This window comes from Pinus tabuliformis, chromosome 4_1, assembly GCF_031772625.1.
Source record: "Pinus tabuliformis cultivar Carrire ecotype Pingquan chromosome 4_1, CPIR1, whole genome shotgun sequence".
NCBI classification, from domain to species: Eukaryota; Viridiplantae; Streptophyta; class Pinopsida; order Pinales; family Pinaceae; genus Pinus; species Pinus tabuliformis.
Window position 1 is genome coordinate 925537419 of NC_142303.1, and position 72089 is coordinate 925609507.

A 72089-nucleotide genomic window follows, 5' to 3' on the forward strand; every position below is an offset into this window, starting at 1 on the left:
ATAAGCATAGAACATACCATAACTTAACAAATAGCAATGCCCAATCTCCTTCTTGAAACTTTTTCTCCTTGATGTATTTGTCATGCCACTTAGCTCTTTGATATTGAACTAGATCAGTTCTTAGGATTGCTTCTTATCTGATCTCATCTAGTTCATTCAACTGCTCCATTCTATTCTTTTGGGCTTCTGATAGATCCATTCCCAATTAAACTGCCATTTTGAAGGTCTTAACTTGGAACTCAATGGGGAGCAGAACTTCCCATAAACAAGTTCATAGGGAGGATGTCCTGTTGTGTTCCTCCATGTGGTTCTGTAGGCCCATAAGGCTTCAGGAAGCCTTTCTGCCCAATCTCTTCTGTGTAGATGAACAGTCTTGGTAATGATGCCTTCAATTACTTTGTTTGTGGACTCCACTTGACCATTTGCTTGTGGATGGTAAGGAGTGGATTTTTTGTGCTTGACCTTGTATTCTTCCATCAGCTTCTCCACCAGTTTGGATGTGAATTGACCTCCCTGATCTGTCACAATTTCTCTTGGAACACCAAAGCAAGTAAAAATATCCTCATAAAGAAAACTAACAATTGAATTTTCAGTAGCAAAAAATAATGCTTTTGCTTCTACCCATTTAGTGACATAATTAGTACATACCAATATATACTTTTTCTAAAGCCCAATTTTCAAAGAGTTCGATGAGTACCTGTGGTTGTAATGGCATCTCATTTGAGGGGGTATGTTTGCCTACTCTTTGGCAGTTGTCACACCTTTTGACATATTGTTTTGCATCTTTGAAGAGGGACGGCCAATAATATCCTAAAGAAAGGATTTTATAGTCTGTCATTTTGTCAGCGAAGTGTCCACCGCACGGTTCATCATGACATGCTTTGAGAATATCAGGCATTTCATCTTCCCTGACACATCTTCTGATCATAAAGTCTGGCCCTGTTTTAAACAATTCGTTAGAAATCCATGAATATTTTGAACTCTCTTGAATAATCTTTCTTCTTTCACTAGGAAATAAATGTCGAAGTAGTTTCCTTGTAACCAAATAGTTAGCCATATCTGCAAACCAAGGAGTCTTAGTAGTTATTGCAAATAAGTATTCATCAGGAAACTTATCCTCTACAGGAGAATCTTCTTTGATATTCTAAATTCTAGACAAGAAATCAGCTACTGTGTTTTGTTTCCCTGGTCTGTCTAACACAGTAATATTGAATTCCTGTAAAAGTAGGAGCCACCTTGTAACTCTGCAATTAGTAACGGGTTTGTACATTAGACATCTAATTGCAGAATGATCAGTATGAATAAAAGTTTCATAACCTGTTATTTAATGTCTGAACTTATTAATTGCATGAACAACAACTAAGAACTCTTTTTCAGTCACAGTATAATTCAACTCAGTGGGAGTCAAATTTTTACTGGTATAGTAAATGGCATAAGGAACCAATTCTTTTTGTCCCAACATAGCTCCTAGAGCTGTATCTGAAGCATCTGTAGAAATATGGAAAGGAAGTTTCCAATTTGGTCCTCTCAAGATAGGGGCTTCAGATATTCTTGTTTTCAAAGCTTCAAATGCTGATTGGCAATCAGGACTCCATTCTAATTCACAGTCTTTTGTAAGCAGTTTGAAGAGTGGAGATGCTATTTTGGTAAAGTTTTCTATAAATATTCTATAATATCCAGTAAATCCTAGAAAACTTCTAACATCTTTTTGACAATTTGGAATAGGTAACTTGGAGATGACTTCAACCTTTGATTTATCAACTTTAATCCCATCCCCTGAAATATGATGTCCTAAAACAATACCTTCAGTAAACATCATAAAGCATTTTTCATGGCCTAATGAAAGGTTTGTTTCTTTACATATTATAAGGACTTTTTCCAAATTTTCTAATGCCTCTTCAAATGTATTACCATAAACTGTAAAATCATCCATATATACATCTACACAATCATGGATTAGATCAAAAAAAATTCCTAGTACTGCTCTTTGGAATGTTGCGGGTGCATTGCATAATCCAAAAGGAAGCACTCGGTAGGCAAAAGTTCCCCATGGACAAGTGAATGTGATTTTATCTTGATCTTCAGGTGCAACTTGAATTTGATTATAACCACTAAAACCATCCAGAAATGAAAAGTATTTTTTGCCTGCTAATGTATCTAATACTTGATTGATAAAGGGCAAAGGAAAGTGATCCTTCAAAGTTGCTTTATTCAATTCCCTGTAATCAATGCACACCCTCCATTTACCATTCTTTTTGGGTACTATAACCAAGGGAGAAACCCATCGGCTATCTGAAATTGGGTAAATGAAGTTTACATTGAGTAGTTTTTGGAGCTCTTCTTTCACAATCTCCCTAAGATTTGGATTCATCCTTCTCTGAGGTTGTCTGATTGGTCTACTATTTTCCTCAATATAGATATGATGGATGCAAGTCTTGGGGTTAATACTTTTCATATCACTATACTCCCATGCAAATGCAACAAAATGTTTTTGCAAGATTTTGGTTAGCTCTTCTTGTTGTAACTTTTCCAAATTTTTGTTGATATTCAATGTTTTGTTTGGAAAAATTTCAACTGTAGAACTGCCAAACTCTTCCATAGAGTAAAGAAACATTTGCCTTGATGACAAATATTCAATATCAGAATCTAACTGAAATTGTGTGTGGTCATATTCTGAAGATATTTCAAAATTTTCTAATGCATTCAAAATTTGACTATCTTCACTAACTTTAGAGAGAGTAAAGACAAGTTGTATAGTATCTTCATCATCAACCCATTCATTGTCTCCTACTTCTGTAATTGCTTTTTTCGGACGATACAAATTGAATTTATTTGTTGAACTACCATTAGAAATGTACATGTCCCCGGATCTACAACTAATGAAAGCATCAGTTGTGGCTAGCCAAGGTCTTCCTAAGATGAGTGGGTGCCCTCCTAGATTACTCTTGGGAGTCAAAATCATGAATCTACTGGATATTCCCACGAATCTAAGGAGACCGAAATATCTTCTAGTACACCATTTGGTTTGATTATCGATCTATCTGCAAGTTGTAGTAAGGCAAGTGTAAAAAAAAGATTAGGAAGTTTAAGTTGTTCCATAGTTTGTCTACTCATAATGTTTATAGCAGCCCCTAAGTCAATCAATGTATTTGGAATTTCTATCCCATTTATGTGTTTCTTGACAATTGGACTACCTGGATCCACATATTTCTGCATGGTAATCTTTCCCATCATGATATCTACTATTTTTCCTACCAGGTGGATTCTTTTTGTGTCCCTTGATTTCCTACCTGGTCTTTTGAAACTCAACTCCTTTATTGTTTTTGCTAGAATAGGAATCTCTCTAATGGCTTGTAGCAAGGGAATCTTGATACAGACATTCTTTAATTCATCTAGGAAATCATAGTCAGGCAACAAGATTTGTTTTTCCACCCCTTTGTCAATTTGTAATCTTTCAGGAAAAGGAGGTGTGGATGTAGATGCAGGTTGCTCAACTATAGGAGTTGTGGGGGTTGACTCTTTTTGTTTTTCTTTTTGAATGATTGGGTTTTGAAGGGATGCTTCCTCAGAACCTTTATTGACTTTTAGAGAATCCTCCTCAGAGGCATCTTGCTCTTGAACATCTATAGAAGGTTTTTCCTTTTCTAAAATTCTACCAGATCTAAGTTGAACATCATTAAGATCTAGAGGAACAATCATATAGGTAGGAAATTGTTGTCCTTCTACCATGTAAGCATTCTGAGGGTTTTTGTTGTTGGGATTGGGTAATGGCTGGGCTGGTAGTTGATTTGGATTTTGTTGAAATGGAAGCAAGAGTTGAGGATTTTGATTTTGTTGAGAAGGTTGTTATTGTGGAAATGGCAATGAAAGTTGTGGATTTTGTTGTTGATTTTGAAAAGATGGAGGATATTGATAAAATTGAGCAAATCTCCCATAAGGATTTTGTACCCCTTGTGCTCATGATTGAGATTGATACTGATTTTGAGGTTGGGGCCAAGGTTGTTGCCAAAAATTCCAATTTGGTGGGAGCTAAAAATTCATAAGATTGTTAAATCCTTGATTTTGTTGCCCTTGCCAAGGTCTTCTTGAAACAAAACAAAGGGATTCTACTGAATTTGGATCTTCCTGAAAGACAGCTTTGAGCCCAGGGATTGAAGGACAATCCTTGGTCTCATGACTCTCTGAGCAAATCATACATGTTTCTACAACTTTTGCATCCAAGGGGAATTCCCTTAGAGCATGTTTCTTTCTACATTTTGGGCAAAAGATGGCTAAGGCATCAGCTTTTGTTTTCTGCTTGTTTTGAATTTTAAGGGTGTCTAGTTGTTCACTAAGGCTCCCTAGAATGTCAGTTTTGAACTCATCAAGCATATTGCCAATCTCTGCCCTACTTACTGATCCAGTTGCAGATTTGTTTGCTCTAATAAGAGAAGGATCTCTAGGCCCTTTTCCAGTTTTAGATTTTCCCCTTGAGAGATGGACACATAGTTCTGCTATGTCATGTAGTGGAAGTTGAGAAATGTCTCCCTTCCCCATCATGTTTAAAATATCTATCCATTCATCTCTAATGGCTTTCAATAGAAGGGCTTTCAAAGTTTCCTCATCTAAATTGTTCATTTTTGCTCTCTTTAAGTTATATTGAAATCTTTCAAGTAGATCCTCCAAGTTCTCATCTTCTTTTTGCATCATTTTGAATACCTCATCCTTATGATTAGTGGGCATACAATAATCCAGATATCTATCCAAAAATGTTTGCTTCATATCATTCCAAGTCCTAATAGATTGAGTGACTAATCCCATGAACCATTTCAGAGCAGCCCCTTTCAATGTTGAAGGAAACAGTTTGAGTTTTTGAGAGTCTTCCATATAGTCATAGGTTCGGCACAAGACTTCAAACTCAAATAGAAATGTTTCAGGATCCTAACTTCGCAACCCATAAAAGTTATGGAGGACAGATGGTGAAATGTTTTTCATTATTGTATGGGTTTCCTCATCGACTATAGGAAATCCAAATGACTTATCTCCTTCCCTATTTCCCCCATTATTACATCTGCCTCCTCCATTGTTACCTCCATTGTTTCCTCTACCACCACCTCCATTATTTCCTCTACCTCTACCTCTACCCCCTCCTCCAAATAGTGAAAATTCTCCATCTAGTACTTCTTCTACCATGATAGTTTCCTCAGGGTCTTCTGGTTCTTCTATTAATGGTTGATGAGAGAGAGTCTCTTCCTCTTCTTCTTCTCTAGGTGATTCTACTTCTTTTACTGCAATATGTTCCCCTATAGAGGTGAAGAAGGGTTCTTCTCCTAGATCAGATTTAGTAGATAGTGTGGGAGAATCTTCTAATTTAGTTGCTGCCCCTTGAATTCCAGGAATCCTAAGGCTAGGAGTATGAGTCTGGGATGGAGGTGTATCTTGTCTATGCCTTGAAGTAGTTGGAGTTGTAAAAATCGAACTTTTGCCCCTAGCTAGAAACCTTCCCCTAGAATCTCTTGCTTTATGCATGTCATTTTTTTTAATGATTTTTTTTAGTTGGGCTAATAATCCTTTTTCTGATCTTCCATATCAGACTAGGTGCAAGAAGAGAGCATACTCAAGAAACTATTGAACTAATAACTCTCTTTTTTGATCCTCCAGATCACACTAGGTGCAAGAGGAGAGCACACTTGAAGAAATTATCAATTTTTCCCTATTTTTTTATGTAAGAGATAGGCTACCTAGTTACACTTTGTCTGCAACGGTGCCAAAAATGTTTAGTCAATTTAGTATGTCCTAAATTGCTACATTAGTTATCAATCTGGGAGTTGTAAACTGATGAAGTGTGGCGAACTGTATGTGCAAGACAACCTCTTTCTTACTTTTATTGTTTTCAGTTTTTTATCTTGTTTTTGGGGTTTTGTTCTTGTTGGTCTCCTACAGTGTCTAATGCAAATGGAAATCCTATTCTTAGGTCTTAAGAATACTTTTAAAGGTCAAGTATGGATGTAGATTTTAAGACATGGTTTATGTCTCTTATGGTAATTTCCAAAACTTAGCACTTTAAAAGATCTTAAAACATGTTATTGATAAAATCAGTACTTGAACAAAAGTGTAAATATGCAGCTACTTAAATCAAGCAAGAGATGAAGTACTAATCATGAGGTTACTGTCTTTGCTGCCCATCTAATTACAGAAATAAAATCTAAATGACTGCACTCAAAACAAAAAATTGCAGACTAATGAAAGCAAAATCAAATTACTTCACTTATAATCCGATAGCTCGCCAATTAACTTCTAGGGTTAAGCCATGGCACCAGAGATAACGTCAAATAACATGAAGAATTGATATCTAAATTACCTACTTGTAGATTAATGAAAGTAAAATCAAATTACTTCACTTATAATCCAATAGCTTGCCAATTAACTTATCGGGTTAAGCCATGGCATCGGAGATAACGTCAAATAACATGAAGAACTTGATATCTAAACTAGCTAGTAGCAGCAAACAAATCTCACTGAAATCAAAGCATAACAACTGAAATTTAAAAGCTAAAAAGTTCAGCAGAGAAGAAAATCTCATATCACTACTTGATGCAAAGATTATATTAAAAAGCTCGAGCATAACCTATCCTGAAATGCACTGATCAGTGTTAGTGAAAAATATAACAATGCTGCAAAATCATGTACAGGAATAAAAACGATTAACACCATAAACAAATTATGAGAAATATACAGTGGAAATAAGAGAAAATACGCATGAAAACTTTACAAAAATGAAAAGCAAAACCTCAGCCAGCAGGGGCCCTCTGCACAGCCTTTGGTTAATACGTTGTCACCTCAAAACCACGCTTTACACAGTCATAAGAAAACAGAGTTTTTATATTGCAAAACAAAGGATACGTCTTCTCGTTACAACAACAAAACTAAAGTTAAAACAACACTGTCAATCCTAATATCTGTACTAGCTACTTGTGTTGCAAACACTTTATTTATAGAGGAAAGTAGATAACTGTCTTTTGGAGAAAAATCTTCAGCAGAGGACACGTAAATAGGACAGAACCCGTAAGTTCAACCTCTTGGTTGCCATAAAAATTAAATCTACAAAAGGTGGGTGTTGGATTTGCGTCATGGAGACGGCCTGCAACTGTCAAAAGCAGATCCATGAACTCAAGAACGGTCTCAGACTTTTCACGTGCTGGAACAAAGACCTAATTGACGTAGGAATCTTTGTTTGACCATCCTTTGACCGATGCCTTTCTTCACGAATTCGGCTGAACAGATAGGACATTGTCCATGTGTAGATCATTTATGAGCTGCCCACGTGCCTCGTTTCACCTGCCGACACTTGTAACCTACAAAACAATGAAAACAGTTGCGGAATTGTGGGTCAGCTGTGGAAAGTGGCTACATTCCGTAGCTGATGAACAAAATCTAAATCAAATAGCACACACAATGATATAGTTAGAAAGCCACTTAAATGCACTCCTAGAATCAATATGTAACAATCTTTGATAGCTTGTGAGGCACTGATGTGGGAAAATGGAAGAGAAAAGGTTTAGAAAAGTATATAGAAGAGAGGTAGCTCTGGGGCTCAACACTAACAACAGTTTGATCTCCTTCAAAGATGCCATGAACTCCTCATTTTTTGTCCTCCTTGGATGCAACTATTTCAGAGGTGCCCTTCTCCCTTGATCAAGTTCTTTAATGAGCTCTTGTGTTGCTTAAATGGATTAGGAATACTCCTCACATCACCTCCTATTTATACCATGAAGGAGTGTAGAATTTCCTGTAGATTCACAACCTCATGCAATTTACTAAAGCACAGGACAAGAATCTACTTCTACTTTCAACTAGTGGAAGCCAATAAATCAATGAAAACAATATAAACAAGAAGAAGACAAATAGATGGCGCATAACACAATAAGTTTTCCTGGGGAAAGCCACTACTCAAAATCTCGCCTATCTATATTGCATTAATTAGAAATATGAGTGAAGATACAAAGTTTCTTCTCGGTAGAACAATTCTGCACAAGTATGCTCAACTCTCTACCTCACAAGCGAACACTTAGCCAATTTCCATTGCCTGCCAAGCCCCTATTTCCTTGCACAATTCCTAGGATGAATAGCCCGTATTTAAAGTGAATTCATGCTTCCAAAACTGTGCAATCCAAACATAGGTCCTTCTCTGATTGCATGCATGATATTTATAACTCAGTAAACCATACAACTGATAGTACATTATCCTTGCACTCTAGTCTTAAATGGGTATTTCTCTTAACTGACATGCATGAGTTTGTCATGAGGGGATCTTTAGTTAACTTGAGTAACACTTGTGGATGCACCAGTGCAGCAACTAACTATTAGTCCTCTATTAGTTCCACAAATAGTTAGAACTAATTTAACTGACCATAACTCGGTAAATTAAGTTAATCTAATTACAACTCAAATAAACTCATCCAAGACCCCTAAAACTTAGGGATAACATATACATGACTACAGAAAGACTTCCAACTCGAAATTCCTAAGCTAATTAAGTTAATTAAACTTAATTAACTATTTACAAGTTTCTATGAGAATAGAATTTGATTTTAATTCACAGTTTAATTAAAGGACAAATTAAACTGGAGAATCTTGTTACCATTTCTGAATACTCCCTCTCAACAAGAAAGGGATTATCTGCTACCTCGATCCTGTCTCTGTGAAACTTTAATTTACATCTTGACAATTCCTTTCTCAAAATGTCAACATCTTTCTCCTCTATGGGAATGTACTCTAACAACATGATATGCTTCAATACACAATCTTTGATATAATGATGTTGGATATCAATGTGCTTGGACCTATCATGAAAAACTAGATTTTCAGAGAGTTTGATACAACTCTTATTATCACAGTAAATCATTGTCGGATCCATCTACTGACCAAATAGACCAACTATGATCTTCCTCATCCAGATGGCCTCACATGCCGCCTGACTCGCAACCATGTACTCTGCCTCTACTGAACTAAGTGCAGCCGATCTCTGTTTCCTGTTATACCAAGAAACTGTTGCTGACCCAATACTGAAAATCCCTCCTGATGTTCTTTTCCTGTTGGATGGACTCCCCGCCCAATCTACATCGGTGAAGCCTTGAAGCTTCACTCCCTCTATTTGTCTGTACCACAATCCATACTGAGAAGTGCCCCTGAGGTATCTTAATACATGCTTTGTCGCCTTCCAATACAACTTGGTAGGCCTAACCATCGCTTGACTCAGTTGGTTAATTGCATAGCATAAATTCGGTTGTGTGCTCACCAAATAAATGATTGAACCCACAAGCTTCCTATAAACAATAGCTTCCACTACCTCTCCGGAAGTAGAATCCTCCTTCCTCCAGTTACCATCTAGAGGAGTCTCCATAGGCTTGCAACTCTCTATGTGGAACCTCTTGAGTATCTTGTTGGCATACTTGCCTTGAGACACAAACAATTCCCCATCACCCTACCATACTTCCATGCCTAGAAAGTAATGCATGAGCCCCAAGTCCTTCATCTCAAACTCTCTTGCAAGGTCCTCCTTGCAAGATTTGATCAACTGATCATCACCTATCAGTATGAGATCATCAACATAAGGTACAATGATCAACATTTTACCTTCCACCACTATGTGGTACAGGTTTGCATCTGCTTCAGTCTTCGTGAAGCCCAACCCGGTGAAGTAGTTGTTTATCCTGGTGTACCAAGCAAGAGGTACTTTCTTCAGCCCATACAACGCTCTCTTGAGCCGACACACATGCGACCTATGGTCGAAGGTTTCAAAACCTTCATGTTGCTCTATGTACACCTCTTCCTCAATCGTGCCATTAAGGAAGGTTGTCTTCACATCCATTTGATGTATGTTCTAACCCATTTGCGCTGATAGTGCCAATATAGATTTGATTAATGAGTACCTTGAAATAGGAGTAAAGGTCTCATCATAGTCAATCCACTCTACCTGTGAAAATCCACGAACCACAAATCTAGCCTTATGCTTCTCCACACTAACATCTGTAGCTTTCTTTACCTTGTAAATCCAACGAGATCTCACCACAAACTTATCCTCCGGTCTTGGGACCACATCCCAAACATTATTACGAACTATGGAGTCATAATCCTCCACCATGGCATCAACCCAAATCGACTGCTGCACTGCTTCCTCAAAGGAAGATGGCTTTGTCATAACACATCTGCTCATAAGGGCCATGTATCCAATGTACCTGTCAGGTGACCTCCTCTGTCTGCACTGTGATGTGGGTGCTCCCACATTCTCTCTAGCATCCAACAATCATCTATCCACCTCTATGGTGTGCTTTCTCCCATCTCTGGAATACTCTGCCTAAGTGGATGTCTCCACTCCCAAATCCTTTGCATGTGGTTGTTCCACATCAATCCGAGGCTCCTTAACCTTAGGAGCTAAAATCTCCTCAACTACATGTATTTGAAGCTCCCTCTTAAGGGAAACTTACATGGCCTTCTCCTCATCGAATCTGACATCCCTGTGAACCATTGCCATGCTACTGGTCAACAAGTACGCCCGATAGTTGTGAGGTGTATTAGTGTACCCCACAAATATCCCCAACTTTGTTGTCGGCTCAAGCTTCTTCCGTGCTTCTTTGGTCACATGGCAATATATCGATGACACAAAAATCCTGAAGTGACCAACATCTAGCCTCTTACCGGAATAAGCCTCCTCTCGTGTCTTCATCCCAAGTATCCAGTGCGGGCTACGGTTCTGAACATAAACTGTTGTGTTTCATGCCTCAGCCCACAAGTGTAGTGGTAGGCCTTGATCATGCAACATCGCCCTTACTGCCCCTACTATGCTTTTATTCTTCCTCTCGTCCACCCCATTCTGCTAAGGGTTATGGGGTGTTGTCAACTCATGTTTAATCCCTTCTGCTGCACAGACGTTCTTAAACTCATCGGAGACATACTCACCACCGTTATCACTCCGTAGAGGTTTAACCTTCTTGCTCGACTCTTTCTCCACCAATTCTTTAAACTCACAAAAAATTGTGAAGGTTTGATCCTTTTTCTGCATGAAAAATATCTAGCATTTTCAAGAAAAGACATCAACAAATATAACATAATACTTGTGTTTGGAATTGATTTTGAAAAGATACGGAGGAAGACTGACGGATCCGCGATCGATTCCGGAGATGGCCCCAATTGCTCGCGTCTGCTGCTCCTCGGGCTCTCTAGAGGGTTTAGCGCATGGAGGAGCTAGATCCATAGCCGATCGTCGGCCTACACAACCTCTGGCTCAAGCGAATCCAGATCAAAATAAACCCCTGGTCCGCCAAGATCTGCCAGATACGAAGACGAAGATCGCTGCAAATCATTGGGTCGAAACAAGGGTTTCGAATGGCCATTCAGGATACCACCAGGACTCAGCAGACGAGAACAAGCTCGGCGGAGAAGCGGTTTTCTGCAACAATGGAACTCGCAGGATGGAAAACCGTAGTTTTTGTTCAAGGTATGGAAGAAATACCCCTCTCATTGAATATCAGAACGCTGCTCTGTATATTATTGGCGTAGATCTGGGTTCTCTCCTACCTTGGAGCTCCGAATGGGTTTCTTTCCCACCGATCCGCGGCATCCTGTACAGAGTATGCCCTGAACTAACAGATCTATACCCTATTATGGCATATCGACCCTATCTCGTCCCGATCCAGGGGAATATGCGCAGATCAAGACCTGGGTTCGTCGAACCAGATACCAACATGGCAGATCGGACTCATATGATAAATCGGACTCAAACCATAACAGATCTGGTCGCCCATCCACTGATATGGGACATGCAAAAGCCACAGAACAAAATCTCTGCATCAGATCCATCAATTACAAGAGTTGGAACTCCGGCAAGAGGATTCCAAGTATTTGTAAAACTACCTGAAGGAAAATCGAAATTTATCTGGGTACAAGAATCGGATACGGTTAAGCAAGTGCAGGAAATGATCATGAAACAATTAGGATTTCCTATCAGATCACAAAATCTGATATATGAGGGCAGAGTTCTACAAGATACTAAATATCTTTGGGAATATCAGATTAAACCTCTGTCAACAATCACACTAAATCTGAGATTGAGAGGGGGAGCATCTGTCAATGGCAGGAACAATAATAGAGCTGAAGGGAGTGGCACAGGTGCAGGGAAAAAACCAAGCAACACCTCCTTCAAAGACATCCTACAAGGGAAAAGCAAAGAAGGAACAACACCAAATCAAACAGGGATGATCGCCAGGCCATATATTGTGGAACAGCTGGATCATACCCCAGTATACAACATAGATACACCAGAAACAAAGGAGTACTGTAACATATATGAAAGGCAAGCAGTAATATGCAGATTTAACAGCTTTTGGCCCAAACCAGTTGATTTATTCCACTGGATCTTCACGAACTGGACCATGCAATGCGAAATACACCTCTGCTCCAAAGGTTTCTTTATAGTAAATTTCTTATCAGCATCTGACAGGGACACAGTAATCCAGGAAGGACCTTGGTTCTGGGGTTCCACAGGACTTTTCATCACACCTTGGTTTCCAGAATTTGACGCAAATACAATGGTTGTTACCAAAATGCCAGTTTGGGTGCGACTACACAACCTCCCAATACATCTCTGGACTGATCAAGTACTAGCTGGAATTGGAAATACCATCGGACGCTACATCAAATGGGACACACAGCGATTGGAGGAAAGAATTTACACATATGCTCGGATATGTGTGGAAGTAGACCTCAGCAAAGGCCTGCCAGACCAGATTCAGCTGAGGCATGGATAGAGGAGCTGGACCCAAGGTTTAGACTTCGAAAATACTGCCTTCAGATGTCGAATATGTAGACAAACGGGACACCTACAAAGCACATGTCCAGCAGCCAAAAAAAGACAATCGAAGAAAGAAGAAAACAGAAAAAAAAGTGAAGGGATGGCAATTCTCCTCACCCGATTCAGATGACGAGGAGGAAGAAGAGATGGAGACCACCAATCCCAAACAGCCCAGCCAGACGAACGAAGTACCAACAGCGGAAGACAAAAGACCACAAGAACAATCAGAAATAACACAGGCAAAAACAATAGATACTATGGACATGAGCAGAAACAAACGACATCACATATCAGATTCTTCAGACTCTGATAAAGAAAATCCACAACCTGTGGCTGAAACTGCACTGGCATTGATAAGTCCAACAGAACCACAGGGGGTTTGGAAAAAAGTTGAGAAGAAAAAGGGGCGAAAATTATGATTTTCCCCCACATGTACATAATCATATATGCATGATCTTCCTGCACTCGTACACCCTGCGCGGTGTTGACGGATCACTGCTTTTTTACAAAAAAGCACCATTTTTGACGGATCACTGTTTTTCAGCATATGCCGATGGCATCTACAACATGTAATTTTTCAATATTAATGAAAGATTACGATTTTTCCAGTGGAAAAAAAAAATAATACTTGTGTTTGGTCGTGGATGTTGTCGAGAATGGTCCACACATATTTGAATGGACTCGCTCTAGAATAGCCTCTACTCAACTGTCTCTGTCGTGAAAGGAAGACTTGGTGTATTTACCAAAAGTACACGCCTTACATGTATCGACTTGCTCTAGTGTACCTTTGGGAAAACCGATGGATATCTGCCACATGATCTTCAAAGCCCCATGATGCAAGTGGCCCAATCACCTGTGCCACAACTTGCCAATGTCTCGACTCTGCACCATCTCTGCTTTCATGCTCAAAGCAGCACAATCCTCTACCTCCAGCTTATAGAGATTCTTCACCTGAATCCCTATCTTCGTTACCTTACCCGTGGCTATGTGTCGAAGGAACGCCTTTCCTTTCGAGAATATCACATCATAACCTCTATCCTTAAGCATGGCAACAAATACCAAGTTCTTCTTTAGGCTAGGCACAGACATAACATTCGTCAAGGTGAGTGGAGCCCCATGCTCCCTCTGAAAAGTAACCGTGCCCAATCCAGTAGCACTATAACTCCCGTCGTCACCCATCTCGATATGCATTTGGAGATATTTCTCCCCCAGGTCACTGAATAACTCCTTTTTGCCAATAATGTGGAATGAAGCTCCACTGTCTAAGTATCATACACTTCCCATCATTGATGACACCATGCATGCAATGAGAGAAAAGTCTAATTCGAATTGAGAGGCCAAAGCCTCACCCGTCGTTACTCTTGAGGACTTCTTGAGTGGACAATTTGTAGCAAAATGGCCCAGTTCATGACAATGAAAGCATTTCACTTTTGTCATGTCTTTCTTCTTACCTCCATGGCAAGAATCTGACTTGGAATGGGAAGCTTTCCCTTTCCTCTTTTTTGCCTTAATCGCTAAGGCACAGTTCCCTTCGTCATTAGTCTTTGATGAAGAGCCATCCTTGGTGTTCCTCCTAATCTCCTCCTACATCAAATCCGACCACAGTCGTTCCCAATTTGGTAGCTTCTCCCAGCCATTGACAGAATCCTGATAACTATGCCAACTCTGTGGGAGTCCCAGAAGAGCAAGACTCACCATATCATCCTTGGCAATCGTGATTCCAACACTTCCAAGTTCATCACAACATTGAGTGAACTTTGTCAAGTATTTTGGAATGGTCTCGCCTTTCTCCATTTGATTTTTCGAAGTTTGTCCTTCAATGCCAATTTCCTTTGGTCACTGTTGTTCCGATACAAGTCTATTAATACTTTCCACATAGTATACGAAGTTTCCTTGCCATGGAGACTCGAGATAATGTGGTCTCAAACTTCCTCAAGGATTATCCGCCTTGCCTTCACTACACACTTCTTCCATTCAGCTAGATTATGTGCATCCGATGTTGCTGGCTTAGGAATGTCTTGATCAACGAATTCCTTCAAGCCATTATCCTCCAGCACAACCTCCATTCTTTCCTTCTAGGCTATATAATTCGAGTTTCCTTCTAAGGCATACTCAAGCCGAAAATTGTAGAATGCCATTTGTCAATCCTGAAGTATGTATTGCAAATTTGAATTTCACCTATAACCCAAAACTCAAAACTTCTAAATATCCTCTAGTATATCGTCTTCAGCTCTGATACCATGTAGAATTTCTTGTAGATTCACAAGCTCATGCAATTTACTAAATCACAGGACAAAAATCTACTTCTGCTTTCAACTAGCGGAAGCCAATAGATCGATGAAAACAATATGAACATGAAGAAGATAAATCAATGGCACATAACACAATAAATTTTCCTGGGGAAAGCCACAACTCAAAACCCCGACTATCTGTATTGCATTAATTAGAAATATGAGTGAAGATACAAAGCTTGTTCTCACTAGAACAATTCCGCACAAGTATGCTCAACCCTCTACCTCACAAGCCAGCTCTTAGCCAACACTTATCCAATTTCCACTGCCTGCCAAGCCCCTATTTCCTTGCACAATTCATAGGATGAATAGCCCATATTTAAAGTGAATTCATGCTTCCAAAACTGCAGAATCCAAACATAGGTCCTTCCTTGATTGCATGCATGATATTTACAACTCAATAAATCATACAACTGATACTACACTGTCCTTGCACTCTAGTCTCAACTGGGTCTTTCTCTGAATTGACATGCATGAGTTTCTCATAGGGAATCTTCAGTTGAATGAAGTAACACTTGTGGATGCACCAGTGCACCAGCTGACTATTAGTCCTCTATTAGTTCCACAAATAGTTAGAACTAATTTAACTGACCATAACTCAATAAACTGAGTTAATCTAATTACAACTCAAATAAACTCATCTTGGACCCCTAAAACTTAGGGATAACATATACATGGCTACAGAAAGACTTCCAACTCGAAGTTCCTAAGTTAATTAATTTATTTAAACTTAATTAACTATTTACAAGTTGTTATGCGAATAGAATTCGATTTTAATTCACATTTTAATTCAAGGAAAAATTAAATTGGAATTTCTTGTTGCCATTTCTCAACAAGGAGGGCTTCTAAAACGTCACATTTAGGGGCTGCCAATTGTCATGAGCCTAAAAACATCTTAGGCCAACCTTGACACTTATGGTGTCAACCCCAAATATAACTTCAAAAATTCATATCTCCACTTCCACAACTCGGAATTCGACGATTCTTGAAGTGTTGGATTCTCCTTTCTGCCCTATACCACCTCATGCCATCAATGTAGAAACGTGCTCATGGAAATTCCCACAAGTGACTCATGTGGTGCTTTTCCCTCCAAACCTCGAACCCTAGGGCTTGGAGTACCTCCCAAGCTACACACAAATCAACATTTATGTGTTGTAACATTGAAAGGAATATAATGAAAAATCAACCTCGTAGTCTCGGTTTTAGGATCTATGGGAAAATCTATGTGTCCTTGTTTTGTGTTTCTCGTCATTGTATATTTTCTATTTTTTAAGAATTTGTTTGCAGGTAATTTTTGTATAGGGTTAAAACCTACACCAGTGTTATTTGTAAAGAAGAAAGATGGCACTCTCAGGTTGTGTATTGAGTACAAACAGTTGAATAAGGTGACGATCAAGAACATGTATCCTTTACTATAGATTGATGACTTGTTTGATCAATTGAAGGGAGAAACAATGTTCTCAAAGATTTACTTGAGATAAGTATATCATCAAGTACACATCAAAGAAGAGGACATATACAAGACGTCATTTCGTACCAGGTATGGGCATTATGAGTTCGTGGTAGTTCTGTATGGTCTTACTAATGCTCCAACTACTTTCATGTATTTGATGAATAATATGTTGTGTCCTTATCTCGACAAGTTTGTGATAATGTTCATTAATGATATATTGATATATTCTAAGAATGAGGAAGAGCATGCAAAATATCTAGCACCAGTGTTAAGATTGCTAAGATAACATGAGTTGTATGCCAAAGTTAACAAGTGTAGTTTCTTTCAAACATAAGTTCATTACTTGGGACATGTTGTTTCTAAGGAAGGTATAACAATGGACCCAAAAAAGATCAGAGTTATCATGGAGTGGGAATCTCCTAGGAATGTGGATGAGGTCAAATCATTCATGGGATTAGCAGGTTATTACAAGAGCTTCATCAAGAACTTCTCATGGATTGCCTATCTTATTACATCCTTGTAGAGGAAAGGAAATAATTTTGAATGGACTGGGGAGTGTGCAACTAGTTTTGAGCAGTTGAAGCGATTGCTTATAAATGCTCCGGTCTGGAAGATTGCAGATCCTGACAAAGAGTTTGTGGTATGTACAAATTCTTGCAATAGAGGACTTGGTGGAGTTCTGATGCAAGAAGAACAAGTGGTATGATATGAGTCAAGGAGGTTGAATGAGCATGAGAAGAGCTATGTGACTCATGATCTTGAGTTGGAAGTTATCATTCATGCATTAAAGATGTGGAGACATTATCTTCTTGGCAGAAGGTTCATCTTGATGAGTGATCATAGTGGACTGAGGTACTTGTTTAACCAACCCAATCTGAATTCCATACAAGCTAGATGGTTGGCTACTCTCAGTGAGTTTGACTTTGAGATCAGGTACATTAAGGGAAAGGAGAACAGGGTTGCAGATGCTCTTAGTAGGAGAGTGTAGGTGAATCACATTGCAACAATGAGTTCTTATGGGACAAATTTACATGAGCATATCTTTCAAGATGGACAACATGATAACAAGTATCAGTAGTTGAGGCACATATTACAACAACAGGGTGAAGGTGATAGGGATGAGGAGTATCATATCACAACAGATGTCTTGGTCATATTCAGGAACAAGATTTATGTGTTAGATAACACTGAGCTCAAGAAGCTTATATTGAGGGAATTTCATGTCAAGTTGTATTTAGGTCACCCGGGATATTAGAAGACATTAGCAATAGTAAAGAAGTTCTACCATTGGCCAAACTTGAAGAAAGAGGTGGTTGAGTTTGTTGCGAGATGCTTGGATTATCAGCAAGTGAATGTATATTGTAAGCATCCAACTAGCTTGTTACAACCGATTCCGATTCTAAAATTGAAATGGGAGGTCATTTACATGGACTTCATTACAGGTTTATCGAGGACATTGAAGCAACATGATTCCATCATGGTTGTGGTTGTCAAGTTAAGTAAGGTAGCTCACTTCATTGCAATTAAGTCTACGAATTCAACTAGTAAGGAAACTCAGATCTTCATCAGGGAGATAGTGAGATTGCATGGTGTTCCTAAGAAGATCATATCAGACGAATATGCCAAATTCACTTCCACGTTTTGGAAGGAGTTGTTTGCAGGTTTGGGGACTGAGTTGGCTTTTAGTAGAATTTATCATCCGCAGACAAATGGATAGATAAAGAGGGTCAACATGATTCTTGAGGACATGTTGAGGATATATGTCATGAATCAACAACGAAAGTGGGAGGCGTGCCTTCCAATGGTTGTGTTTTCTTATAATAATGGGTATCATGAATCCTTGAAGATGAGTCCATTTGAGGTTCTTTATGGGCAGAGTTGTAATATTCCTATCAGCTAGAGTGATCCAGTGAATAGGGTATTGATTAGACTCGACATGCTGGTAGAGATGGAACAAGAAATGCAGGTTATCAAGAGGAGTTTGAAGGCAACACAAGACATGTAAACGGGTTATGCAGATCAACACATGGTATTTAAGGAGTTTCAGGTTGGGGAGCATGTGGACCTGTGCATCAATACTAAGAGGATCTCCTTGAGGACTGAGTCATGTGCCAAGCTGGCACCTTGGTATTGTGGGACTTTTGAGATCCTTGAGAGGATTGGACAATGGCCTACATACTTGCATTGCCTCCGACAGTGAAAGTCCATTATGTTTTCCATGTTTCATTACTTAAGAAGTATGTCCCTAACTTGGTTGGTATTTTCATATAATAATAAAAGTTATTTTTCTACTATCATTCATGTATACTTGTAGTGATCACTATGGTTGAGTTGCCATGGTTTTCTATGCTGGTTATATGTTGGTTACATGATGTATTTTAGTTATGGATCTTGACATGTTTTGATGAATATATGACTGGTTGAGGAATGTATGGACTAGAAAGTGCTATTGCAGCTAGCTAGAGATGGCTTAGACCTTCTCGATGATTTTAAGATGAATTTCAGAGATTTATATTTAGATATGCATTCATGACCTGTAGCTCACAAGTTTACTGTATGTTTGACGAAATTTCTGATGTGGATTAGGCATGTCTAGATCAAGTTTTGGCTTCAAGTTTGAATGATTAACATTGTATTTATGAGAAATATGATTCTGGAAAGTTACAGGAAGTTCTGGGAAGTGGTCTGGAGACTAGCCTAAAAAATGGCTCATATCTCGAGACTACAGGCATAAGACTAGAGATGTGAGGTCATAACCGCATGGAGCAAGGCTCGTGAGTGCGGTTGGAGGCTCACAACTGCATGCAGGTAGTTTCAAGGGTGAAATTATAGATCTAGGTCAGAGAATTGGGTTCCATCTCAAGGATTGGTCACCTCGGGTGGTTATTCAACCTCTGAGTGATTTGTGGTTCCTGAGGAAATTTAGTAAGTCTCATTTATAGGTCCCACTTCCTTAATTGAAACTAGGAAGTTGGGTCAGGTCATAGTGACATTCATCTCATGTTTACCCTAGAAAGCTTGTGAATTTGGGTAAATGTGGGAGGGGGTGGTCACAAAGGTGCCAATTCCCTCAAAGACAGACTTCAAAAAGTGGAACGAGACAAGGATTTTAATAGGATTTTATATAATAATCTTAGTTTAGAACATGAACAATTGAAGAAGAAGAATACAAAGCATTATGGAAACTGGAGATGGTACATAGTTGAAATAATCCAACTTCGAGATCAAATTAAGAAACAATAAACACCATAAAAGGATCGTGAAGTTGATGAAGCAAAGAAGGAAGTGGATCACCTCAAAAACATGTTGCAAGAAGCAAACAATATGGACAACACTTTGACAAGCCAGCTCAAGGAAAAGGAAAAGCCAGATAAATGGAACAAGTAGGATAAAAAAACGTAGCAAGAAAATCACCTCCTTGAAGAGGGAACTTGAAGAAGCCAAAAGGATTGTGGAAGTCTTGAGAAGTCAGTTGAAGCAGAAGGAAGAGGATTGCATGAAACATGAACAATAAATCATTACCTTGATAGTAGAAGTATACAAGCTGAATAAAAAACTGAGGAGCTCATAGGTCTTTTATGACATTCTCAATTGCCAAAGATCGCCACTTATAAAGACAAGTCTTGAATATGTTGGTGAGTCCTCATGTTGCAAGGATGAAGAGTCCAAAGATGAATATATGTCAAACGACGTAGATGGAGAGAACCCTCATGAAGATAAGCCTCATACCAAAGATGAAGAGAAGCCACATGTCTAAGAAGAAAAGAAGCCTCATGCCAAAAATGAAGAGAATCCCAAAGTCAAAGTTTTGCACAAATCAACCAACAACGAAAGATGGAAGACAAATGCCTCAAGAAGTTAAGATGATGCATTCAAAATGCTAAGTCATAGAAGAGTAGTTAGAAGTGGAGAGCAACAAAGCCTTGGATATTCTATAAAGAGATACACTTTTAGAAGAACATCACCCTATACACCCAGGTATGTAGGCACATTTTATGGTTATTGCTATGCATGTTCTAACTTTGGACATAAAGTTGGAGATTGCAGGGGATATAGCAAGAGTAACAATAGAGGGTTTTATCAAAGCCCTAAAGGAAAATTTTCTGGAAGACAAGACAAAATCCCATATGCTTATGACAACAGAAGTTGCAACACATTTGCTCCTTTGTTCAGACCAGATGTTGAGTGCTGCTGATGTCATAACTTTGTCCATTTTGCATGATATTGTAGAAGCAACTTAACACGAACTTCAGAAAACTAGGAAAGAAAAGCATTCACTAGGCAACAAGATAAGACAAACACGGCCTGGAAGTGAAATCATGTTTCACAATGAATTTCGCTTCCAGATCGTGTTGGTGCAATGAAGATATGATGCAAAAAGAAAGCACATAGTCATGGGGAGCCTGTCGAGATGATGCAACAAGTAAGCATATTGTCAAGGGGAGCTATATCAAATGGAGATATCATCAAGGACACATCAAACACCCTTTTCCATTGATTTCAAAGGCGGGCGGAGGGGATCTGGAAAGAAACAAAGAGAAGAAGCATGAAGTCAAGGAGAACTCATGCAACACGCTAGGAGATTATCGATATGTTAACATCATTGAGAAAGGGGGAGATTGTTGAGTATGTTGTCATTGATGTCAAAGTGAGTGCATGATGTCAAGAGGGTGCAGGATATTGTCATTGATGTCCTCAATATATTGATATGCATGAATGAGATGATGTAGTGAGGAAACCCTAGCTCCAAGGTTTGGTTTCCTTGGAGGATGAGCAAACCCCACATTTTGAGATTTTTGAAGTTCACTAATTTTTCTTTGGAGACGATCGCCATTAGATTCTCCTTGTCACGTTGATTCTGTTGATATGTGGAGTGTCACACGGGCCTTCATGGTTTGAGAGATATGTTCATTCAAAGATCGTGCACCCAACTAGTGGTCCAAAACCCCAAAGGTGTGATGATGTGGTTGGTTAATTGATGTGGCATAAAAGGATTGAAAGCCTCAACACATTGATGATGTGGAAACACAATATCTGTTGAAGGAGTGGTCCAAGGAAATATTGTTTTAAATGATTAATTTATGGCCCTAAATCAACTCAACCCAAATTAATTTGCGGTCCAATTTTTGTGGGAATTTTTAGTTGAAACTTTAAATTTTTAAAAAGGGTTCTTCCCTCCAAAAGTTAGTCGGTTAACTCTCCTAAGATGATCATCAAATCTATATAAATAAAAGGCGTTTACATCCTTAAGTGGATTAAGAAAGTGAAGATATTTTGTATGAAATATCTTATTCTTACCTGTGGTCTAGAGGAGTGACGAGAAGGATATTTGCAAGGTTCTCTGGAATACTTTTCTTCTGGTTTTGGATTCGCTGGTTCCTTTTGTATTTTTGTAGGTCGATCTGGATATGACACAAATTTGGAGCAATGCATTCTGAAACCTCCATTTTCTACGACTAGCTCCTATTGCACTGTATCTTCTGTGATTTTGTTGGATCTATTATCGCTGCCCAAAAAATCTCCTTTGTAGGCTTACGTGAGGCTCGATCTGTGTAAAGAAATCAACCCTAATTCATGTCCTTGCTTATACGTTGTCTCTGCACCCAATGATGAGAACCCCATCTTGAAATAAGACCTGGAACATATGTGATGTGTGAGAACTTAGGTTACATGACCAATGCTTCTTGGAACTAGTTTTCTTAGCCCTCTTAGGGTAAAATTGTGATCTGGACAAAGAACGAATTATCAAGCGAATGCTCAATTTCTTGTGAGCCTTATCATTCTCAGGCAATGACCAAGTGTAGTAATCAAAGTTCTAATGTTTATGGTTTACATTTTCTGGGTTGAAAAAAATTATGTCTAGGGTTATGACTTATATTCTCTAGACTATGATTATGGGATTCACTGGAGGTCTTTTGCACTATTCTCTAGGCACACATATTAGTGCTTTCTGTGCATTTTTTTTGTGATATGGTCTAGTTGTTTGGGCAAAATTCTATGAAAATCTTGTGATTGATTCAACCCAACAACTATTGGAGATAAGACTTGGAAGAAACCCATCCTTCTGAAGAATTCAAACCTGTGTAATTTCTACACTTATGGCCTGTGACTTGAAGACTTGGAGCAACAATGCCTATTGCAAATCAATGTCTCTTCAATAGTATTTGTTTGGGATATTGCAGACTTGAGATCTTAGTTCGTGGAGCCATCACAATAAACTACATAAGTACTTCTGTGCACCAATCATTGGTGTCATAAGTAAACACGGGTCTATGCAACCTACAATAAAGAATTTGTTTGCCACAATTTGTAGCAACAATGTTTCTATAGTAGCCTAGAATTGACAACAATTTCATCTTGCAAATAAAAGCCCTAAGCCTAAAATGAACACTTGAAGCTGATGTGTATATGCATAAGTCCAAGTTTGTTTCTTGACAGTGTAACCTGAGAGGACAAAATTTGAAGGAATCATTTTTGAACCACGAGTTGTATGTTTGCAAGGTCTAGTCTATGTTTTAAGCCCTAAACATAGGATGATTTGAGTACCATTATAAACATATCATGAATCCGTCCTAAAGATTGTTGATCTGCCATCTATTACACAAAAATTTACATTCTTCTCTTGTAGAAAACTTGAGAAGTAAAACAAATAAAAGAAGAGAATCTAAAGACAAACTCTTGATTGTTGAAGTCTAAAGTGCAATAACCTCAAGAGAAGTACTAAAGATACTTTAACCACATATCCAAGCTCATTCCAGGTCAGTGTAACAATTTTAATGAGGGTTTTAATATACGGTGAAAGGCATCATATTGACAACTATATTTCTGAAGGAAGGTCTCATCTACAAAGCAAAAACTTCAACAATCTTAACAATCATTTCCAGGTCTAACTATGTTTGATACTTAAAGTAAAGTCATCAACAAAATGAAGATTGAGTGTCAAGGATGTAGCTAGGGTTGAGCACAATTCTTATTTCATAATTTAGATTGGCTAGCTAGTAGAGGAGTTCAGAGTGATGGTGCTACAATGCTCTTGATCTACATGACAATGTCGTTAATCTTCATGATAATGTCCCTGGTACATGATAGTGAACCTTGATATGACAGTAACCTTTGATATATAGTGAACTTGACAGTAACCTTTGACAATGATGCTATATCTCTTAACAATAATGCTGTGACTGTGGCATTAAACAAGATTGTATGAACTTGTGATTGTGCGAATGTATATGACCGTGCTCTTGATGTGTGAAAGTGATCTTCATATGTGATAGGGATCTATGAAAATGACATATGGTGTATAGCAATTACCCTTGACAATGACTCTTCGTATGGCAATAACTATGATATGGTAGTGATCCCATGGAACAACATGACTTGACAAAAATATTTGACTTGGTAGTAACTATATGACAATGACATTTGATGTGGCAATAATAACAACAGTGGTTGCATGATTGACAGTCGACAACAACAACAACAACAATGGTGAAGTGGTAACATGAGTAACAATGAAGTAGCACTAGTAAGAGCAGGTAATACATTAGAAGTAGTGATAGTATTAGCAAAGAGGCAACATGGACAAAAGCAATGGCAACAAATAATGATAGAAGGAGTGGCAGTAGAGTGCAACAACATAGGCAACAACTTGGTATAGTTGGGTCATTGCCCCTGGTACAAGAGCCCAAACTCATTTAGGGAGCTTTAGCCTTATTTAAAGAGCTTTAGCCTCATTGAGGAAGCTTTATAACCTTTATTGTGGTTATAAAAACTTAATTCAAAATAAATTTTGATTTTGATTTCTTAATAATTCCCTTACCTCACTTTCTATATATATCTTTCTATTTTACATTATTTTTTCTCAATAATACCATTATCCCACTTTCATATTAGGATACTTACCTTCAATGTGATTATAAAAACTTAATTCAAAGTGAGGTATTGAATTTGATTCCCAATAATTCCCTCACCGTGCCCTCATATCATCACATTTGCCTTCAATGTGGCTATAAAAACTTAATTCACGCTGAGGTTTTGAATTTGATTCCCTAATAATTCCCCTACACCACCCTCATATCATCATATTTACCCGAATTTCATTCCCTATCATGCCCATGCTTTGCCACAAATCCACACAACTTACTATTGCCACAAATCCACACAACTTACTAAAGTGAATTGCCATTAATGACGTAAATACGTTGCTGAAGTGGGTAAAATCTATCTCACAAGTAATTGGCGTACATATTGCAATGACAGATTATTTAATAATCATTTCCTCCAAGTTTCGTATTTTGTTCGAATCATTACCGTTCTCTCATTCATTTCCTTCACTTGCCTCCACTATATATTTTTTTCTTATTACACTGCCATTTGGTCTTTCCACGATCTGTAAATTGCTCGACGTCCCTGTCCTGGCCTCTGTTAAGTTTTGTATAATCTCCGCTCGTTGTTTAAATTCTCTACCGATTCTGGTTTTCCCGAGAGTTCTACTATTGGTAAGCGTTCATTTCGTGATTTTTGGGGTCAAGTGCACAAGATTTTCAATTTATTAGAAAACCCTTTTCTTGCATTCCGAGTTATTCTCATCTGCATATTTTCTATTATCTTTTGTGCCAGATTGACCCTGTTGGCTCGTTTGCTCAAGGGGTGGATCCTCTGCTTTAAGGGCGAAAATGGCGCAGCCCAGGGCTTTATTTAGGGATGACAAGTCTTTATACGAGTGGCTAACCGACTCGAATTGCGGTATTATTATGGCTTCAATTGCGTTGGTTTTCTCTTTAATTACATTTAAAAAATAAAACCTACGTAGTGATAATTTTGCAAAACTGATTACAATTTTATTTTGGATCAGCAAGGCCAAAATGGTGGCCTTAATACTGTTGCCACATCATCCAATTGGCCCTTCACAGTGGGCCATTTTAACATAGATTACTAATACAGTTAAAGTTTTTTGTGGCTCTCCATAGTGGTCCATTTTAACATAATTTTTTTGCTTTTGGGATTCTGTACATTTGAACATAATTTTTTTGCTTTTGAGATTCTGTACATTTTAACATATTTTTTTTGCTTTTGGCTCTTCTAACAGTCAAGTTTGACTAGACTCAAATGGAATTGTTGAAACTGGTAAGACGGGTTTAGGGATGAGGTCTGAATCAAATTGCATTCTGGATTAAACATTTTGGGTTGCTAATCAATCTGTTTACAGTGATGATCTTAAATGGATCTGAACCGGTGAATGGTTGTAAGACTTGGTAGCAAATTATGAAAGCCAGGAAAGCAATGTAAATGTAAAAATTGAATAAAACAAAAGAAAAAGAGAGGAATAAAAAGAGAATTAAATGAAATAAGAAAAATAGAATATGAGAAAGCTGTGAAATGGGAAATAAAAGGTCATGATAGCTGGCCTTCCACTTACCTCAACTCTCCCTGTTTCTTCCATTTCTTTTATTGTTTTCGCTTTCAAATAGCTTTTTTCTCTAGCCAAAAGAGGAAGATGCATAGAGAGCCAAGCACTGGGTACCAGAGATCACTGAAATAAGAACTGAGGCTCTATTCAAAGTTAGTTTTCCTAATTGGGTTGCAAGGATAAAACTTGTGTTTACGGTGTGTTTGATTTTTTGTGCCATGTTAAAGTGTATGTGGGAGTTATCGGAAGTAGTGCTTTGCATTTAGTTGTTGTTTGTGTGTTTATACTAATTGCATTAGAATCCATTCCCAACTAGAGATTCTCCAGCAGCATTCGATTCTGCTTGAGAATCACTTGAAATTTGACTCTCCATCAGCAATTCATCGCTCGCAGGCCATTGGGCATTATTTTTGTTCCTTGGAGGCTGCACGACTGTCTTACAGAGTCATTCTTGTTTACTGGGCCTTTTCTTCTCCACAGATTCTAATTTCACTTACCTGGGTGGCTCAACAAATTTCACTTACCTGGGTGGCTCAACGCGTTGTTGATCGATTTCGTATTACCTGGGCTACTCAATTCACTTACCTGGGCGGACTTCTGTTTTGCATGGCTGAATTGCTGCTAGGTCGTTTCATTGTATTGGTGGTTGACTTATCACATTGCTTGGAGAATCTTATTGCCTGAAAATCATTGAGAGAATTGTTATTTGCTGCTTGTAATCCATTCGAACATTTGAGTTGAGAAAACCATGGATTCTCGTTTCATGCGTGATATTGATTTGACTAGTTTTCTTGTCAAGGTGGACACATGTAAGACATTCTTATCAATGTGATGCACATAAGTAAAGATCCATTCTGAAGGAGATTGAGCAGAAGCAATTTTTTTATTGATCGTCTTGTGAAGGTTATTGTTGGGTTATTAGCCTCGAGGTTAAGGTGTTGAGGTTGCATGCACAGTTTTATTCTAATCCTTATTTTGTGCATTATATTTCGACTATAGTAGATTATACTTTTACAGGTAGAGGGTTCAACGGATTGTTTTGTTTTCTCTTGGTGTTGCGTCAGATATAATTTTTTCATGCAAGAAAAACATATATTTCTGTTAGGGGAAGTTGAATCCATAGCCATCGGATTGATAGATGCAATATTTGATGATTGCCATTGGCAAGCAATAATTTGTTGTTAAATTAATCTACCCTCTTCTGTGCGAAAATAAGGGAAAATGTTTGAGGCGATTTTGAATTTCAACCATCATGGAGGCAATTGTCCTATGTGCAGTCTTTGTAGTATCTATTCTGAGATGAGAATTTAAACTATGAAGTCAATCCTGCAACTCTTTCAGAAGGTATAGAGGTAACAAACGTATAAAATGTAGTTAACTGCCTGCAAAAAAAGTAATACATGTTCTCACATTCATGCCTTGTTTACCGATTCATAAGTGAGTGTTGGACTAGTATGTTGCAAAGAGAAAAGTCTATTTCCTTGCTAGCGATCGAAAAGCAGAGTGGGCTCCTTCATTGTTGAACTGATTGGTAAAAGGAGAAATTCTTACAACTAAAGAATTGTTTTCCATAGCATTGTTATCTGGCTTCCTGTGTGCAGATTATGTAGGAAAGGAGCCAACGAATCAATTTGGAGAAGTTACATTGAGAGCAGGTCTTACAACCATCAAAAGAACAGAAGAGAAAAAAAAATCCTTGTATAGGGTAGAAGAATAAGATGAAAAGTAAATTCCACAAAAGACCCGTGTTGGTGAAGTGAGTGGGTTATAAGTCCTTTCTTTGGCAGAGATAAGGTATTAGAGTAGTTGCATCCTCGACTGTGATACAGTTGCTAGAACTTTAAAGAGAATATTGTAGTCCTCTCAGCATGGGTAAAGAAAACTAAGAAAGGTTGGAAGACTTAAAGGCCAACAATGCTGAGTTTTGAGAAGAGAACAAATGCATAAAAGAGAAGCTTTAGATGTTTGACCAGAGGGTGGTAGATATGGAGAGGAACCTTGAGACCTATACCAAACTATGGCCATTGCAAATGAAGAAGTTTGATGAATGCAAAGACTCCCTCATTGTGGTCATTGTAGATTGAGATAAGCACAGAGTTTAGCTTCTACTCTTGGGAGAGAAAATCATTCAATTGGATAGCTAGCAAGAAGATGGGTCTGTAAAATCACTCAAATGATGACATAATTGCAACAAGAGTAGATAAGATAAGTATTACTAGATTAGATTAGATAAGATAAAATAAGATAAGATAATTTTATTAGTGCCCAACAAATAACCACAAAAGTAGGTTAATGGACTGAAGAAAAGTATATTTAGTTTGAATTCAATGTGGGAGTGCAAGTGCAGTGCCTAGCAAATGCTGAAAAATAACATAAAGAAGGAAAGAAAACAAGTGGTAGTGTTGTTGTGACATGCAAATAAAATACTGTGGTGCGATAAAAAATAATCAATAGTGTGCCAAGAAAGAATGAGTGAGATAGGAAGATTTGGCGATGAAGATAAAGATGTCAAGGGCTCTTGAGTCCGGTGGCTAATGGCAAGGGAGGTGAAATGGGCATTGGCTTGATATCAAAGCCCCTAAGAACTAATGGTGGGTTTGATTGTATGATCTTGGGGGGGATGTAGGAGCAAGGGATATTCCTAGCATTCAAGGTCGAAAGAAAGAAACTTTAAATAGATCTTTGGTTGCTCCTATGGAATTGGGCGGTAATTGGATGAGATGGAGGCACCTTGCTCTGGATTGTTTGGAGCTGGTACCTCTAGTGCGTCGTTGCATTGGTCTTGAAGGTATTCATCGATCCCCTAGAGGGGGGTGATGAGAAGAGACATGAGATCTAATCCTTCTATTGCCTTTTGCACCTTGAACTTCAGCTCGTTGCTTACGATCTTGATCTGATGGATAACTTTGAAAGTATGAGATGATTGTCTTGGTCATCCCAAGGCGGGGCATGATATGTAGACATTGAGATCTATGGTTGAAAATCTCTCGGATGAAGAGGGCTAAGCATTGGTGGTTTTGGTACCTAAAAATGGTAGAGAGGATACCTCTTGGATCTTTATTTAGGTGGTGATAACATTGTCTAATCTCATAGTATAGGGGGTACCTAAACTTAGGTGCATCTCTTTTTCTAGCTGTTGCAGGTGGCACATTTGGCAGATCCTATTTGATTGTGTTATATGGTGGTCTATCTCTATCTGGAGTATACGAGAAACAACTTGGAACTGTCCCAAATTTTAATGGGATCTTGAGCAAGAGCATCCAGTATCTATGTTTGTAAGGGGGTAGAGTATGATATTGTCTTGTGGGTTCAATAAGTTCTTTAGGTAGGACATCTTCGGGCCCAAGCTTGTTGGAGCTGAGGTCCAAGTGACTTGAATGTACAATTTGTAGATGTCCTCTCTTATGGCTTGGTTTACTGCCTGTTGAGTTGGTAAGAGATGGCTCAACATGTTAAGGAGAATTTGAATGGGGAAGGTGCTATGGGGAGATAGTTAGTGATTGGAGAAGTTGAGATGCCCCTGAGAACCAACCTCAAGCCCGTCTTAGGTGGGGGGAGGGGAGGATTTAAGGCAAGAACCTCTAAGGAGCAAAGAGTAAGATAAGGGTACCTCTCCCTAATGGTGGTAGAGTCTTTGAAAGATCTGACTTTATGAAGGAAAGAAAAACCAAATGGAAAGTAAGCTCGAGGCAAAATGGGTGACATTGAACTCTGCCTGAATAATGGGCTGTGGAATTGTTTGCTTACAACAGATGATGCATCTGAGAGGTAGGGTTTGGACTCTCTCCAAGCTGGCCCATATGTTTGTAACAAGCTCGCTCCCTAGACTTCTGAGCCATAAGCAACTGTGGGTCTAATAATTGCTTGCATGAGGTGAAGTTTAGATGAGATGTCCTAAAACAACAAATTTAGTCTTTAGATGAGATGTCCTAAACATGCTCTGGAAACATTGTCTCTCAATGAGGGTGAGGGAACCATATCCTTTACTAATTTGAGGTTGGAGAGCCTATTGAATACCAAAATGAGGCCATGTGAACTATACCCCCAGGTAGGTGTAAGCCATAGTGATATCATTCTCTACACTTTAGTAGAAATGTAAGTCTGTAGCAAATTTGTTCAATGCATTGAAGACCGAAACCTTGGGTTTACTTAGGTTGACTGTTAACTATTGAAGGTCACAAAATCTAGATAGTGTGTCGATATGTCTTTGTAGGTCCTCAGGGGTGGAAGCCAACAAGAGCAAGTTGTTGACAAAAAATGAGCGAAATGAACACCTAGTGTAGAAGACAACCATACCCCTCCTGATTATGAATGTAGGAAAGAATCTAACTCATATAGATCTAGAAGACAATTTTTCATGTAGGAAAGAATCCAACTCGTTAATATAGATCTAGAAGAGGGTCAATGAAAGGGGGCATCCCTGTTTTACCCCTATGGTACTCGTACAATATCATAATGGTTGCCAAAAGGGTCTTGAATATGCTAATGTTTTGGAGCCTTTGGAATAATGCCTCCCTTGGAACTGTGTCAAATGCTTTTCGAAAGTCAACATAGCAATTGTAGACCTTTTGTTAAAATTGGCAACTAGGGTCAAATTCCACCTTAGGACAACTCATATGATGGAGATGATTATTACATTGGATCCCTCTTTTCGAAAGGTCCAATTTTGATATAAAGATCATCTCATTCTGACAAGCAGGAATGAGATTTTGAATTTATTCTCTCTCATGCACAAATTGTCAACGTCGGCCTCAGTCAAATGTAGGCTCATAAGCCCAACAAATGTGTCTCCTCACCCTCATCGAAGCATATAAATAGGAGTGACCACTCTCATCACTCATCTCATCACATATCTCTCTCTCTCTCCTCTCTTGATCGGTTCGTATAGCTTGGAGACAACCTTCTCTACTTCGCACGTGTGAAATGAGGACGAATTTCTGGGTTTGTTTGCTAGCCGAATTCCAGGAAAATAAGATAGCGTTGACCAGGGTGCCTTTGACCAACGTTCACTGTGTTTTCTTGGGCAAAATTTCGATTTTTGAGGGCTGCACTCATTGGCACAAAAATCGAGGTGATTGGCACAGTTTGACTGGTTTGACTTCAGATTTGATTGCAGAATTTACAACTGTGTTCTCTCTCCTTTGATTAGTTTGATCGAACTGTTTTGGGTTGACTTTGACCCTCTTGGAAGGCTGAATTTAACTGTTGTTGACTGTTGATTTGATAGGACTGTTTTGGGCAAGTTAATTTGATATTTGTACTCTCTCTATCTGCTGAACTATTGAAGAATAATAAGAAGATTTGATCAAAGGGTTTCCCCACATTGGGGTTTTTCCTTGGCATCTGCCACATCTTGTGTCCTTGTCTTGGCTTGTATTCGGAACATGTTTTTATGTTCTATCTGCATTTACTGTCAATGTGTTTAAATTAATGTGAATGCTACTGGATATAATTGGAAATTGTCATTGGGCTGATAAGGAACATTGAAGTAAATTGTGTTAAAGCATAGAACATACCATTGTTATCTAAAATTAACATTGTATCGGAGCTCAGGTGAAGACAAAGCCCAAACAAGAGTGATGAAAAGATTGTTGGACAAGGACTTGGAACTAGTCCCAATGACGACTACATCCTACTTCAAATCCGAGGACAAGCTTAAGGACAAATCCGATTATCATGCATGGAAGATGTCTCTAGATTTGACATTGGAAGAAAATGATGCCATGGACTATGTCAAAGGAAGAATAGTGGAGCCTCCTTCAAATGCATCCGTAGCTACACAAACAAAGTACAAGAACGATGAAGTTAAAGCTAAGAAAATTATTGTTGATTCTATTCACAAGCCTTTGGTTTCATATATTTCTGATTTGGAAACATCTAAGGAGATCTATGACAAGCTGGTTGGGATGTTCAAAGTAAATCAAGAACAAGTTGAAAGACATGGATAGAGGAGAATCCATCCAATCCTACTTCATGAGGATTACCGAGATCAAGAATGATCTTCTATCTATTAGAGAAGTCATTGGTGACAGGGAGCTCACTCTTATCACACTTGGAAGCCTTACAAGAGAATGGGATGTGTTCAACACTACCATCCTCAACAATGACAGGATTCCGGGATTTGATGAATTATTAGCTAGATGCACTCAAGAAGAAATAAGGATGATGGAAAGAGACAAGCCCTCAAATGGAAACAACCCTATCGCCTTCTCTGCTCATTCTAAAAGGAAGAACAACGCTGGTCCAAGAAATCAAGGTCAAGGGTTCAAGTCGGGATTCAAAGAAGGAAGAAAAGGAAGATGCTTCAATTGTAACAAGTTTGGCCACTTTGCTAGAGAGTGTCCTCACAAGAAGGATACTCCAAGAGATGATGACAACCATAACAACAACTTCAAGGGAAATGGCAATCAAAGGAACAATAGGTTCAACAACAAAGGAAAGAGGAATGCTCTCGCTACTCGAAATGGAAATGGTCGTCCTCCCAAGAAGTCGAGAAACTCCAGGTATGAAGAAGTTAATGTTGTAAAGAAAAAGGGATTTATCTTATTTCTACTCTCACCACTACCTCTCCTCCGGATACATTGGATCATTGGTTGATTGATAGTGGTGCCTCAAGGCATTTCACTGGGTACAAAAAAGCTCTCTCTAACTTGATTGAAAAGAAGACGAATATGGATATTATACTTGGGGATAATGTCACTTATCCCGTGAAAGGAATTGGGACTATTACTCTTTACTTAGATCAAGGTCTGTATGTCCCTGATCTGAAAAAGAACCTGGTCTCTATTTCTACGATGGAAGACAAAGGTTTCAAGGTGACGTTCATTGATGGGAACGTTCGTGTTTGGCAAAGGAACCCAAGAGATGCATTCACTCTTGGATTCAGGGTCGAAGGTCTCTATCAGGTTGGAGGAAGTCCGTTGGGAGCAATGACTTGCAATACTTCTCTTCAATCCAAATTATGGCACCGAAGATTTGCACAACTTCATTTTAAAGCCTTACCTGATGTAAGGAAGATGGTCACATGTATGCCTGAATTCAACTTAGATCATGGAGATGTTTGTTAGGGTTATGCAGTTGGAAAACATACAAGGGGACCATTCCCCTCAAGTGAAACTCAAAATACATTGTGAAGCTACTTGAGAGATGTGGGATGGTGGACTTCAAGTCTGTATCTACTTCGATGAAACTCAACTTCAAGAAGCTATGTGGAAGTGCTGTTGGGCCCATATTAGCGAACCCTTCCGAGTATTGTCAACTTGTGGGGGCTCTGATGTTATTGGTCAACTCCCCTCTTGACATATGCTTCACTGTGAACATGTTGAGTCAATTTATGGTCGAGCCTCATCACATTAATTGGATTGCTGGTAAGAATCTCTTGAGATATCTCTGGGGCACAATCCACTATGGACTGAGATATATTAACGAGAATTTGAAGCTACATGGCTATTTAGATGCTGACTGGGCTGGCAGTGTGGTGGATCGTAAGAGCATGTCTGGGTGCTGCTTCTCTTTGGGGTTTGCTTCAATATTTTGGATGAGCAAGAAGCATAAATCGGTTGCTTTAAGCATTGCTGAGGCCGAACACATTGCTGTGAGCATGGCATGTTGTGAAGTTGCTTGGTTGAGGAAGCTCTTCAATGTGCTATTTGAGTAGATGCTGGATACCACTGTGATCTTTTGCGACAACCAGAGTGGGATTCGCCTATCAGAGAATCCCATGCTCCACGACTGCTCCAAGCACATTGGTTTTAGGTACCTCTTTATCCGGGATATGGTACAACGGGGAGCGATAAGGCTCCAACACATTAGAACATATGAGCATGTCACAGACATTCTCACGAAGCCTTTGGGGAAGGTCAAATTCTTAACCTTCTGTGAGAGGCTTGGAGTCGTGGAACGACCCTCCTATGAGGGTCCCATATGAGTTGGACACAGAGCTCTAGGAGCTCCTAGGGGCTTGGGGTACTTCTTGGAGCTATGAGCGACCATAGGGTGAGCGGTTCACCTTCTCCTAGTGGTGCGCTAGATACAGGGTGAGTGGTTCACCTTCCCCTGTGATACCCCATGATGGTTGACATGTGTGTAGGGTGAGTGATTCATCTTCCCCCACGATTGCGGACACATGTATGTAGGGTGAGTGGTTCACCTTCCCCTACGATTGACACATGCATAGGATGAGTGGTTCACCTTCTCCTATGCCATATGAGCAGGATGAGTGGTTCACCTTCTCCTATGCCATATGAGCAGGATGAGTGGTTCACCTTCTCCTGCTAATGCCCCAGCACACATCCTACCCATGGAGTCTGGGACTCATGGGAAGTACCTCTCATCTGGCCAATGAGTTGGGAAAAGATGGTTAGGGACCATAGAATTACCGATGGACATATTGTGTACTGCCATACTCCGTATGACTAGGATGCATGGTGTTCAACAACTTGATCTGGGATCAAGGACTGACTTTTTTCAATGGAGAGTGGTAAGGTCTTATGACTCACTCATGATCACTTCTTGATTATTACTTCATGGTTGAGCAGAGCAGTGATGATAGAGATGGTACATGATGGCATGATGATGACAGATGGATTGACTGGTGGAATTCTCCCTAGTTGCGAGGGAGTGTTAAAATTGGCAACTAGGGCAAATTCCACCTTAGGGACAACTCATATGATGGAAATGATTATTACATTGGATTCCTCTTTTCGAAAGGTCCAATTTTGATATAAAGATCATCTCGTTTTGACAAGCAGAAATGGAATTTTGAATTTATTCTCTCTCATACACAAATTGTCAATGTCGGCGTCAGTCAAATGTAGGCTCATAAGCCCAACAAATGTGTCTCCTCACCCTCATCGAAGCGTATAAATAGGAGTGACCTCTCTCCTCATTTGAACATCACTCATCTCATCACATATCTCTCTCTCTCTCCTCTCTTGATTGGTTCGTACAACTTGGAGACAACCTTCTTTACTTCACACGTGTGAAATAAGGATGCATTCTGGGTTTGTTTGCTAGCCGAATTTCAGGAAAACAGGATAGCGTTAACAAGGGTGCCTTTGACCAACGTTAATTGTGTTTTCTTGGGCAAAATTTCGATTTTTGGAGGCCGCACTCATTGGCACAAAATCAAGGTGATTGGGATAGTTTGACCAGTTTGACTTCAGATTTGACTGCAAAATTTACAACTGTGTTCTCTCTCCTTGATTAGTTTGACCGAACTGTTTTGGGCTGACTTTGACCCTCTTGGAAGGCTGAATTTATCTGCTATTGACCGAGCTGCTTGGAGGACATTTTGTAGTTGCTTTGACCAACGTTGACTTTTTGGTTAGGGCTGCAGTTAATTGTTGTTGACTGATGATTTGACAAGACTGTTTTGGGCAATTTAATTTGATATTTGTACTCTCTCTCTGTGCTGAACTATTGAAGAATACTAAGAAGATTTGATCAAAGGGTTTCCCCACATTGGGGTTTTTCCCTAGCATTTGCCACATCTTGTGTTCTCTTGTCTTGGCTTGTCTTCTGCACATGTTTTTATGTTCTATCTGCATTTACTGTCAATGCGTTTAAATTAATGTGATTGCTACTGGATATAATTGGAAATTGTCATTGGGTTGATAAGGAACATTGAAGTAAAATTGTGCTAAAACATAGAACAAACCATTGTTGTCTAAAATTAACACCTTTGAAGGGCGATGATGAGAATCTTCAATAATGGCTTAGAGAGTGAAAATGTGATCAATTGTATGGTCATTTGGTTGGAAACCTGCGTGTTCTTGAGGTCTAAGTTGATGACTCTCCAACTCCTTGGAGAGCCATTGGTGTAGGTTTGTGGCATAAAGCTTGGAGAATGTATGACCCACCATGATAATTTGGTAGTTGTTCGGAGGCATTGTCTTGAAACGGTTAAAGGAAAATCGGCTATGATGGACAAGGGCTAGGAAAGAGAAGAGAAAGCATCTGAAGCTCCATTATGGTTCCATTATGGGTCAAGCATAAAGGTGTGGGCTTCGTTGGTAGAATATTGGCTTGAATTGGTTAAGGCTATGATGGACAAGGGCTAGGCAAGAGAAGAGAAGGCGCCTTAAGCCCCATTATGGTTCCATTGTGGGTTAAGCATAAAGGCCTAGGCTTCGATGGTGGAGTGGAAAAGCCCATGCCCATGAAGATCATTTTTGTGAAGGAAAAATACATGATAGAGTTGCCTTGCTCATCAGACAAAAGGGAACAATAGATGAAGGTGGTAGGCTATTACCACCTTAGCATTTTTGTGGTGGATTTAAGAAGGGTAGTGATGAGAAGAGCTTGAATACTAAGCCTACACCATCACATAGAAGAAGTAGCAAGTCGATAAGCTAGGGTGAGAAGAAGAAGAAGATCAATAGGCCTACATCAAAAAAGACATCCCTTGTTTGTCATTTTTGTAAGAGGAAAGGCCATAACATTATCAATTATTAGTATTGAAAGGTTTGCTCATTTTGCAAGAAGAAAAACCATCTCAAGGCACCTTGCTAGGAGAAGCAAGCCGCATGCCATAAGTTAGATTTCTTTCAGAGGAAGAATTGCAAGAAGACATCCCCAAGTGAACAACAAACTCAAAGGCTCAAAAGAAAAGAATTATCAAAATTTAGATTTCTTTCAGAGGAAGAATTGCAAGAATACATCCCCAAGTGAACAACAAACTCAAAGGCTCAAAAGAAAAGAACTATCAAAAGCAGTCCATGCAACAATGTCAAGAATCTTTGCCACCACAACAAGTTGAGTGGACACTGGGAAGCAAAGAGTTGGTGACTTCATCCATAGCTTTGCCCTAGAAACCACATAGCTAGGAGAAGAGTATGGAGATTGAAGATTGAAGAAGATGAAGAGCTGTCTACATCTCCAATTCAAGGAGAAATAGCTATCCAAGGAGCTATTGTAGTAGAGGAGGTTAGTGACACCCTCAAGACAGACAGTAGGTTGATGTCAAGGGAAGCGACAATCTAGTTCTTGTTTTTGATATTGCATTTGAAGAACCCCTTCTTAGAGATGTGCCAGAGAGTGTTCAATGGAGGTTAATGGCCTTGGGGGTGTTTGGAGAACTTCATGACGTGTATGCAAGCATGTGCAAGCATCAAAGAGTTGTTCCATGCTAGGAAGCAATTGATCCTGGTAGAAGGACACAAAACACACTTTCTGTTGGAATTCTTACGCATTGGCAACGTACTAGTGTCATACAGACCAATATTCGACTTGGCTTCATTCAATACGAAGATAGATTGTCTCCAAGTTTGAGAGGGAGATGGAACTGGATGTTGAGTGTAGAGTTTGAATCTAGAGATTGCTCAAAGCTAAGAGTCAGTGAGTAGATACTTGCATTGTAGGAACAAGCAAGCCAGGAACTAGAAATAGAGCCATAACCGAATTAGAGCCAATAGCCAAAGCCACAATCTAGAGACAAAGCTAGAGTCAGAGGTGTAGTTAAGAGCCAAAGTCAGAGCCCATGTTCCAAAAAAGTAGATAGAGGGCACATTGATCTGTGTTTATAGTGTGTTTGCTTTTGTGTGCCATGCTAAACTGTATATGGGAATTACTGGAATAAGTGTTCTGCCTTCAATTATTGCCTGTGTCTTTACCTTAATTGCATGAGAATCCATTCCTAGCTATATATTTGTTCAGTCACTTGAAATTTGGTTCTCCATCAACAATTGAAGAGTGCAAATAGTGCTGTGATGACCATCATTGGATTTACTCTGAAATTGGGAATATTAATATATGGTTGAAAAAGAAGAGTTGTTGCTTCTTTCGAGCCAGTTTACTAATTCAAGACCCCATATTTAGCAATTCATCCCTCCCAAGCTGTCGCACATTATCCCTTCCTTGGAGGCTGTATGCACTCTCTCTAAGTCAAATTCCTGTTTGTTGGGCGTTTTCTTCTCCTTGGATTGTAATATCACTTAATTGGGTGGCTTAACACAATGTTAGTCGATTTCCTTTTACCAGGGTGACTTAATTCACTTGCCTGGGTCGACTTATGTTACCCCTGGTCAAATTGCTTGTTATACCAATCACTGGGTTGATTCATTGCATTGGTGGTTGACTTATCACATTGCTTGGAGAACCCTACTGCTTGAAAATCACTGAAATAATTGTTGCTTGTTGCTTGAAGTCCATTTAGATATTTCAGATGAGAAAACCATTGATTCTGCGTTCTGTGCATAGTATTTATTTTTCTACTTTCCTTGTCAAGGTGGATACATGTAAGGCATTCTTGTCAATGTGATGCACGTAAAACAGAGATCCATTATGAACGAGATTGATTAGTTTCCATTGACTGTATTGTGAAGGTTATTGTTGAGTTATTAGCCTTGCATGAAGGTGTTGAGGATGCCTGCACAGTTTTATTCTAATGTGTGTTGGATATAAACAAGGGTATCCTTAATTTGTGCATTGTATTCTGCTTGTAGCAACTTATAGTTTTACAGGCAAAGGATTCAATAGATTGTGTTGTTTTCTTTTGGCATTGCATTGGATACAGTTTTGTCATCCAGCAAAAAATATATATTGTTGCTAGGGAAAGTTGAACTCATATCCATTGGATTGCCATATGCAGTGTTTGATGACTGCCATTGGCAAGTAAATTTTTTTTGTTAAATGAATTTACCCTCTCTTGCACAGAAAAAGAAAAGGAAAACGTTTGAGATGGTTTTAAAATTCAACCATCATGGAGGCAAATGTCCTATGCGTAGTCTTTGAAATAATTTTGTTGAGACGAGAATCCAAATTATGCAGTTGATCCTGCCACACTTTCAAAAAGTGTACTGTAGAGGCGACTCATATTAGCATTCATTAATGGAACTTATGCAGATCTTGCCTTCCTTTCAACAAAAGTAGTAAATGTTTTCACCTTCATGCCTTGTTTCCCAGTTCAGAAGTTAGAGTGCTGGACTAGTGGGTTGCAAAGATCAGAGTCTATCTCCTTGCTGGCAATAAAAAAACAGAGTGGGCTGCTCCATTGTTGAACCTATTGGTAAAAGGAGAGACTTACAAGTTACAGCTCAAGAGTTGTTTGCCATCTTGTGTGTAAATTATACAGGAAAGGAGCCAGCCAATTAATGCGGAGAGAGGTTACATTGAGATTAGGGCTTACAGCCATCAAAAGAACAGAGAAGAACAAAGATCCTTGTACAGGGCAGAAGAAAAGAGATCCTTGTACAGTGAACCCCACAAAGGATCCATGTTGGTCAAGCAAGTGGGCTATAAGTCCCTTATTTTATGGATCAAATGATCTATGAGGATGCTAGTGCTGATTGAAGGAGCTTCACATGCTGGGTTTGTATCCCTTGCCCTTAATGAGGGTAAAGAGTTCAATTTCTCAAATGCTCGTACACATAGCATAACAAGCTAGAGGTTAACTGTGAATTGGTTTATTTCACCTAGTTGGCCTGCATCACCCTTATGATGGCTTGGTCAGTAGCTTCATAAGTTGATCCCTGTTTCATACATTTCAAGTTCCAACAATGTCAACTATGAAGGTATTCATGTTAACATTTTTATTGTTTTTTAGTGCCGTACTGGATAATTATTTTATAATTGGGTAAACTTTGGAAAATAAATTTTGGTTCACTTTTTTTTTGTACCAGAGAAAAAACCATAATTACTATTAATGAAAATAAAAATTACATTTTATAGACACACTTAGTGTGTATGCAAATAGGATTGGCCAATTACAAGACGAGAACAAAAAATGAGCTGAAAGTAACAAGAAGGTCCATAAAATCAAAATGACAAGGAGTCTCAGAAAAATAAGCAATAAACTACAAGGGGCATGAAGAAATATAAGGCTGACTAAGTGTAGATCTTTTCTCTTTTGCCTTTCGGCCTATGCACTTTTTGCCAGCCATCTGGATTTGGGTCAACAAGAACCAAAGCCAGTTCATGTCCCACATGGGGGACATCTTTGTCAGAATCTGAGCTATCTGTGACATGGGCTCTTTTTGAGCCTCCGGATCCAGCCAGTGTCAAGGAGTCCACAGGTTCCTTTGGTTCACTTTTCTTATCATAAAAGTTAGGTGAAATGATGTTGGCATATTGTGAAAGGATTCATCATTCTGTTAAACCTTATTGAAATTACTATATGAAAATTCAGCAAATGTATATGGTTGTCTCCAAAAATGTGTCCAAATGGAAAATATAAGCTATTAAACAATGTTATCAGAACTGAACCCATAGATCCCCAAATCGGGAACCAATCAGAATTGGACTTGAACGGGTAAAAAAACTGGACCAAAAAACTGGTTGACCAAAAATACATAATATATTCAAAATTTAAAGAAAAACATATATATTCACATGCATCCATATGAATCCAAACCATTTATACACAAATATGCAAAAGTTCTCATTTATATAGCAAGGGTGCATATAACCAAAATAGCACCCTGTGCAATCCATCTCTGAACCAAAATACATTAACAAACAGGTTTTAGATGGCCTCTAGCATCCAAAAAAATTCATTTTACAACAAATATCTACATATCATCATAATCATTGCCTATATTGGGATCTTCTTCATCAATATCACCCTGTAAGCATGGAAATAAGATAGAAAATGCTTAACATGTCTAGTCAAGATTTTGTTTGAGTGATGCGTACATTTTTACTAGGGTCATGACAAAGGAGTTCAACAATCATTGCCACTAACATCAAGGTACACAGAGGGATTGGTACTCTTGATTAAATGCTAGTCCCATTATCCTCATACATGACTAAATCTAATTGCAATCTTCCTAATCCTGAAATGTGAAAAATTGTTAAGTCTGCTGGATTATGAGTGGGATCTGAAATTCTACTTTCTCCAGATGAAATCCAATGATGTTAGAACCACTCTTAAACATCCCAAGTCAATTAATGGTAATGTTAAGTTCTTAAATTCATTTTCATCGTTTCATTTAAAATTATTACCATTAATTGCATAGCAATAATAGGGCCCTAGGCTTGAATATTAGGTTCCACTAAAATTTGTCTTTCAAAAAAAAAAATGTTTGAAACATCCTCGGTTGCATTGTACGAAACCAGCTGGTTTGGTGAGAAAGGTCTGTTCGGTCATGTCTGGTTTCAGACCATGAACCAGACTGGTTTGGAGGTCAAACCGGTTGACCAGCCAGTTCCACTGGTTCTGATAGCATTGCTATTAAACATTGAGGTAGATCTGCATTTTACATGGTTGATCTTTTATGAAAATAAAGCTTTATTGTAATTGTCAGTGATTAAAATATATCTGATTGCAAAGCTTAACGTGAAATTAACATGAACAGTGAACACACATTGATAAAAGTTCAAAAATAACTTCCATAATCAAATTTAGGTCCCTCTTATTGCCATTTGATAAGTTTGCATACAAGTCTAATTGTTAGGTATGTTAATGATTTTAAAATTGTACTTTATTTGCTAATTGATGGTTAGCTTTCTGTTGCAAGTGGTCATAATCTCTGTAATCTTTTTACAGGGAGTGTAGAACAGCGTGCCACAATTGTAAGCAAGAAGAAATTCAGTGGACGGCGTAGACGTGGATCATCTGGTGAGTTCATAAATTCCTAGTTGTCTAGTGTAACCTTGATACTCATTAGAAATGTCATTTATGGCCTGCAGTTTTGACATTTGGATGTGTAACCGCAGAGTTTCTGAATCTTTTAGGGTATATTTGACCATGTGGTTTCTGTTTCGGATCTCATCCTTTGATATCAAAGTGTGGTTTTTATTTTTAGATTGTTTACTGATGGCTGAATGCATAGTTGTAGATTTTGTTTCAATTGATGAAATTGTCAATGTTTTATCTTTTCTGTATTTTATTTCTCCTGCATACATAATTATTCTTTACAGGAAACTTGGATGTTCCATGTTTTGAAGTTCTTTTTGCTTGGCCATTTTTTTTTGTCTTGGTTAAATTGTTCATATCCTTACTGCAAATTATGCCGGATGGTTAACTCCACTCATAAAGAGTGCTGGTTGATACCTCTTCTGTATTTCTTATCTATTAAAGATGAACTGAAGTTTCATTCAGAAGCAATTGCTTCTATGTTTCTGAAATTCAAGTTTGGGACTGTTATCAATATTGTGTTGTCTTCGTTATACTGCATAAGATGGGTCACATTCACGTTGCTCATTTAATTTTAGTTTATCAGAGTTTATGGTCGGAATCCACACTTATTATATGAAGCTTTGTTTGCAGGGTTGAACGATTTGTAATTTTTATTTCTGATGTTTAATAGGAAGCTGGTCATTGCCAAGATTGTTAATAATGAGATGTTGAAAAATTTGGTTCATATTTCTTCTTCTAGGTAAATCCCAGTTCACATCTCTGATACGAGAGGACTTAATGGAATTAAGATAAGAAATCTACAAAATGGGGAAGACAAGAAAAGAGGGTAGATTTGCATTCATAATCTTTCTAAAGGGACTGATAAAGGCCTGGAACTTTAAAAGATACCCTACCAGGAAGGGACATGATATGTCAGAAACACATATAAACATAGACATACTACTACTAGAGACATTTGGAAATGGTCAAAACCACATGCCCAAACTTCAAGAATAAACAAAGACTTTAGTTGGTGAAATAGATATTTAGCAAAATGTTTTCTGGCATGGAAACTCTTGTGAAATTTCTAGGAACGTTTCCTGGCATATTCAAGCAGGAAAATGCATTCTCAGTAATGTAAAAACTAATTTTGTTCTTTTATGTCCTCCTAAATTAGATGCTGGTAAGCAATTTAAAAAATTGAAAATTTGGAAGTTTCTGCCCATGCAATAGGCACAGTATGTATTTAAAAGTTTTTCTTTATACTCATAAATCTATTTATAGATGTGTCATTTCCCTGTTTTTGGAAATTTGAATGAAATAAATGTCTAAAGCTAATTACTGGGTACAAGAGAACCATAAAAACAGAAGGGTGGGTTTATGCTTAAATAAACCATGAAAAACTCCATGCATATAAAAGCAACCCCATAGCCCTTTTGATAAGTAGACAGGGAACAACTCATCTGAACAGTGGAATTATTACCTAGATTAAGTATATCTATATCTGTAGATGAAGAAGAAAGGCCTTGCCCCTTTTTGAATCAAAACGTAAGAATATGTTCACAGCAAACTGTATCATGAATGGATTCAAGGGCTACAAGTAAATATTAAAATAAAAATAATGATGGACCAATTCTTGACGTCCTCACCTGGACATTAGGGGAATGGTTCCTGTAAATATGGACAGAAAATGGTGATATAACTCAAATTACTAGTATCATATTATGGAAAATAGAATTAATATTATTATCCAATTTTAAGATCATGGCCAAGCCAAACTCCAAATTGGTGTATGAGACCCCCTTGTTTGTGGGACAAGGGAGCCCACCTCCGCGCAGGGATTTGACTGCTAAGTCTACGAAGGCACACATACTCTACCTCCCCGGTTTTGAACCTGTGATCTCTTAGAAGGAAACACATGCTCTTAACTATTAGGCCCACATGTATCAGGAGAAAACCAATACACGGGCTGAAGAAGAACTGCTCTGCAATAAATGGCTTTATTGCTTAGCTTAGCTGAAGAATGTTGAGACATAGAGAATAACAATATGCTGCTTTGTTGACGGTAGAGAAGCTTTTATCAACATAGTAAGAGGAAATTTATGAAAATGACTAGAAGAAATTGGAAACTTTGGACTGTTCACCACAACAGAAGGTATACAAAACAGTCAGGCAAGAATTAAAATAGTAGGTAAATGGATAAATATTAAATGCATGATACAGTATTGTCCCCTATACTTTACACCATTTGGTCTCCACATTGATATCTCGACCAATGTTTGAAGCAGTGTTGAAAATATCGGTATCGGCAAAATATCGACGAGGGTCCAGAAAATATCTTATCGGCAATATCGGCGAAAATATTGGCAAAATATCGGCAAATATCGGCAAGCATAAAAAATAATTTTTTCAAATTTTTAAATATAGCCGATATTTTCAAAATATCGCCATATTTTGCCGATATTTTCCGATATTTGCCGATATTTTGAAAATATCGCGATATTTTCAAAACAGAAAATATCGCGATATTTCCTCGGCGATATATCGTTTTGCCGAAAATATCGCGATATTTCCGAATATTGCCGATATATCGCCAATATTATCAACAGTGGTTTGAAGCAATGTTGCCAGAAGTCCCCTGGGCTTTGGAACCATGCTTTGAGCAGGTGTGCTCAAGGAACACCTCTGGGAGTGTGCTCCAGAACTTTTGGGCAAGCTCTCTGCCAATTTGGGAGCAGGGTGCTCTCAAGGACGCTCCCAATACTTGGAACCATGCTCCCTGGATCCTTTTACTTAAAACATTAACATTAATTGTTTCAGGATGTTTGAGAGTGGTTCCAACCTCATCAGACTTCATATGCAGAGATTAGAATTTCATATCCCATTTAAAATTAAGCAGCCTCAACAGTTTTCAGGATTGTGACATTTCCATTGAATTCTATGATGTATGAGGGTTGTGATTGACATTTAATTAAGAGCATCAAGTTTTATTGCGCCCAGAAGCTCTCTACAGCCCAGTATGGTGAAAATGTGTAGGAGTTAGATGTAATGTAAGAAAGATTGTATGTCAACATTTTTTAAAATATTTTATAAATATATAGTGGTGTAAAATAGACGTATGGGGGAGATGTAGTGGTGTAAAATAATAATTATGTAACCATATTTAAATTTAATTAATAAGCACATAAAAATTTAATACTTACAATAAAATTACCAAATATTAGGATTCATAACCATGGATATTCACCCCATTTTACCCTTGATATTATTAACTTATAAATAAGCTTTGTTACGATATCGTGGACTAATACCATGGCTTATCATCAATACCAGATGCCCAAAAACCCAAACTCATTTCAAAATCAAAATATTTTATTTTAGTTTTATTTAATAACATTTTTTAAATGAAATCTAAAAGAAAAAAGGTATGAGGGAGATATTGTAATGTACCATAAGCATTTTGACTTGGTCAAATTACATAAAACTAAAAATAAAATAAAATAAAATAAAAAACATAAAATTAATATTTATATTTATTTGTAATGTAACGTTTAAGATTTTGACTTAATCAAATTAAATAAAAAAAATATGAAATAAAATTTAAAAAATTAAATTAAAGTAAATGAAAAGATTAATTTTTTTCAAAATAAAATAAAGAAATAAAAATAACAAAATAACAAAATAGAAACATACCTTATTTATTTGTAATGTAATGTAATGTTTAAATTTTAACATTTTGACTAAATCAAATTAAATAAAATTTAAAAATTAAATTAAATGAAAAGATTAATTTTTTCAAAATAAAATAAAGAAATAAAAATAACAAAATAGAAATATCCCTAAAAAAATAAAATAAAAATAAAAATAAAAATGACCATGTTATTGAGAACCCATGGTATTTATGTGGAATATGGCCTATTTAAAGGGAAAAATTAAACTAGCCTAGATCTATCTTAACTATGGATCTACCAAGTGTAGAGACAGATCAAATCTTTTGAGATGCAGACCTCTTTTAGAGTGAAAAGAGATTTGATCCCTCTTGGCGCTTGGTAGATCCACAATTAAGATGGATCTAGGTTGGGATGTATCCTAATGTTGATTGTTGAACTCATTTGTTATGGATTAAGCAAAAATGTGCCCTTCACTAAAGTCAAAATCATTGATTAGGGATATTAAGCTTTCTCTACCATATTTTTAGGCTTGGATAAGGCAGTTTCATCAAAATTGGGTAGTAGAAGCAAAGGCTAGACAAGAGACAAAGAATGAAGGATGATACTAATGATGAGGATCTTGTTATAACCAATGGTGGAACATTGCTTGTCAAGGAGTGGTTTGATGTTCATCATTAAAATCTAGATTCTAGATGTTTGATGCTTGAATTATTAATCATTAATGTACTATGGATGCCATATCTATCTTCGTTGATGTATAAATATGCATGTTTTCATATATTCTGCAACTATTTTGGCAGTTTTCATGTTTTTTTTTGGTTATATCTTTATTTATCATATAAATACATAAATATATTTAGATGCTCCTGGGATGCTCTGCTCCTGAGGATTTTTGGAAATTGGCGCTCCCGATTTTTCCACTCTACTTTGCACTCTGGCAGGATTGAGGATTTTTGGAAATTGGCGCTCCCGACTTTTCCACTCTACTCTGCACTCTGGCAGGATGAAGGATATCCAAAGGATACTGGTAACATTACTAGTTATTATCACTCTTGCAGAATATCAGTGACATGCTACAACAACTATAAGTCCTTAGACGATTTGGCCAATAATCAAAACCATCTATGGATGTAGAAAGACCAAGGTTGTGATAACTAAATTATATACAGAGACAATATTCACGTTCAACAAGAAGATAGCAGAATAAGTATAGCATACAAGTCTCATTCACTTCCCGACCTAAATTGAAAGCACTGCATAGAAGAGAGAATGTAGGATGGATGGAACATATACTTTAGCCTTGGAAACAAATCTGAGGGCGCAAAGTTGTGTCGAGGGATAAAGGAAACAGTTGTCCAATATCCTAGTACTATCGGTCATTTTTTACAGCTGTTATGTCTGGAATTAACATTTTGCAGGAGAAACTGGAAAAGTAATAATCATACATATTACAGATTACTCCCTGTGGCATTGAAGACTGCTAGTAATAGTTGAACAATCCTGTCTAAATCACTAGCTCCTAAAGAGAAACTAGAAAAATATTTTATAGATTGGATAATCAGGTATGGATTATGTGCAGAATTCATTATTACCTGTGGTCAAAAGGTCAGCACATATATGCATTAAGGATGGTAGCCAATAAAACGTGGAAGAGAAAGTCATCAACGATGACAAGCAGTTAAGATACTATAAAGAGATCCTCTCTGGCAACCTAGAATGACTAATCTCTGTCAGTGTCAACTGATTACAATTCAAAGAAGAGATGGATTAGTGCAAGAATTTAAAGTAATCCCCATGATAAATGAGTCTTATTAGTAGGTGGATTGACCCTAAAACTTTTGTAGGATAAGACCTGCTTGTCATGTGAGGATAGGAGGGTAGAAGATAACTCACAATGCTGGAAGGCTTTGTCTTGGCCAATATCTATAAGTAATACTCTGAGACTATCACACCAACTGGGGGAAATATTCAGAATCTTAGATATAGTATAGATGGAGAGGCAGGGGTTTAGTAGGTAGCCTTATCAAAGACATTGCTGAACACGGTAACTAGACAAAAAAAAGTGCTTGTCAATAATAAACATAAAAAACTTCTATGTTCAGTATCCAATAAGCTATTTTGTTCAGGACAAAATTATTTCCTTCTATTTCTTGATGTGTAAAAGAATAATAATCATCATTGTAACTTCTTTTTATTGGACAAATAAATGATTTTTCTTTGCATAATCCTTCTGTTCACTTGCAATATCTGCACTTCACTTTTGTATTGATATGAGTTCTTTTTTGCCCTTGAAAGGTCGAGATGCTGAAGAGGAAAATCAAAATACAGAGGCACAGCAACGGTTACGCCAACTTTTGCAGGTTTGCTAGTAGTTCAGTGCCTCATTGGATTTGTATTATTTATAAATGTAAAAGTGGATATTTTGTACTGGGAATTTTTAGCTTAAGTGATGAAAACTTTTATGAAGCAAGGGACCAGAAATTATGGTACTTTTTAAGAGGATTGATTATCAGCAGGAACCAGAATGTTTTGTTTAGACTCAGATCCTCATTATTTGTTTTATTTCTTGATATTTTGATGTTTGCCGTGAAGCTTTTACAAGTAGAGCAGTGATAGCTATAAACACAACAGATCACCAGTAGCTACAAATTCCTTTTTTCCCTCTTTGGATTTAGCTGGATAACATTTATAACAGGATCTAAAAATTAAAATACACAGTATTGTTTGCTGTTTCTTTTATGAGGTGAGAATTGTCTTCGGTGCTGTTCGGATTATCCTCAGAATTATTTGTTACTGGTCGACATTTCACATCATTAGCACGATTCTGTTTCAGCAAACACTCGATTCTTGGGTTGAAGTGGTCCTGAAAAGGGAGCAGCCTCCCTTGCTTACCATGGTCGAAGGGATGATACAGGAAATGCTGAATGAGCAATGCCTCCATCAAGCCCAGGAGCTCAGTCTGAAAGTATGTGGGCTCACATCTCATGTGGTCCCTTTGGGTCCCCTACGGCTTAGGCACCTCTTTTGCTTCAAGATACCCTAGATATGAAGGACCTCAGTCATGAGAACGCATGGATGGGCTCGAACTCCATGCTCTTCCTCTGTTTCTGAACACTTAGAGACCTAAGAGAAGGCTAAACTCTATCCTGCCCATAGGATTTTCCTCAATCCTGACCTAACCAAATCCCAACAGGTGGAACCCAAGTTGCCCAGGTACTGAGTCAGAACTATGTGGAAAGAAGGGAAGTGGGCAGTTATTTGTGATCTCAAGGCCATCATCTGTGATTCGGCCCTTTGAGATACTCCCATCATCGGGCCAAGTGATGGTCTCATTCAGTGAGTATGCTAGGGGGAGGTGTCTCATCATCACCATTGGCTGTTGGAATTGCAATGGTGCATTTTTGCCCTCATCAGATACACTTTGTAATGTGATCGGGTCCCATGACCTCCTTTTCCTCACAAAGACGCACACCAGCCCCATCTAGATCCCATCCCCGATCCATGGGTACCCTGGGTATGGTCATGTTGATAGGAGACTAGATCTAATAGCGAAAGGGTCCAAGGGGGTTGCATGTGTTATATGGGACTACCTCCAGAGCAGGGTTACAATGGCATTATTAGATGAGCATGCTGGACTTGTTCCATCAAGACAACTCCCTTCTCTAGGATAGCTACATTGAAGTTTGCTACCCCCCCGTTTTGTCGCACTTTGCACTACATAGTGAATTTGAGGGAGACCCTTTCCTCGATCTTTATGCAAACATCTCCTTCTATTGAACTCTTGGGGAGTTCATTCTTCTTGGTGTTTTCAATGTAAGCACTAGAGGCCTACATGTACCTCTTAATGATAGAGCCGAGGATACACTTTGCCTCTAGGAGCTAGAGGTAGAGTCTGTGACAATATTATCACAACTGAACCGATGATCGAACTGGAAAACCTTGTGGACCAGGAACCAGTAAAAAAACCAGACGAAAAAACCGGTTGACCAAAAACACATAAATATTCAAATTTTAAAGAAAAACACACACACACACACACACACACACACACACACACACACACATGCACATGTGCATCCATATGAATCCAAACCATTTATAGTATATACACAAATAAATAAAAGTTCTCATTTATATAGCATGTAAGGGTGCACATAAGCAAAATAACATTGAGTGCAATCCATCCCTGAACCGAACATACATCAACAAATTGGCTCTAGATGGCCTCCAGCATGAAAAAATAATGCTACAACAAATCATCAAAATCATTGCCTATATTGGGATCTTCATCATCAATATAACCAACTAAGCATTGAAATAAAATTGAAAAAATGTAGCAACACAAGTCAAGATTTTGTTTGAGTGATAAATACATTTTTAGTAGAGTCATGATAGAGGAGTTCGAAAACCAATGCCACTAACATCAAAATACATAGAGGGATTGGTGATATTTATTCAATACTAGTTCCTTACATACAAAAATCCAATGGAAATGTTGCAATCCCCACAATCTTGAAATCTTGAAAAATTGTTAAGTCTGCTGAATTTTGAGTTAAATCTAAAATTCTACTTTCTCCATATGAAATCCATTGAGGTTGGAACCACTCTCAAAAATCCCGAGTCATTTCATGGTAATGTTAAAAATTTAAGTAAAAGGATGGAAATGAAAGATTAAGGAGAATGTCACTTTTACTTTAAGAATTTAACATTACCATGAGTTGCATAGCAATACTAGGACCATAGGCTCAAATATTAGGTTGAGGGCCATATGCTTGAATATTAGGCTGGTCTAGGAGAGAATTAGAAGGCCAACAAAATGAAAAAATAAAAAATTTAAAAAAACATGCAATTTTTTTTTTTTTGGTTTTGTTTATATGCTGGCATGGGAAGGTACAAACCGCATGGAACTGATCTCGAACTAGTTGGTTTAGAGGTGTGGTTCAAACTTCAGACTAGTTTTGGGCCAAAAACGACCGGATCGGCCGGTTCTATTAACATTGGTCTACAGGTCTTCATAGGAGTTTGAAAGACAAGAATGGACCCCTTACAAGTTATAGAAGACATCTCTTGCAATTGGGTGAATTCCATGGTTTATTGATTTTGAACAAGCTCCCTTGTTTTTTGGGCTTAGGAGCTTTTACTTGCTCCCCCCCACAGTGTGGGATCTAGTGTGGTTGACTATGTCTTGGTCAACTAGAACCTTCTCCCATATATTCAACACCTCTCAGCTTCTTGCCTTTTACTTGCTCCCCCCCACAGTGTGGGATCTAGTGTGGTTGACTATGTCTTGGTCAACTAGAACCTTCTCCCATATATTCAACACCTCTCAGCTTCTTGCCTCCTCTTGGTAGACGATGCCCTCCTTATCTTCTTCCTCTCCGCTTTCCCAACCGTAGCACCACCTTCTTTTTTATGAAGATTATGCCACATCTTACACTGCTTGCCTTAAGGAGTTGCCTCCCCCACCCCCCAAATTTCCCACTTTCGGTCATCAGACACAACCATAGCCAAATTTGAGATACTTTTCTCAATCCTCGTGGGAGGAACCCTTGACTCCTACACCTATTCTATGTGTCATCACACCCATAAACCTACCCTTGGCTCTTGCTCCATGAATTGTTGGTTTGATGATGAATACAAATCCCTCCATAAACAACTTCGTCTCACCCTCACACACGACCCATTTTCCTCCCCCACTCTTGTGAAACATATTGTATTCTCCTTCGTTGTAAAAAATACGCATTTCTCTCTCGAAGGGAATGAGAACTTTGTGATGCCCTTTGACACTCCTTGAAAGCCTTTTGGTGCATCCTTGTTCCTTGACCCCATACCATTTCACTTCTAACTTGATCACCAAATCATGTTTCCCCACACCACCTCCCTTTACAGTATTCTTGGACAACCTCCCACCTGCGTCTCCTTTCCCCCTTTCTTGGCACCTTTTATTTGATAGTGGCATTAGGAGAGCAATCAGACCTATGTGTATATTGGGAGAGCAATTCCTATATTGGGAATCCTTAAGCATGGTGTCTAGTCCCTTGATTCCTATATTGTTGATTTATTTAATCATGTGGTTTGTTCAGTCTTCCCCCATCATGGACAAGATATATTATTCATCTGATCCACAAATCAGGGAGCAATTATGATCCAAACAACTACTGGTCTATCATGGTAGGTCATACATTCTCCAAGCTTTATGCCATAGTCTTATACCTGTGGATTTTTGAGGAGTTGGAGAGCCCTCGTCTTAGGGTTGGGGGATAAGCAGGTTTCTGTCCCAAATACTAGATGATTGATCATATTTTCACACTTCAAGCCATTATTGAGGATGCTTGTCATCGCTCTTTAAAGATTTACAATTGTTTTGTAGACTTATGGAAAGAATTTGACACAGTGTCGAGGGAGGCATTGTTTCGTAGGCTCCGTGACATTTGCGTATATGAGACCCTACTAGCAGCCATCATGAGACTATATGAATTAGTTTTGGGACCACTTGGAAATGTGTATTTTTAGTGGCTATTGAAGGGCAAGGTTTTAGTCAGGTTTGTCTTCACTTCCACGCAATCGTTAATTCATCAATGGATTCCTACTTTGATCTTGTGATGAGAGAATTGTACTTGCAAACAAATTCAGAAAGCACAGTGATAGAGGTGCAAGATCAAGAAAGAAAAGCATAGAAAATTCAACTCAATTCAACTCAAGAACACCAATGAAAGTATGTTTTTGCAAATTGGTTTCCTTTATTAATGACGTCAAATAATCTCACCATGAACAACCTCAAATGGGAGGAGGAGCTAGCAATTTATAAGTTTCATTGCTAATGGCTAGTGTCCTTCTCCATTAAAATAATAATATTTGGCTTGTCAAACCTTGGATCTCTAGGGATTTTTTTTTGGATACATGGATTTGTTTCTTTGTGGATGAACTACATGTCCAAAATGACTCAACACTCCACCTGTTATGGCCTTGGAAAGCTGCGCACCCCTGTTGACGTCCTTCGACCATTCATAAATTGAGAATGCCTCATCCAAATGGAAAAATTCCATGTGGCATGTCATACTCTCACTGAGCTTTGCAATTGGGGTCCTTGTTGACTTTTTGACTTCCAGGACCACTTTGCATTGGAAGCATGAAAATGTTGTTAACTGTGAGTCTGCCACATCTAAGGGATGACACCAAAGCCAAGGCCACCTACAAACTCAATAAAATCATTGCCATGTTGAAAGACATAGGTGCACCTGACGTGGATTGGATGGGCCCCTACATTGGCGATCACCCCTACAAAGGGAGGGCTCCTCTAAAACCACGAGTCCACATATAGGGTCACTCAAGGACCTATCCTATCTAGGATGAAATGAACCCAAAGTAAACTCAAAGGGACCGACCATGGTGTGAAGATAACAATATTGACTCAACATGACACAAGGTCTAGGATGCCTACGAGGCCTCATATGATTGTTACATGGCTTTGACTTGTGGCCTTGGGCTTACAATGATGTTTAAGAATGCTGCTATGAATATATAGGTACACTTGTTGAAAGAAGGGTAACAATGCTTTAGCCTTTATTAAGAGATAATGCTTTTAGGGATAGTTTGAGGACATCTTGACCATACCCTAACTCATGGAGGTGATTATCAGACCCATAGTTTTCTATGGATTCAAGATCTAGGGACGGAGCTTGTTTCAGACATACTGGACTAGGCTGGAGAGAGTACAGGTCTTGATTCTTAGGTGCATAATGTGATGTAAGCGGACGATTCCCCAACCGATCATTCAAGTAGAGTTTGAAGTCCACCCTTTTCGTTTAACTTCTTTCCTTCATAGAGTCCAATCTCTTAGTGACTCTGCCACTGGGAGAGAGAGGTGTCCTTACCTTGCACTTTGCTGCTCTCGCTTCAGATTTTTCTAGAAGCATCTTCTAGAGACCACCCAATATTATTGAGAGTGGTTTGAAGGTGCCGGTCTGTTCATCAGGGAACATGTTCTAAGAGAATTAGATAGATTAGCATAGATTAGCTCCAAAAGATTCAAAATAGAGAACTTGTTGCTTGTCAAACTACATCTTAGATCTAGAGTAGCAACTAGGGATCCATTTAGAGTTTCCTTCTTTTGACCTTGGATACTAGGAGTATCCCTCACCTGTACATCCCCACTAGCATCATGCACTCGGGCACCCGATGGTTCTTGCGGACTACGATAGCATGAGTGCCCAATTTGCCCCCTCACTTTTGGCCTTCAAACTCAGGAGACCTTGACATCATCGGCCTCTATTGTCCTATCTCTCTCTTTTTACAGGTTCTTGGGTTGGGTTGTTCATATTTCCAGTCTTGGACAAACTCACTTAGTGTTTTGTATAACTTTGTCATGATTTGCACAGCTTGAGTAGGCCTAATAGTTAAGAACATGTGCTTCCTCATATGAGGTTACAGGTTCAAATCCAGATGGGGGTAGAATATGTATAGCACCATAGACTTTAGCAGTCAAATCACGGCACAGAGACAAGTCCCTTGTCCCACAAACAAGGGGGTCTCGTACACCAATATGGTGTTTGGCTTGGCCGTGACCTTAAAAATAGATTATTATGATTATTATAATACATATCTTCTGATGTTATTTTTATGTAGGTTTCCTTCTTTGTATTATTTTTGGCATTTTCTAGCATATCCTCTTGCACTCCAACATTGTATCATACTGTTTGTATTCTTCAGTCCCATTCACATACTTTTGTGGTCATTCGTTGGATAAAATGATCTTACCACATAAATTTTAATGCTCATACATGGTATTATTATCTTCCTGAATCACATTATCATTTATAAAAGAAGACTTTTCAAATGGATTACATGATTAAATAGGTGAACTGGTTTTGTTGTTGTACTGAATATGGAAACTTAAGCTAATATTCTTCCCTTTAAATGCTGTCGTCTTTCTTTTTTGTTTGGTGGACTAGCGAATAACAGGAAGGTAAGGATATGTTATCTGCAACCTTGTGGGAGGCTTCTGTCCTTTTTACACTTATGTTTTTGGTAGTTTGTGACGACAGTAAAATTATTTCCTATACTCTTTCTTCTCAAGTAAATGTTCAATCCACTTATAATTTTGGCATTGGCATTCTCTAACAGAGTAAATTCCCTCTGGTAATGAGTACAAGTTAATTAGTCTACCAAAGGCTAGTAGTATTCTTCTTTCAAGTTGCCTTTTCAATATATTAATATACTTCTAAACATTTTAGAAGCGTTTGAAGTTTATTCTTATTTCTAATAATACTGATTTATTAAATCTCCTTTTTATTCAAAGGAATCTCTAAAAGTTTGGTTCTTCTAACATTCTTAATTGATTAACTTGCATTGTCTTTTCTCTTCATCATGGTTCTATAATCATGAACATGAATGTGTTTGTCGATGTATCATCACGATCCTTAACAAAATTGGTGGATGCTAATTTGGAAGCTGAAATTGTGAGAATAAAAGCTCAATATATTGTTGTGTACTTGTATTTTCTTTACAAACAGAATGTATACTTCATTTCACTGGATTAGGCTTTCATCAATTCCCGGAATATACTATATTTATTTTCTGTTGTGTTCTGGCAGATCAGTAACCGCCGGTACTGTAGATGGGTAAATGATCGCCTCCTCAGGGAACTTGCTCCTCCATTAGATGCAGAAGAAATAGGGGGGCTTTTTTGCCCACCTCCTTGGGGTATAATCAATTCAGTGTGATTTTGTGCTTTCTAAATCATAGAAGTTACAATCCAGTTGATTTTTCATATGAATTTATATTACTATGAAGATAAGCATTAGCTTCACAAATGTAAAACAATTTATAATCATCTGAACAGTATGTACTCACACTTATATTTCTTGAAGGGAAAGTTGGGAACAGGGAAACAAAAATTCTACTATAAGCTGAATTTAAAGCATCCTGTTCCTATGGGACTGAAATGCATCTTGTATCTATTGAGACTTGTATCATGTTTACAATCACTCCTCCTCATTGGGTTTCTATTTCTTTGATATATCTCCAGGTGAAAGGGATGCCTTGACACCACTTGAGCGAATTACAGGGGCAGGAAATGATTGTGTCAGTGATATGGCTGTCTGGGAGCCTTTTAGAAACAATGTGGATATGGATAAGGAGGTGTGTCGACTCTTTTCACCCCATCATTCAATCATAATCTTGGAATCAAATGGTTGTAGCTTATAGTGGACATAGCTGCATCAGCCTCTCATGTCATTTTAGCTATGTTATTTTCTCCTAATCTAATTTCTGAGTCCCTTTCAAATTGCAAAGTAGGACCACCAATGATTTGTTGAGATCTTATTAATTCTGAATAGTGGAATGCTTACATACCTGGCAGGAACACATGCTAAAATCCTTAGTAAAAGAAAGGCCAAAGAAGGATGAAAGTAACATTACTGGAAGTATGGCTGCCATGAAAGCCTGGCACACTGTTGACCGACGTGCACGAGAGGCATTGCGGCGCAATTCACATTTGCCACTTGTTGAAGCTTTTGAGGTACATGCCAATGGCCATTGCTATCATGCAATCCTGCATTATACCTACGAATATTATTCACATCTTAATGATTGCTGAGTATATATCTAATATCTTTGGAACAATTTCCATCTATTACTTGCTGGGGAATCTGTGTTAAAAATGTTTCTATTGTGCACTAATTGTTCTGTATCCTAAATATAATCAAGACCATGTCATTTGAAATGGGAAAACCTGGACAGGTTTCTGAAATGGCACTTTCAAAGGTTCTGGAAACAGGGAACCATTATAATCTTCCAACAGAAAACAGTTTACACCAGCACATATACATGGACTGAATGTCGTCTGACTTGAATGGATAAGACGTTGAACTAATGGCTTAAATAAATATGTGAAAGGAACATAACTGACTATCACTAGTAAACATCTAGCCACAGAGATGTTTCAACTAACCCATACATTTACAGCATGAATCAGTTAAATCTGCCCATACTCCAGAGAGTGATGATTCAGGTTTTTGGATAGATTGAAATGTTAATTTAAAATGTTATTGGCTTCTAATATATAGGGGCCTACATTGGTTGTGTTTGCCTAAATTTCACTGACTGTACTGCTAAGGGCCAATGTCTATACCTGCCCTTAAAGATTATGGTCTGCAGCAAGACTTGCTTCTGTAATGAAAAGAATGGATTGCCATGTCAATAAAATTATTTTATTTGACCACTAGTGTATGTTTATTGATTTCTCGTTAATGATTGTAATTGGATCAGGCAATATGTGTTCCACTTCTTAGATACTTGCAAATGCTTGTATTCTATTCGTAAATTTAGACAATGCCTTTCCAAGAAGAAGAATAAGAAAAGTTGGATGAGGTTATCAATATGTTGAAAATTATATCAGATGTGCAATTTTAATTAGTAGTCATCTTGACTGGAATTTATAAGCTTGATAGCCAAACTTGAAAGAAGGTTGAACATTTTCATGTCTCTAGACATTGTCAGAAAATATATTAGAGTGGGTATTCAAGTAAAATGAGCGAGACCCTATGGACCCTCAAAAGGGGATTACATTGAATGATCAGTAGTCCTTGTTCTCAACAGGAAGTAGAGGTATTCTGAGGTAGCGGTCACACCGCTTGAATCTTCATAATTTGGTATCAACTTTTGAAAGGAGAACAAAAGGTAGCTTTAAGTGGATTTACAATTGTTGGGTTTTGTGCATGAACCAAGTTACCGTTACTTCAGAAGCTTAGTCATGAAGTTGGAGTTCATCCTCTTTCTTTTTTCAAAAAAGCAAAACAAGTGTAAATTTCCGTACTAATTCATTTTCCCTATAGAACTTCATTATTCTTCTAAATCTCACTGACAGAACATTGATAATTGCGTTACAAGTAAAAATATAAAAAGTGCAAATCATTTATCTTGAATGCAGTACACAGTAAGTATTAAAGTATCAATCATCCAAGATGATCTTGTAGCATTGTCTGTAAGCGAGCCTAGAGCAATTGAGAAGAAGCTGAACAGAATTGAGTTTGTACAATTATCACATGTATTGGCCATTGGAACATGTAAATGCTTCAGGGGGTAAAGCAACTTAAGAAGCATCTGAGTACATCATTTTTCCTGTTGGGCTCTTATACATGGTTGATGTTAGTGACACATCACCACATAAAATAGGTGGCCATCTCTCATTGATAGAAAACCATGAAGAAAGCATCTGCTTCCTTCCTGGTTAACCTTAGATTCTTATTGGAGAATGACAAATAATATGATAATGGTTCATTATCTCTGATAACTGAGTCGTTCAAAATTAAGTAACAAAGATTTACAAGATTGGTTTGTAGGACGATTAATGTCTTTGTCTTGTCTTATCTTCCTGATGGTGCTTGTGATTAATATCAATGATAGCAAGTATTTAAAAATTAAAACACAAAATTAGTGATGACAAATTAAAGAATTGTCAATTGGGTATAGATCAGGTGGGTGGGAGGATTAATTGTCATCCTTTTCACCCAGGTTCAATCCCTGCAAATGATATGTGGAGCTCTTAAAAGAGTATGTTGTTGTAGTTGCTTTGAGCCTTGTGTTGACAAAGCCTCAAGCTTTTGCAGAATCTGGTTTACCCTGGGTACCATCCTTAGAATGAGGGGAAGTGTCTAGTGTTTTTCCCTAGGATATATTTATTTTAATGGAAAAAAATTAAAGAATTATTCAATACAGGTACAGAGAGCACCTGTTAAAGATAAAAAAATATTTAAAATATGAGGAGCATTGACAGATTTAGGAAATTATCCACTCCAAATGGGGAGAAAGAGATTAGAATATATATATTTTTAATTAAATTTCCATGGGACCGAATAGTCTATGGGATGGGATATTACATGGATGTTATTAGCATTCATAAATTGAGCAGGTAGTGAACGTACGCACATGACAGTGAAAAACAGAAAAGAAATGTTGCCTGAGCAAACCAAATTTTGACAGAAGCTGAATGGTTTTTGGACAGAAAAGTTCATGGATTAACTGTCTGTATGTCTCTCATGTGAGCATGTTGTTGGAAAAACCACTTAATATTGAAATTTTGAATGTGACAGGAAAGGATCTTAGAATATGTAAAAAGTGCTGAAGCTGGTCAAGTCCTTACTCTGGAAGTTCAAGATCCTTTCCATCGTCTGGTGCTCCATGGCATTTGTGAGGTAGTGTTGATAGTCGGTGGCTTTTAATATTGATATTTTAAGTTTTGATATTCTTGATTTATTTTTTACATTGATTGTTTCAATCAGTTCTATGGCTTGGCATCTAACACGGTTTCCAAGTGGGAGGATACGGAAGGAGGGTCTTCATTGGTAAGTAGAACCCATATCCGGGAAAAAAAGCATCCTAAAAGTTCAGATTCTGTTCAGCCTGTGAGGCTTGTTGATTTTCTGAGCACAATGAAGAATGGTGTGCCAAATTCTGAAGCAGCAGCTTAGAAGTTTTAACAAGTTATTGAGACTCAACCTGTAAATTCATGTAATTTGATATTTTCTTTGGCACTTTGCCCATTTGTAATTCCAAGATCTATTCCATTGTTTGTAAAGTGTTTGATATGGTCAATTCTACGATGATAGAATTATCTTTAATTGGATCCCTACAGTATAATCTCCAATGGTTTACTTCCATTTGCATTATAGATTGTCTCTAACTGATGTGCTTGCTTGTTAATTCTGTTATCAAACATAAATGTGATATTACAAGGAATCTGTGAATGTAGAAATGGACTCTCAGTCCACGGCATTTAGTTAATTTACTTAGTCATAGGGCTCAAATTTTATTCTCAGGCCTGTGGTGGAACTGGGGCTGTGACATTTGTATCCAGGTCCATTCTCATTGCTTTGTGTGCCTGAAAAGATACCCTGATGAAATTTGTTCTTTTTTGTGCTTGGAAAAACATTTGTTGGAACAATATTCCGATTCTTTTTGAATTTTTCATTATGATAGAATCGCATTCCTCCCACCTGCAGTTTCTCGTGTTGAAAGTCTGGAGAAAAAGCTCACGACTTTGATTTGCTGTGAAATTTGTTCTTCTTTTTTGTGCTTGGAAAAACATTTGTTGGAACAATATTCCAATTCTTTTTGAAATTTTCATTATGATAGAATCACATTCCTCCCATATAGCAACCTAGAGGGACACATTAATATTGAATCCCATATTTTTGTATTCATTCTGTTCAGATGGTTGGTTTATAAGTTTTGGTTCCAAAGGGATCGTGTTCCAGTGATGATATTCTTAATTTAGTATTATAAAGACATACTCTGACAGGTTACAGAAAAACCAGATGAACAGTAAATATTCAGATTTATTCAGTCTCCTGCTATAACTTGTATTCACTTTCAACTGATTGATTTCCACAAGGATAAACTGTGAAAGCGGTGGAAAATGTTCATCTAGAATCTCAGTCTTTCCATGTCTACAGAAACTTCCCGTTGTGCTTCGGGCTTCCATGCAAAATGGCCAATATGGTGGGGTCATTGATATCCACACTCAATAGGAGGAAGGGCTTGAGTTTCATTATTAAACTTACAATACATCACTTGAGCCTCATAAATGCACTTGCATCCTGGACAATTGTGCAGTTAACAAGTTTCTTTGCTACTTTATTCTCCTAATTGAACGCATATGGGAGAGCCCGTACTTCTGGAGGGCCAAAATTTTTGAGTTCCATTTGCCTTTATTCCTTGTCTCTCTATTATGAGTTTTGAAACCTTGACTGTGCTTGGATCAAGGCCGTACTTAGCCTAATGATGAAGCTTCCAACGTTTTTTAGATTATTTGATTATCGATCTAATCATTTAAAGATTATATGAACTTTAATCTAAACTTTTAATGTAAGCTTATTTTTAACGGGTGCACTCTACCCTGTGTTGTGACATTTTTTCCCAAAGAAATAATTGTACTAACATCTTCATTTAATGGATTCTTTCAAAATTCACCATACTTATTTCAAAATTTGACCAACTTATTTGAGCCAGACGACTTGGTGAAGATGCCTGTACTCGTTTTTTGCGTGGTAAAATATTGAAGTTCATTTAAAGATTATTGATCTAATCATTTAAAGATTATTTGAACTTTAATCTAAACTTTTAATGTAAACTTTGAACTTTAATCTAAACTTTTAGATTAAACTTTTAATGTAAGCTTATTATTAACGGGTCCACTCTACCCTGTGTTGTGACATTTTTTTCCCAAAGAAATAATTGCAGTAACATCTTCATTTAATAGATGTTTTCAAAATTCACCAAGCTTATTTCAAAATTTGACAAACTCATTTGAGCCAGACAAATTCGTGAAGATGTCTATCCTCTTTATTTGTGGTAAAATATTGAAGTTCAACTGCATCATCTTCCATGAAATGAAGGTACATCAATCTGTTTGGTCTGTTCATGAAACACTGGGTTTGATAATTTTGGAAAACCTTGATTGTATATATAGGCATTGTTGGGTCAGTTTGCTCAAGCATGAAATTTGCAAGTATTCTTTTAAATCAAATTGTGTGATACTTTGTGCCCTACTTTGTTAGAAGAAAGTGAAACATTATGTTATTTGTTTCTAACCCTTGAAACTGCACATGTTCCAAGACTTTTGACCATCCATTTATCCTGTCCAATTAAAACTTGTATGGCCATATAATAAACAAAACCCATATTGTACCTTTAATATATCAAGACCCTTTTTAGCTAATATTTTAGCGTAGGGTTTTTATCATAAACTTTGGATATGTTGTTGTGCAAACTAAGATTCAACCTAGTGGTTGTAAGATAAATTGAATTTCCATTTAGTTTTTGTAAACAAAATTATCCACGGATTTTGAATATATGTTTTTGGTAAAAGTTTTGTTTTTGCTATATAGTTATATATGAACTTTTACAATCTTCATAATAGATCTTTTATTTCCTTAGTTGCTGTGAAAAACTAAGATTCAACCGAGTGGTTGTAAGATAAATTGAATTTCCATTTAGTTTTTTAAACAAAATTATCCACTGATTTTGAATATATGTTTTTGGTAAAAGTTTCGTTTTTGCTATATAGTTATATATGAACTTTTACAATCTTCATAATAGATTTTTTTGTTTCTTTAGTTTTTCAAGCAAAAGCACAATGGTTAGTTTGCACAATTTACAAACCTAAACAATAATATAGGAGGCTTTCTCTTTTGACATAGATGGAATTTGAAATGCTTATTTTGAAATCACCATTTCTAAAATGGTTAACTAACAACTTAGATCCATTTTAACTCTTGATCTAAAAGAGGTTTGCACCTCAAGAGATTTGCTCTTTTTAGGTGCTTGGTAGATTAAGAGTTAAGATGGATCTAGGCTGGTTTTTAGATATGTGTAGTGATTTTTTATTCTTAAGATTTGCAGGAAAATCAATTACTTCCCACCATAATTTAAACAAGTCTTTGCATAAAAAATGGGTAGGAGTAAGATGTAAATAAATATATTTATCACTATTATTAAAAATAAAATCCTTGAGCTCTCCATTCCCAAATTTGTATGCTTGGAAATCTAGCTTGCCCGGAATGACTTAATCTTCAACAATTCTTCTCGCTCTCCAGCTAAATCCGCCTCAATTGCAAAAGCTCTTCTTATCGAATCTGTCCTCCTGCATTCCCAAATCTCTGACTTCTCCCTTCTCCCCTCTGAAAAGGCTTGGCTGAACCTTCATAGCCCTCATCCCATAAGCAAAGCCCGTTTCCTTCCCCCTCCCCACCCCTCTCCATCTCGAAAAATCAGAGAACTTGAAGTTGCCTTTCAAACCTGGTGGAAGATCCAAAACTCAACTTCAATATTCTTCGACGGTGCCTCCAAAGGAAATCCGGGGGCTGCGGGAGCTAGAGGAGTCATCTACTTCTCAGATAACCCCAGAAAAGTCCATTTTTGGTGGGGGCTCGGTATTCGCACAAACAATCAGGCGGAGCTCCTTGCTCTCACAAAAGCCTGCCAAATAGTTCGGGATAAAGGCATCAAAGAATGCCAAGCATTCAGAGACTCCGAAATTCTCATTAAGAAGATAAACTTGGATGACCAGTTCAACAATGCTATTCTCAACAAGTCTCTGAAAAGCTTAAAGCTAATTATGCAAGATTTCACCTCCTTCAAAATATACCATATCCTCAGAAGCCTGAATAGGGAGGCGGACGAAATGGCAAACAAAGGCTGTCTCTTAGCACCGGGAACACCAACAACAATGGCAACAACGCTAACTCATATTGCATTCTTGAACTCAAGGGCATAATAGAACAAGAAGCAGGAAGTATGGATTACAACATATTGAACAATTTTGAGAGGATTATGACTGACAATTTCGGCACATCAACTGTAACAGTGTATAGCATGATGTGCACAGGTAAATCTGGGGACCTTTCTCCATCTTTAAAACAATCAGACTGTGTGGTAGCTGCTTGATAAAGACGGCGGCCTGCAATTGCATCGTCAAGGATATCGGAACAGAGGAGCCATTCATTGTTACTGCCAAGTCTTTCTACCTCTGATACTGAAGGTGTTATATGCACTTTACCATGGCACTCATATGGACACTGTTGGTATCTACTCTGTCGACGCTTCTGCATTCAGATTGGGCTCGGATGGAGGATTTCTCATATGGACACTGTTGGTTAGTACTTTACCGACGCTTCTGCACTCAGATTGGCTTCGGATGGAGGACTCTAGCTTTGACATCACTTGATGGTAATAGCCTGATTCTGAAAACAATAGCCTATAGTGGATAGTAACCCATCACGCGGCAGAACCTCCAGTGGTTTCCAGCTAAAGCCACTGCAAACCTTGTCATCATGTCGGATAATGAGCAGAGATCTGAGAGGTACCCTCTAGTGTATCGCCCAGGCATTCCAGACTTCTTAGGCATGTGGAATCTTCTTAATGGCGGAAAAGATGTAAGGAAAAGCTATGTAAAAATGGTTGATTAGGCTTAGGCCCAACCAGACTTCATTAATAAATTATATGCGTTACAGTTAAAAAAAATAAAATCCTTGAAATTAAAATAATTATATATATCGAGGTCTCTGATGAGCTGAGCGCGACCAGGGCTGCATCTGCGAGCCTCGGCTCCCCTTGAGACCCGCCCTTTGCGGGCACTGAACCTGCGATCCTCCCCGCCTTCTGTGAATTCTCCAACCTGCGGACCTTCCTGCTTCAGACCTGATCGGATCCAAGACAGCCAGTCGATCTTCTGGCTAGGGTGTGGCCTCTGTTGTGCTGCCCTTGTGGCGACCGGCACCAAGCTTGATGGAGACTCAAGGCCAAGATCCGCCCTCCGATCCTGCCGTAGATGCTTTTAATCAGCTCCTGGCAGGTTTGCCTCCGAAAAAAAGAAGTGATGCCTCCAAATTCGTCAAGAAGCTAGATGAAATTCCAGAGATTTCTTTGCCTTCGGAGACCCCCATGCAAGTAGCTTTGTCGCTGGCGGATCGAGGTCTTATTGGCCAATTCACAGGACTTTGGCCCTCTCCGAAAACTACAGAGCAATGGGTTAACAGGAACTGGGTGCCCTTGATCAGTCAAAGTGTTACCTCTTACTTTCTAGGGCGAGGGTACTTTCTTTTCGAATTTACCTCCAGAGAAGACAAAGATCTGATCTTTCGAAATGGATTGTATTTCATGGGTCCTCAGGGTCTCTACCTGAACAAATGGACCTCGGATTTTGACCCGTCGGTAGATGTTCCCAAGGCTGTTCCGGTATGGGTTCGTCTCCCAAATCTGTCGGTCCACTGTTGGAACTGGGACTCCTTGAAACACATTGGCAACTCCCTCGGGAAATTCATAGATCGGGCAAGCAACAAGGATCAGTACGATTGTGCCAGGATTTGTGTGGAGGTAGATCTAGAGGAGGGCTTACCAGAAGCAATCAAAATCAAAGTCGGCAGCTGGTCCCATGTGCAGATCTTGGATTATGAACAGCTGCGCTAGAAACTGCCCGACTAATCCAGAGCCAGAGAAAGGAAATGAAGAGGGCTGGAATCAAGTTAGGCGAGCTAGAACCAACCACAAGAGGCAGAAATAGGGTGGACCATCCGGCAAAGGCAATCTTCAGGTTAATGCCCAGAGGCCCCCTACCAAAAAGGTGCAAGAAAACAAATTTGACCTTCTAAGCCAACCGACAGAAGACTCTCTAGAGGTAGAGATCCAAAAACCAGAATCCTCAAGAAAATGCACACCTCCAGCGTCCCCCAAAGAAGTTGAAAACCCCAAAGACACGGTCCTAGAGGACGAGGAAGAAGAGCAAGAAACTGAGGAGTCAGAAGAAGAAGGAGAAATAGGAGAGTCCCAAACCTCGGTAAGAAGATCTGCAAGAGGTCGCAAAACAGATAAAGAAAAAAGAGACCAGCAGACCTAAAAAGATAAGTTACAGGGCAGCCAACCAACTCTGGAAAAACTCCTAGCCTCAAAGCCCAAAATGTTGAAAAATCAGTCCCAAGGCTCCAAGGGAGCCCATTAGAAACATAAATAATGAAGGCCATCTCCTGGAATTACAGAGGTATGGGGAGGAAAGTCAAGGAAGAAGCCATAAGAAATCTAATAAGAACATAAGCCCCAGACATACATTTCATCCAGGAGACCCAGTTGGAAGACAAATTCTTCCTGCAAACAAGCAAAAAATTATGGCCTAAGAGTGAAGCAAGAGCAATTTCAGCCAGGGGTGCCTTAGGGAGATTGGTACACTATGGATCTCCAATAAATATGCTCTCATCTTTGAAGCGAGCAACACTCATTGGTTGCTACTAAAAATGCAGATTCTCGACACAAAGGAAATTATCACTCTCTTCAATGTATATTCTCCAGTCAATATCCGGGAGAAGAAGGATTGCTGGGATACTATAAAATGACAGGTGGATCCGATAAATCTGGAAAATACAATCATTGCTGGAGACCTCAATCTCACACTCCACTCAACTGAGAAGAGGGGAGGAAGTACAGTCCGAGATCCGGCAAGAGAATGGGTGGAGGATCTTTTGCAAGATTGGGACTTGCTGGACATCAAGCCCTCAACAGGTAAGTTCTCATGGTCTAACAAAAGAGTAGGCCTTGGACATATTGCTGCCAAGCTAGATAGATTTTTCATTCAAAGCTCCTCCCTGTTACTTGGTCTAGAACCTAGAATGCACATTCTTCCTAGCAGCGTCTCGGATCATAAGCCGGTAAAGCTAGAGCTACTTGCTCACCTAGATCTGGGCCCCATTCCCTTCCGATTCAGTCCCCTTTGGGTAAAGGAGGCCCTTTTCATGCAAACAGTTAAAGATTGTTGGAGTCAGCCTGTTAAAGGCTCACCCTTCTTCATTTGGGAGGAAAAGCTCAGAAGGGTGAAAGGAGTCTTGAAACATTGGGCAAAAACCCTTCCCAATCCTGCAACAGAAAGGAAAGTCATCAAATCCACTCTTGCCTCTCACCAAACCCGCATGGAGAGCGCCATAATCATAGAGGAGATGATAGATCAAGAAACTCAGCTGCAGCAAAGCTATCATAAGGCCTGCTTAGTCGAAGAAGAATACAGGAGATTAAAATCGCGAAATCTGTGGCTTAAAGCAGGGGACAGGAATACGAGTTTCTTTCATAAGCAAGCCCAGGCCAGGAAATGCTTTAACACTATTTCTGAGATCAAGGAAAACAATGATACGCACAAGGAATTTGCAGACATCAAGAAAGCAACCTTCTTTCATTTCCAAAAATTGTACAGTGATGATCAGGAGTCGCTCCAGCACCAAGAGCTGCTAGACATCATCCCTCAAGCAATCTCTCCTCGTATGAACAGGATTCTAGAGGCCAAAATCACTAAAGAGGAAGTTAAAAAAGCCCTCTTTGACATGGATCCGGACAAGGCCCCGGGGCCAGATGGCTTCTCCGCCAGGTTTCTTCAAGTCTGTTGGCCGATTGTTGAAAAGGACCTTCTCAAAATGGTGCAAAAGTCTCAAAATTCTCAGAAAATAGGAGGCATCACAAACTCTGCTTTCTTAGCTCTCATACCAAAGGAAAAAGGCGCCAACAATTTCAACAGATTTCGCCCGATCTCATTATGCAACACTGGGTACAAATTAATTACCAAGGTCATTGCAAACAGGCTAAAGCCCATCCTGCCAAGAATTATTCTGGAAAACCAAGGAGGCTTCATCCAGGGAAGGCAAATCGTGGACAACTTCACTCTCGTTCAAGAGGCAATACATTCAAGTCTTCTCCGAAAGGAACAAGGTATGGTGATCAAACTCGATTTAGCAAATGCCTTTGATCGAGTCAATCATAGATTTCTTTTAAAAGTCATGTGTAAATTTGGTTTTGGAGCAAATTTTATAAAGTGGGTCCGGGCTTGTATCTCAGAACCTTGGATTGCCCCCCTTGTAAACGGAAGAGCCATTGAATTTTTCAAAGCCTCGAGAGGCCTTAGGCAGGGATGCCCCCTTCCCCCCTACTCTTTGTCATCCAATCCTCTGTCTTCAGCTTTCTGTTAGATAAAAAGATGCAAGATCAAGAAATCAATGGTCTGAGTATAGCTAGAGGGGTCAAAAGCATAAACCATGCCTTATTTGCGGATGACACCCTGCTGTTAGGCAGTGCCACCCTCTCCTCTGCCTCCAAGTTTAAAGCTGCCCTGGATGTCTCCATCAAGGCCTCAGGCAGCGCCCTTAACAAGAATAAATGCCACATATACAGTTGGAATACCTCGCCCAGGATTCTCTCTGCCATCTCTACATGTCTGGATTTTGCTGCCACATCCTCCTGGACCTCATTCAAATATCTGGGCCTCCCTGTCTTTCATAAAAGGCTCTCAGTCAAAGACTGGCATCCTCAGCTTGAAAAATTCAAGTCTAGGATCCAATCCTGGGGCTACCGCTGGCTCAACGCTGTTGGCAAGTCAGTCCTTATAAAATCTGTGCTCTCCAGCCTCCCAATATTCCAATTTGCAGGACTTCTTGCTCCAGTAACCATTCTTAACAAGATGGATGAGTTTATGCGCAATTTTTTTTGGAAGGGCGGAAAACAAAATGAAAGGAAAATCCCTCTCATCAGCTGGGAAATTATTGCCAAGCCGTTGTGGGAAGGCAGATTGAATTTCAAAAACATATGTCAATAGAACGTGGCTATGGCAGCAAAGACCATCTGGAGGATCATTGCGCCCAAACCTGGATGGGCTCAGCGCGCTCTATGGAAAAAGTACTTCAGGGGAGCTCGGTTAAGATGTCTAGAGAATGAGATTCAAGTGCAGAACTCGCCATTCCTCAAGCAGAACTTGCCATTCCTCAAGCTTTACGCAAAAGCATGCCCTCTAATTAGAACGCACTCATTCTGGATCCCTGGGAATGGCAGGAAGATCAATATCTGGTCTGATAGAATAATGAATATGGATCCTATTGAAAACAGAACCTCCATCAAAGAACTACGCTCTTGGATGGACAGCAACGGGCTGCGCACTCTCTGGGACATATCACTATGGCACGATGCGTCTTGGGTGGGCTGGAGAAGCGTTGAAGTGCCGGACCACCTGCGCAATGAATGGATCACGCTGCAAGAGCATCTCCACGGCCTGGCCCCCACGCAGATGAGAAAAAAGGATCAGAAGGGATGGGGATCGACTGACAGAGGTTACACGGTTTCCATGGGGTACAGTAAGCTAAATGAGAGACCCCACGTTCCTCCCGATCCAGCACCTTGGCAAGGAGTCTGGCGCACCCCCTCTTGGCCCAAGATTGATTTTTTTGCTTGGCAACTCTGTCATGAAAGAATTCTTACGTATGATATTCTGCAAAGGAAAGGATTTCATGGGCCATCTAGAAGGGAGGGTTGGTTATCCCTCTCCCCCTGGTCGAGAGTTCGCTTACTCACCCTCATATTTCTTCCCCTCAAAGAGAAGCCCCAGGAAAGTATTTGAATGGCCCTTAATTGATAGTCATGTTTTCAAATTCTCTATATACGAGATTCTGGTACGATCCATTATGAGAGCGGAGATCCCATACGATGCTAAAGCGTAATTACATATATAAAGAATGACCAGCAGCACCCTAGACTTACTTTCTTTCCTGGCATTTTTCCAGGTTCTATCTTCATGAACCAAGACTTCCTTGGCTATCTCCTGCGTCTCCTCGGCAAACTCACTCGACTTGGATAAGGCTTGGGATCAATGGAGAGAATGAAACTGAACCATGCTCGTTGTGCAAAGAAAACTCTGAAACAACTGCTCATCTAATTCTTGAATGCAAGTTCTCCAAATGAATCTGGCTCTCTTTCGTTCAGAATCTGAACCCCAACTTCTTGATGCCTTATTCCATTGTGGAGCTGTTCTCCAATTGGGCAGTCAGATACCCAGGTCCACCTCCAAAAAACCAGGTAATTAAAACAGCATGGGCCATTCTTCCAAAGACTATCTGCTGGCAGATTTGGCTTGAAAGCAATAGAAGAACCTTCAGATGCACAAAACAGAACATCAAGGTTTTAGAGAGCAAAGTTAAATGCCAAATCAAGGAATGCTTAGTTGACATTAAAGATGATACAAACCTCAGCCAACAAGACATTTCCTGGGGTTCTCTCTTTGGCTTGCAATTCCAACCAGCAGACAGAATTGCTCTCCCTAACAAAAAATGGCAAATAAGAAAATCTGAAGATGACTTTCAAGAATGGCTCAAATCGCTTTCAAGGCATTCCCTCTTCTTTGATGGGGCAGCAAAGGGAAACCCGGGAAACGCAGGTGCAGGAGGGGTTATTGTGAATCCATATGGGGAAATAATTCATTCCTTCGCGTGGGGGCTTGGATATACAACCAGCATTCAAGCTGAGGCTCTAGCCCTATATCAAGGCCTCAAGTTCCTCCAAGACATAAATATTGAAGTAGCTAATGTAATCGGTGGCTCACAAATTATTATAAATGCAATGATATCTAACTCCCTAGTGACGGATCTCAAGCTTGTAAGACTGATATCTAGAATCAAGGGCCTTGGAAAAGGCTTCCAGAATTTAAACTACATTCATGTGCTGAGAGCCCTTAATAAAGAGGCGGACAAAGAGGCCAATAAAGCTACTCTCCTCTCAACAGGGATCAAGCAGAAAGACAAAGAAGAATCATGGGGTCCCATCCCTTAATCTGAATGCTGCCATGTTTTACTGCTTGCTCTTAAAGCAATTTGTCTGTATCTCCAAGTGGGGGAAAATTTCAGGAATTAAAAACATAGACGCTATATCAAGGAAGAACTTTGCAAGAATTAGAGGCATGCTCACTCACAGAAGTGATTCGCACCAGGACACAGAAGTCCTCTATGTAATCAGTTTTTCGGCATTTAGCCCAAGAGGAATATAATCATCCCATACCTGTTTTCGTCAAAAAAAAAAAAAAATCCTTGAAAATAACTCATAGTATGGTAAAAAAGATATTTACCATTAATTACTTCCCACCATAATTTAAACAAGTCTTTGCATAAAAAATGGATAGGAGTAAGATGTAAAACTGTAAATATGTAGACTTACTAGTGGTTACTACCCATCCAAAATTTATGCGAGTTCTTTATGAGCAAACAATTTATTTATCCACTTCACATCTGAATTTCTAACTTGAGTGGGAGTTGGAGGGGCTAAGTTACAATATAACCCATTGAATTTGATCATTTTTATAATTTATTATTAATTGAGGCAACATCTAAATGTTTACACTTACTTATGAACACTACAGCGTCTCCCCCCAAATTGAGTGCTACATTACTTTTAACTTTTTATCATTTTTTAATTGAGAGACATATAAATGTTAAATGTCAAATATTTACAAACATTTGCGCCTACACATCTCCCACATTATTGGGCTATAGGATGCCTCTTGGGGCAATAATGCCAAGTTCTAGCATTTTGTTTGAGACCATACATGGCCTTAATAACCTCACATACATAATCTTCTTCCTTTTGGTCCTTAAGACCCTTGAGGTTGGTACATATAAACCTTTTCATCTAAATGTTGATTAAGGAAGATGCTTTAATATCCATTTGATAATTATTCCAACTAAAATGCGTAGAAAATTTACAACTATCTTTGTTGTTAACAACACAAAATTATCTCAAATATGTTCCACACTACCTTGAAAATAGTGTTGTAGTTGTCCTTGATTTTTGTGCTACCATTAATTCAAAATCTGTGCCTTAATAGCCTTGATTTACATGCCACTTTGCTCAAAAATAAATGATATGTAATAGCATTAAATGTTGTATAATATCCTCGATTTTCGTGTTCAAAACTTATCTCGAAAATCTTGCTCAATAGTACTGAAATTTATGTTGAAGGCCCAACACACTCCCAACCCCCCAAATTGTGCCAACAACTTGTTTTTTGTTGTTGTTTGATTTCCTTGCAAAATCATGCCCCTTTTTCGTTATTTGTCTCACCTTTGTTGTATGTGCCGCCTGAGAAATCATCCCCTCTTAGTTGTACAATTTTCTTGGGAAATGTGCTCTCTAAAGGTTGTATGATCTGCCTCACAACCACTAGATTTGCTTTCAACGCCTTTGCAAATCGACCTTATCTCCTCTCCTCTGCTCTTCTTCAATCTCACACATGAAGAATGAATAAGGAATGCATGGAAAGTGCCTTTTCCCTCTTTTTATTCTCTTGAATAGAAAAATTTATCCATAAGATCACTTTAATAATATAAATTGTACCATGTACTTCATAATCTTATAAAGTAACTAGTAAAAGGTCACATGACTTTAATAAACTCATAAAGTCACCTTTTAACTTTATAAAACCAATTTATAACTTAAAGTGCCTAGAGAATGAAATGTGCTCGGTTACTTCTACATGCTAGGCATCGCCAATGTAGAGGTATCTTTGAGCTACCAAAAACTAACACTCCCTCTTAATGAGGGAGGTAGTTATGGCACCTCCACCACTTGGATCTGTTTCTAAGCCCATCTGATTGTTTGTTGTAACAACTCCCTCTAACCCAGGAGCTTGTCCCGCTACTTGCTTTGAACCTTGACTTGAAGACTTGTGCTTGTAACCTATGCTCCGAGGAGATTCCTCTCCCACATTATGAGTATTCTCAAGTGTCAAATCATACCACGAAGGCCTCTTGACTGAGCTAGAAGAAGCCTCTCCTTGTGAAATTTCTATGAATGCACCAACTGGAGTTCAATCTTCTAACTTATTAGCAGAGTATTTGTGTACGACAAATAATGACTAAATCATTGATGCATTCTTCACAATAAAACAAAGTGAAATTATAAAAAACACTGATATGAGAAATAAAATGGACACCATTATTTTGGACTAAACATCCTAAAAAAAACCTCGAAGGGAAAACTAGTGTAGCACATGAGGGTTTATTTTATTATGTAACAATTTGAGACTTATTACAATTGGTTGCCCATTGGAAAACCTTCGAAAATCAATTGAAAAAATAACCGTAGATCTTAGATCTCCTTTGCAAATCAACTTGACCTCTTCTGGCCTACTCGCACCCCACACTGGTAACTTGCACTACTCTTCAAATGCACACTGTTGCCTCTGAGCAATTCATACAACCTTGGATTTGCCTCCAACTGGGCCACCTAGCCCCCCTATGCCTCTGGAATAAATTTTCTTTGCCTTGTGGACACTGATCCGACCTTCGACAACTGAACAAACCCTCTTCCAACAACTCACACTGCTAGACTGGCTGACTCACACTGCTCAAATCAACCTCTTCTACAGATAATTCAGCCTCCTCTTTCCTGCGTCTTGGACACAGGAAAAATGAGGCAAATCTCCTTTGGATCTCTTCTCCCAAATCTCTACTGCCCCCTCTAATGCTCTTTCCTTGGCTCAAACTGTGCCATCACTGAAAACTGTGAATTGGGTAGCTCAATCTGCCTTGCTCACAA

At 38.6% G+C, this 72089-nt stretch overlaps 3 protein-coding genes across 3 annotated transcripts; all 3 read left to right on the forward strand.

Annotated features, from left to right (window-relative positions):
• Positions 1-24854: 24854 nt before the first annotated feature.
• LOC149179182 (uncharacterized) lies at positions 24855-58876 on the forward strand. Its single transcript, XM_089420555.1, has 9 exons — positions 24855-25071; positions 25193-25318; positions 41467-41538; positions 47505-47569; positions 54803-54911; positions 55237-55349; positions 55570-55728; positions 58301-58402; positions 58490-58876. The coding sequence occupies exons 2-9, from the start codon at positions 25249-25251 to the stop codon at positions 58676-58678; spliced, it is 879 nt and encodes a 292-aa protein (XP_089276681.1). The 5' UTR covers positions 24855-25071; positions 25193-25248; the 3' UTR covers positions 58679-58876.
• A 4618-nt stretch (positions 58877-63494) lies between these two features.
• LOC149179183 (uncharacterized) lies at positions 63495-64175 on the forward strand. The gene has a single exon (XM_089422373.1). It carries the CDS (start codon positions 63495-63497, stop codon positions 64173-64175), a length of 681 nt encoding a protein of 226 aa, XP_089278499.1.
• Positions 64176-68507: 4332 nt separating this feature from the next.
• LOC149179184 (uncharacterized) lies at positions 68508-69329 on the forward strand. The gene has a single exon (XM_089422374.1). The coding sequence runs from the start codon at positions 68508-68510 to the stop codon at positions 69327-69329; it is 822 nt and encodes a 273-aa protein (XP_089278500.1).
• The last annotated feature ends 2760 nt before the right edge of the window (positions 69330-72089 follow it).

Coding starts and splice junctions, on each gene's coding strand:
- LOC149179182 (XM_089420555.1), top strand. CDS start 25,249: ATGGCGCAGCCCAGGGCTTTATTTAGGGATGACAAGTCTTTATACGAG. Junction 41,539..47,504: donor GCGTAGACGTGGATCATCTG/GTGAGTTCATAA, acceptor TGCCCTTGAAAG/GTCGAGATGCTGAAGAGGAA. Junction 54,912..55,236: donor TTTTTGCCCACCTCCTTGGG/GTATAATCAATT, acceptor ATATATCTCCAG/GTGAAAGGGATGCCTTGACA.
- LOC149179183 (XM_089422373.1), top strand. CDS start 63,495: ATGGAGACTCAAGGCCAAGATCCGCCCTCCGATCCTGCCGTAGATGCT.
- LOC149179184 (XM_089422374.1), top strand. CDS start 68,508: ATGCCTTATTCCATTGTGGAGCTGTTCTCCAATTGGGCAGTCAGATAC.